The sequence below is a fragment of the Grus americana genome, chromosome 32 (genome assembly GCF_028858705.1).
Source record: "Grus americana isolate bGruAme1 chromosome 32, bGruAme1.mat, whole genome shotgun sequence".
NCBI lineage: Eukaryota > Metazoa > Chordata > Aves > Gruiformes > Gruidae > Grus > Grus americana.
In genome coordinates this window covers 470,220-531,167 of record NC_072883.1, presented here as the reverse complement: position 1 = coordinate 531,167, position 60,948 = coordinate 470,220, and the positions used below count along the sequence as shown (strand labels likewise).

Sequence of the window (60,948 nt, the reverse complement as noted above, 5' to 3'; positions counted from 1 at the left end):
TCCTCCTTCTCTTTCTATTCCTTCTCCTTCTCTTATTAAACTATTTTTATCTCCACCCACAAGTTTTTTCGCTTTTCCCCTTCTTTTCCCCTTCCTGGGTTCACCCGCAGCAGGTGGGAGCAGCCAACAGCCCAGTGCTGCCCCAACCCAACCTGACCCATCTTCATCCTTGGCCCTCCTGGGGGGTGCGATGAGTTTTGGGGGGGGTGGAGGGTGGGAAAGTGGGGACCAAGGGTGGGCGCTGGTGCCGAGAGGAGGAGGAGAGGGAGAAGGAGGGATGGAGGATGAGTAAGGATGGAGGAGGGAGGGACAGAGGAGGCGGCATAGAGAAGGAGGAGGGGTGGAGGAGGAGGAGGAGCAGGAAAAGGAGTAAGGTTGGAGGATGGAGGAGGAGGAGGTGGCGATGGAGGAGGAGCAGGAAGAGGAAGGATGGAGTAGGCGGAGGGATGGAAGAAGAGGAGGAGCAGGAAGAGGAGGAGGGACGGAGTAGGGATGGAGGAGGAGCAGGAGAACAAGGAGGAGGAGCATGAGCAGGAAGAGGAGTAGGGATGGAGGAGGAGCAGGAGGAGGAGGAGGAGCCAGGAGGAGGAGGAGGAGTAGGAGGGTTGGAGTAGGCGGAGGGATGGAGGAAGAGGAGGAGCAGGAGCAGGAAGAGGAGGAGGGATGGAGTAGGGAGGGAGGAGGAGCAGCAGGAGAAGGAGGAGGAGCAGGAGGGTTGGAATAGGAGGGTTGGAGTAGGCGGAGGGATGGAAGAAGAGGAGGAGGAGGAGCAGGAGCAGGAAAAGGAGGAGGGATGGAGGATGAGTAAGAGCAGGAAGAGGAGGGCTGGAGGAGGAGGAAGAGGAGGAAGGATGCGGCTCCACCGCTCACTGTATCCGGGTCACAGGAGGAGCCTTCACGGGGACCACGGAGCGCCCCGCAGCGCCCCCCGGGAGCATCCCCCTGCCCCGGGTTCTGCCCCCGCCGCATCCCGCAGGTAACCGGGGAGGGGGGGCCCGGGGCAGCCCCGGCCCCCTCTGCCCCGCTCCCACGGGGGGGGATCCACGGGCTGTACCGTGGGGCTGAGCCCTGAGAGCCCCGGGGGTGGCTGCGGTGAGATGCAGGTGTGGGGCAGGGTGGTGGTGGTTGGGTCCTGCCCAACGCATGGGTCCTAGCACCAGGTCCTGGTGGATGCTGGGTGGTCGATGGTGCTTTGGGACACAGGGGGAGGCGGTGGCTGGTCACATCCCACCCATGGGGTGCGAGTGAAGGTGGGATCCCATCAATGCACGGTCTTTCTTCTCCAGGTCTTTGTGGTGGAGCGATGGGTGGTGCTCTGGATGTGGTGGGAAGGGGTGGCACAGAGGAGAAGTCCCTTGGGCAGGTTGGCAGCAGGGGAGGAGAAGGGCACGATGGTGTTTCCTCAGCCCAGAGGTCCATATGGACCTTCTCTGTCTGGTAACCCTCAGTAGATCTCTTTCCCATGGCCTTATCCTGTGTCCTCATGCCCTGTGAGCTGCATTGATGTGGGATTGTAGCCTGGGGTCACCGCCAGCACCACCCTCTGGTACCACTGGTGCTGCTGAGCAGGCTAGATCTGGGCATCAGAGCCTCAAACTTTCATAGGAACTTTGGTAAAGGCGCTGCTCTGACTGGGCTTGGGATTTTCATTCCTACAGCTGACGGGATGGCGGATGGGGAGGAAAGTGGTCTGGAGGAACTAGAAGAATGTGAGCTGTGTTGGTACCCATCTGAGGTAGACATCCTCCAAGAGCCAAACCCAACGGCGCAGCACGAGTGTGAGAGTCAACCGCAACAAGCCTCTGAAGAACCGAGCAATGACTTCCGTGGACGCCCATCACCGAGAAGGAGTGGACGGCTGCAAGCCTGCCATGGGAGCCGTGCAACAAAGAGGACCTACAGCTGCAGCAAGAGTGGGAAGAACATTGCTGGGAAGGCAGAAGTGGCCATGCACAAGGCCCTCTACAGCTGTCCCGACTGTGGGAAGATCTTCAGTCGGAGGTCCTTTCTCATCCCCCACCAGCGCATCCACACCGGTGAAAAGCCCTTCACCTGCCACGAGTGCGGGAAGGGTTTCCGAGTTGGGTCAGCTCTCAACAAGCATCAGCGGATCCATACGGGTGAGAAGCCTTACAAGTGCGCAGAATGCGGGAAGTGTTTCCGTCTCACCTCCACCCTCAGCACCCATCGGAAGATCCACACCAGAGAGAAACCCTACGTCTGCCTCGTTTGCGGGAAGACCTTTCGGTTGAGCGCGTATCTGCTGGCCCACGAAGCCACCCATAGCGTGGACAATCCTTTTCGGTGTCTTGCGTGTGGGAAGAACTTCAGCTTGAGACGGTACCTGGCCATTCATCAGCGGATCCATACGGGAGAGAAGCCGTTCAAGTGCTCGGTGTGCGGGAAGGCCTTCAACCGGAGATCGACCCTTATCGTTCACCAGCGGGTCCACACTGGGGAGAAACCCTACAAGTGCCCCGAATGCGGGAAGAGCTTCATCATGAGTTCAGACCTCGTCGCCCATCGGAGAATCCACACCGGGGAGAAACCCTACAACTGTCTCAACTGTGATAAAAGCTTTCGATTGAGCTCCCACCTTACGAGACACCAGCGAAGCCACACTGGGGAGAGACCGTACAAATGTACGGATTGCGGGCAAAGCTACACAGACAGTTCTGGACTCATCAAACACAAGAAAATCCACATGGAAAAGAAGCAGAGGGCATCTCAGGGAGCCCACTCAGGGGAGGGACGTTATAAATGCCCCTACTGTAGTAAGAGCTTCCATGGAAAGTCAGCTCTGGTCCTTCACCGGTCTACCCATGTCGGAGAGCGACCCTATAGATGTTCCAAGTGCGAGAAGACCTTCAGCCACAGCGCGACTCTACTGAAACACCAACGAATCCATACTGGGGAGAGACCCTTCAAGTGTCCCGACTGTGAGAAGTGCTACAACGATGGCTCGACCCTTCGGAGACACCGGAAGAGCCACACCGAGGAGAAACCCTTTAAGTGTCCCAGTTGTGGGGAATGTTTTGGTGCCATCGCAGCTCTCCTGAAGCATCAGCGGTTCCACACCGAGGGGAGACCTTACAGATGCTCCGACTGCGGGAAAAATTTCCACTCTAATTTTCTCCTTGTCACCCACCAACGAATCCACACGGGAGAAAAACCCTATACCTGTCCCATCTGCAAAAAAACCTTCCGCCAAGCTTCCCACCGTACGAGGCACCAGGAGATTCACAGGAGGACCAGGGCTGGCGTTGCTTTGCGTGATGTGTCCGAGCACCACGTGCAGAAAAGAAAGACCCGGCACAGAGTGGGAGCAGAGGTGGGATGTGATGATCAATCATCAAGTCCAGATGGTGCTTCCACAGCTCAACAATAAAAGAATTTGAGATGCCCTGAGTCCATCAACTGGTCCAAGTTGCTCATCCAAAGGAGATCTGCCCCACGTCCTACCTGTCCAACCCATGGTTGTGTAAGTCTTCACACACCCAGATAGCAATCTGAGCCCAGTATTAGTGAATTACTGGTGACACGGGGTTCCTGTGTCGCTTTTTGTAGCGTGACCCTTGTTCTTCTCACCCTGTTGACATCGAGTGCCTTTGGGCTAAGGGTCTGATGGCTCTTGCTTCTAAATTTAATCTTATTCCCTCATCTCCAAGTCCGTCTCCTCCCTGACTTGTCACAACCAACTCTCCAACCATCCTTCTCAGCTCAACCTCAACTTCATCCCCCGTCATTACTGAAGTAGGTGCCTACGTGATTTGGAAAAAAAATAATAGAACCATAGAATTATAGAATCATGGGATCATTTTGATTGGAAAAGAACTTTAAGATCATCGAGTCCAACCCAACAGTGCCAAGTCCAACCACTAAACCATGTCCCTAAGCACCACATCTCCGTGTCTTTTTAATACCTCCAGGGTTGGTGACTCAACCGCTTCCCTGGGCAGCCTGTTCCAATGCTTTACAACCCTTTTGGCAAAGAAATTTTTCTTAATATCCGATCTAAATCATACTCAACAACTACTTCTGGATCCCAAATGTTCCTTAAAATGAGTAGTGTATTTGCAAATACATCCCGACTGGACCCACCTTCTCGTTTACTCTTCATGAGGGACAGCTCGCCTGGCTTCATCCTACCTCAGCTCAACTTATGCCCATGCAGGGACCCCTCTGTTTTGGGGACTGGCATGGGCATGCTTGATGGTATTGATGCCAAAGTCCTGGCCAATAACCCAGACGCAATGACTACCTCGCTGTGAAATCTTCATATTCCCTTACAATTGTCGCTACTTAAGCTGGGGATAGGACAGCGGTTGACCCCAAACACTGTCCCTTAATGAGAACATCCAATTTATGGTGACCACATTATTACTAAAGGCCTTAGGGGTAACCCAAGGGAGTGTTTCCTTGGCTTTGAGTTGCCTTCAGACCCAACTGCCGGTCCAAGCTTCAAGAGAAAGTGACACCAGAAGTCTACCTGCTGTCGGTCCAAGCTGAAACCGCTAGAGAAGGTGACACCAGAAGTCTGCTTGCTGAAATTCATGAAATTGCCTGGGATGATGGTGCCGAATGTCATCTACCTACAAGCCTGGTGGCACTTGGGAAACTTTGCTTATGATGGAAATACGGACGTAGCTTGACTATGTGAGATGCTGCTTCTGAACGACCCTACCCCATCGCATCTTTGGGTCAACACCCATGGTCCGTCTACATGGACAACAGCCTTGGCAAGGAATGAAAGGATGGCCAACAGTAGATGCTGAAGATTGCATCCCAGAGCAAGGAACGGGGTCCGTGGGTGAAGGAAATTCCTTCTGAACCCCTAATCTGTGCCTTAATTCCCTTGGGGGGGGGGGCGTTTCCCATCGCACCCCCAGGAACCCACCGAGATGATGCTCATCTACGGCAGGAACGGCCATTTATGTTTACAACCCTGGTGTTATTCTCTGCCCATTGACTCTTTATAGCCGCACTACAAGTATTAATCTACCTATTTGTATTTTTACTACCCAGTCCGGATGCGATTTTAACTATACCGCCCCAAAATTACCGCTTACCAAGAACTATGAACTAACTGAACCCTCTACCACCACACCATCCCTCCCCCTTTCCGTACAAATTTATCTCTTAATTGAACGTTTTTCAGCGTAAAGTCTTACGTCAGCTGTGGAAACAGGCAAAGGAGCAGGCGCAATAAACTTTAATACCATTTAAATTTTAATACAACTTAAAATGTAATAGCTGCCACCCGGATACCAGAAAAATCAAGACAAATTCCAGAATATGTTAAAAAAAAAAATTAATAGTCAACCATCGGTGGTGGGAATCGCTTTTAGGATGGTCTCCCGCCCTTATGGTCGGTTATTAGTCCGGAGGATGCTTGCACAGCTCCGTGCTAAAAGACAACGGTCTGATGAGGGAATTTGAAATACTCGCAAGCCCCTTAATTATTATCATTTTATATATATAAAAAAAATAATTAATTTTAGCCCAGTGTTAGCGAATTATCGGATTTACTGTTGTTTCATGCAGGAGATTGTACTACTGTTTGTGCGCTTACTCTGAAATAAACGGTTGGTTCCTGAAGCTGTTGGTCAGGTGTCTTCCTAGAGAGATTTTTAATTGCTGCAGGTCGTTAAGGAGTAATTTTAGGGGCGCAGGGACAGGGAAGTGGGATGAGGACCTGGCATGGGGGGGGGGGGATTTGGGGATGGGGGGGAGGCAGGAGGGGTCCCAAAGGCCAGGCACCACTTTGTCCCCAGCCCAGGGGGTGATTGAGCTGCTCACTGCTGTGATGAGCGGTCAGTTCTCAGCCTGGGGGGGGGGTCCCTGGGAGGTGGTGTTTTGTGTTGTTTTTTTTTTTTTTTTTGGGGGGGGGGTGGTGTTTGGAGTTTGCAGGGTTTCAGAACTGAGCTGCAAATATACGGGGGGGTCCCTGGGAGGTGGGGGTTTTTTTGGGGGAGGGGGATGATTGGAGGTTGCGGGACTCCAGAGCTGAGCTACAAATATACTGGGGGGATATTGGGGGGTCCCTGGGAGGTGGTGGGGTCTTTTTTTTTGGGGGGGGGGGGGGCTAGTGTTTGGAGCTTGCAGGGCCGCAAACATCCATTGGGGGGGGTCCCCGGGAGGTGTTTTTGGGGGGGGTGGCAGAGGCGGGGGGGGGGGGGCTGTTTGCAGCTTGCAGAACTCCAGAGCTGAGCTGCACAAACCCCTCGGGGGATATTTTTTTGGGGGGGGGGGGGGCGGGGTGTCCCGGGAGGTGGGGGGGGATTTTCGGGGGTGGGCGGGGATGAGCCGGTGGCGGGTCCTGGCCGGGGGGGACGGAGGGATGCGGGGGGTGGTTGGGGGGGGATGTGTGTGTGTGTCCCCCCCCCAGCGTTGGGGGGTTGGTCTTCCTGGGTCAGGCACCGCCACCGCCGCCTCCATTGTCAACCCGCAGCCCCGCGGCGAACGCCCGGTACCGGCGGGGAGGGGAAGGGCCGGTCCCGGGACCCCCGGGCGGGGAGGAGACCCCCGGGTCCCCGGAGGGGGGGGATACCCGCACCCCCACCCCCCCCCCCCCGCCCAAAGCTCCGACCCCCGGGAACGCGGAGGGGGGGGTGAATCCAGAGCGGGGGGGATCGCTGGGGGTCCGGAGAGGGGGGGGCTCGGAGAAGGGGGGGACACACAGGGACCCCGGAGCGGGGAACCCGGAGAGGGGTGAGCCCGGAGCTGGGGGGCTCCCGGGGGCTGGGAGTGGGGTGCCCGGAGGGGGGGGGGGGGATCCCTGGGAACCCTGTGACCCCGGAGCAGGGTGAGCCCGGAGCTGGGGGACCCCGGAGCTGGGGGGGTCCCGGGAGATGGGAGCAGGGTGCCCGGAGAGGGGGGACACCCCCGGCACCCCCAGGAGCCTGGAGCAGGGAGCCCAGAGAGGGGCGATCCCGGGGTGGGGGGGGACCCCTGGGACCCCAGAGCAGGGATCACCCCAGAGCGGGGGGACCCCAGCCCCGGTGTTTGACAGCCCCCCCCCATGGTCCCAGGGCACTTGGGGTGGGCATGAGCATCACCCCCCCTCGGGTAACAGAGAAGGGGGGGCCCAGGGCTCCGTTCTTCCCCAGCCCTATGGGAGCCCTTTTGGGGATCCGTGCTCCCTGCCTCAGTTTCCCTGTGCAATTCCAGAGGGCAGTGCCCTGGGGGGCTGATTGCAGACCCCCCCCACCCCTTGGGGTCCAGCTGGGTGGTCCATCACAGTCCTGTTTCTTTCCCGCTCACGTCTGGGTGCTGCGTTGGGTGGTTTTGGGCTGAGAGCGAGTGATTTTGGGGCTGAGCCGTAGTGAGGGATGTCGCTGACCTTGCCCTTGTCCTTGTCCCCTCTCTAGCTCTGGTGGGACAGGGCTTGCAGGGACATGATGCTGGTCCTTCTCTTCCCATAACCACCTTTCCCAAGCAGGACAAGCTCCTTATTTCTCCTCCACCTCCCTTTTGAGGATGGATCTTTGTTTTTATAACCCTGGCCCCACGTCTTGGCTGTATCTTGGTGTTTTGGAGGGTTTTATGGGTGGTATCTTGTGGGTTTTATGGACACGAGGTGTTGGTGGTGTCCTGCCCGTTGACATCCCGGTAAGGATGGACTTGGGCAGGAGCAACCTACAACCCAAACTGGGGAATGTGCTTGCAGCTGGGTTTTTTCACACACGCACCCCCCAGAACAGGATTTCCCGTTCCCCAAAACAGGATTTCCTATTCCTGAATCTTGGCCAGATCGAGAGGAGGAGGCTGCGTGGAAGAGGAGATGCTACGAGATACCCAGGCAGGTGAGGAGGAATTCGCTTGACCTTTCATCCTCTCTTCTCGTCCATCTTTCAGCCGAGCGTAGGACAGCCCCGTCGCTGATGCCGTCCTGGAGACGGATCTGGGAGGATCTCCTTCCCCTTCCCTCTGGCACGGATGCAAATCCCTTTCCTCTCCTTGTTCCTCCCTCCAGCAGGCGATGAGATGGAGAACAGGGAGGAGAAACTCCGCCGGCAGAACTTTGCGGAAAAGGCTGTTTTGAAGGGCTCCATGGAGCAGGAGGTCAACGGGGAGGAAAAGCCAAGAAGATGCCCCACGGGGAGAGGTTGCAAACCCGCCCCACGAAACTCTGAGGAGGAGAGACCGACCATCTGCGAGGAATGTGGCCGGAGCTTCAGCCGGAGCTCCAACCTGGCAGTCCACCAGCGGTTGCACGCCGGTGAGAAGCCCTACAAGTGCTTGGAGTGTGGGAAGAGCTTCAGCCGTAGCTCCCATCTCATCACCCATCAACGTCTGCACACCGGGGAGAAGCCCTACAAGTGTCCCGATTGTGGGAAGAGCTTCAGCGACAGCTCCACACTCATCACCCACCAACGCTTGCACACCGGCGAGAAGCCCTACAAATGCCCCGATTGTGGGAAGGGCTTCAACCAGAGCTCCAACCTCACGTCCCACCAACGTACCCATACCGGGGAGAGACCCTACAAGTGCCCCGAGTGCGGGAAGAGCTTCAGCGTCAGCTCCTACCTGATCCGCCACCAGAAGATCCACACCGGGGAGAGACCCTATAAGTGTGAGGAGTGCGAGAAGACGTTCAGCCAGAGCTCCAGCCTCATCATCCACCAGCGTGTCCACACCGGGGAGAAGCCCTATAGATGCGTTGACTGTGGGAAGTGGTTTAGGAATAGCTCGGACCTCATCAGGCATCAGCGGACACATACGGGTGAGAGACCCTACCGTTGCCCCGACTGCGGGAAGAGCTTCAACCGCAGCTCCAACCTGATGACCCACCAACGCATCCACACCGGGGAGAAGCCCTACGAGTGTCCCGAGTGCGGTAGGAGCTTCACCGTGAGCTCTGCCTTGATTAAACACCAAAGGACCCACCGGGAAGGAAAGCCCTACGAGTGCCCCGACTGTGGGAAGAGCTTTATCCGCTGTTCGAACTTCATTACCCATCGGAGGACCCATGTTGGGTAGAGACCTGGTGACCCACCTTTGGTAGAGACCTGGCTGGTGGTCCCCACATCTTCCCGATTCCCCGTAGAGACCTGGATGAACGCAGGTAGGAACATCCATTTGCTGAGATGGGCTCAGCTGTGGGATGCAAACCAACAGCAGAAGTTCATTAGGAAGAGCGGACTTCTTGACTTTAGACTCCAAAAAGTCCCATCTGCTTGGTCTGGTCATTTCTTCTGGTGGCATCAAGCAACACCAGATGGACCACGGGCTTCCTCCACAGCCCAATGGGGAATGGATTTGGGAACAGACTGAGATTATGAAGGCACCGCTGGGGACTCAACTTCTCCAGGAAGGCCGAAATGGGGTGGAAACAGTCCCACAACCCTGTTGGGACCCACCAGGTTGAGTTTTTCCTCATTTACAGCTTAGTTTTTTTTTTTTCACGTGATGTTATCCAGCGGCATGGTGTCCTGTCCTGCCCATCTGTGGTTCGTCTTTGGCTGAATAAACTCTTGAGTTGTCCAAAGGGCTCCAGCAACATCTTAGGGATGGAGATGGGCACAGCCCAACTCCGTGTCCTGCTCTTGCTCCCTTTGTGCTGCCAAAAATAAGCAAGAACTCGGCTGCAATAAACTTTTCCTCCCCTCACCTCCTTGGTTTGGCCTCGTTGAACCCAAAACTCCTCGTTTTAATCCAGGCAAGGGCTCGACCATCTGCAGAGTTGAGTTTTCCCCAACGGTGCTGCAAGGATGGGAGAGGTGGGATAAATCCGTGGGTGGGTGGAGGGCGAGGAGGACACGTGGGCTCGTGGCGTCCACGTTTTGGAAGGATGCTGCACCCCTGCGATGTAATTGTCGGCACCTAATAAACTTCATCCGTGGTTTGGTTTGAACCTTCATCCTTGTCCAAAGGAAACGGAAGGGGATGGAGAGCCCGATCCCAGCTCCAGGGTCTCCAGCCCAGCCCCACCACCCCTGCAGCCGCTTCCTGGGGGGGGGGGCGGTGTCCTCACACCCTCTGGGTGCAGAAGATGCTCCCGGCCCCCCAAAATTGGGGATTTTTTTTTTCAGTTTTCCCCTCCAAAAAGGGCTTTTCCACCCATGCAACCCCTGCTTCATCACCACCACAGAGATACTCACACGATGCCAACGCGCAAATACTTTTATTTCGGATGTGATTTTTCTCTCAATCCATCCCCGCCCCTTAAAAAGACCCAAAAGAGGTTTGAAAAATTAAAGAAATTGAACTGTGACATCTAGAAAAAACCCCATTTTACCATGATTTCTTTTTTCTTGTGTGAAGCTCATGGGTCTCCCCACCCTCCCTTCCCCTCATCTACAATCTAAGGCAAAAAAACAGAGGATGGGGGTGTCTTTTAACACCCCCCCCCCCAAAAAAAACCCCAAACCCTTTATATATAAAAACATATAGGGAAAGAAAAATGGTAGCTGGTGGGATGTGTGTGGATGGGTTGGTTGCCCCTCGGTGCTACCACCAGAGACCACCGTGATGTGTAGGTCGGTCTGAGACGCCACCAGGATGGGGACGGTCCCCGGTTGGGGTGGTCCCCACCTTCAACCGGTGCGAGACGAGACCGGCTCTGCACAAAAAAAAAAAAAAAAATCTCTCGGCGCAACCCTAAGGCTTCTCCTCGCTATGGATCTGCCGATGCCGGATGAGCTGGGAGCTGCAGGTGAAGCTTTTGGGGCAATCCAGGCAAATATAGGGTTTCTGCTCCAGGTGGGATCGCTGGTGAACCAGGAGGCTGGAGCGACGGTTGAAGCCTCTGCCGCAGTCGGGGCAGTGCAGATCCTTCTCACCGGCGTGTATCTGTCGGTGCTTGGCGAGCCTGGGATGGTTGGACAAGCTCTTCCCGCAAGTTGGGTAGGGATGCTTGTGCTTGACGGCGTGCGTCCGTTGGTGCTGCGCCAGCTGGGAGCCGTCACCGAAACGTCTCCCGCACTGGGAGCAATCGTAGGGTCGTTCTCCGGTGTGGGTCCGCCAGTGCCGTACCAGTTGGGAGCTGTCGCTGAACCGTCGCCCGCACTGGGAGCAACTGTAGGGTCGTTCTCCGGTGTGGGTCCTCCAGTGCCGCGCCAGTTGGGAGCTGTCGCTGAACCGTCGCCCGCATTGGGAGCAATCGTAGGGTCGTTCGCCGGTGTGGGTCCTCCAGTGCCGTACCAGCTCCGAGCTGCTCTTGAAGCTCTTGTGGCACTGGGAACACTTGCAGGGTCTCTCGCTGGTGTGGGTCCGCCAGTGCCGCACCAACTCCGAGCTGATCTTGAAGCTTTTGTGGCATTCGGGGCACTTGTAGGGCCTCTCCCCCGAGTGCACGCGGTGATGGATGGTCAACGTGGATCTGTGCCTGAAGCTCTTCCCGCACTCCTCGCACCGGTAAGGTCGTTCGCCCGTGTGCGTCTTCTGATGGCGGATGAGGGTGGAACTGGCGCGGTAGCTCTTCCCGCAGTCGGGACACTTGCAGGGCTTGTCGCCGGTGTGGATGCGTCGGTGGGTGATCAGGTTGTAACGACGGTTGAAGCGGCGCCCGCAATCCGGGCAGCTGAAGGGTCGTTCGCCCGTGTGTATCCGATGGTGGTTCACCAAGGCCGAGCGGCGACGGAAGCTCTTCCCGCATTCCCGGCAGGTGTTGGGTGCCTCGTCGCTCCCGTTGTCCCCCGGGAGCGGGGATCCCCCGGCTTCGGTCCGTGGGGACTGCTGCTGGCTGGAGGTTGGGGGTTCCACCGGTGCATCCGCTTGCTCAGGAGCATCCTGCTGCCGTTTCTCCTCCTCCTTGAGTGACTCCAAATCTGTCGGGGAGAGAGGACATCCCCAGCAGCTCTCTCCAGCTGGGAGAGGGTTAATATGGAGCGGAGACGGAGAACCACGAGAGTTATGGCTCAGGGAAACAGTCAGCCAAGAGCCAGATGGTCCCAGCAGAGGATCAAGGCTCCAAGGCTGAAGCAACCTTGAGAAGGGTTGGGGTCATGGTGGGAGGAGGGATGGGGATGTGGTGGGAGAAGGGATGGGGACGTGGTGGGAGGAGGGATGGGGACGTGGTGGGAGGAGGGATGGGGACGTGGTGGGAGAAGGGATGGGGACGTGGTGAGAGGAGGGATGGGGATGTGGTGGGAGGAGGGATGGGGATGTGGTGGCAGAAGGGATGGGGACGTGGTGGGAGGAGGGATGGGGACGTGGTGGCAGAAGGGATGGGGACGTGGTGGGAGGAGGGATGGGGATGTGGTGGCAGAAGGGATGGGGACGTGGTGGGAGGAGGGATGGGGATGTCGTAGGAGAAGGGATGGGGAGGTGGTGGGAGAAGGGATGGGGACGTGGTGGGAGAAGGGATGGGGACGTGGTGGGAGAAGGGATGGGGATGTGGTGGGAGGAGGGATGGGGATGTCGTAGGAGAAGGGATGGGGACGTGGTGGCAGAAGGGATGGGGATGTGGTGGGGGAAGGGATGAGGACGTGGTGAGAGGAGGGATGGGGACGTGGTGGGAGAAGGGATGGAGACGTGGTGGGAGGAGGGATGGGGACGTGGTGGGAGGAGGGATGGGGACGTGGTGGGAGGAGGGATGGGGACGTGGTGGGAGAAGGGATGGGGACATGACACGGCACACGAGCCCTACTTAGGGACAAAGCACCTCCACCACGCAGCCCCAGACGCTGGTCCCCACCAGAGCCACTTCTCAGCCACCCCTCCACCCCCCCTGGGTTGTCCCCAGCGCCAGGGACTCTTACCTGACGGGACCTCGGCGTCCCTGTCCCTCTTCGTGGTGTCCCCACCGCAGGCTGTCGGAACCGGGACGAGAGGCACGGCAGCATCCTCCATGGGGACAACCCTAAAGGGGACAACCCCAAAAGCCATCACCCCACTTGCCTCTGGGATTTGGGGTTTAGGATTTTGGGGTTTAGGATTTTGCCCTAAAAAAAAAAAAAAGGGGGGGGGGTGTTTTGGGGAAAAAAAAAATATTAAAAAATCAATGGGGTGGTGAGGAGGGTCCTGGGGGAAGGTGACCCACCACGGGGCATCACCGGGAGGACGCCGGGAGCTGGGGACGGTGGGGGGTGTCCTGGTTTTGGCTGGGATAGAGTTAATTTTCTTCCTAGAAATGGTCTAAAATCGTATCTCTAGGAGGTGGGGGGTGTGTGTGTGTGAATATTCTGAAATATTTAACCCTAAAGAAGACCTGGAACATTCAGGAGACTTGAACGGAACGTCCCAAAGATACTTGAAATTCTCCAAAGCTGTTGTAATGAACCTGGAGGAGAAAGGGAAAGTGAAGGAGCGAGGGAAAGTGTCCCCCACACCCCCCCCATCTCCCCACACCCCCCCGAGATTGGGAGAAAAAAAAAGTAAAAAGTGTGATTATTGATAGTTTCCCGAAGTGCGGAGATGACGGCAAGGCTGAGTACCGATACCGGGTTAGCCGAATCGGTAATTTTATCCCAAATCGGTAATTTTATCCCAAATCGGTGTTACATCGCTGTCGTGGTTCGAAAAGTGGGGGGGAGGGGTAAAGGGGGGGAAAAAAAAAAAACCAAAAAAGTGAGAAAACTCGTGGGTTGAGCTAAAGGCGGTTTAATAGGACAGAGGAGGAGGAGGAGGAGAACAATGAGGACGAGAGGAGGATGCAGGAGCCGGGCGACGCGCGGCCGCGGTTGCTCACCGCTCGGAACCGACGCTCTCGGCGAGCGCCCGGCCAGCGCCCCGTTATGTACCCTGCATGACGTCATAGGGTGTGCAATAGCCCGTTGGCCAGTTTTGGGTCAGCTGTCCCAACCGTGTCCCCTCCCGGTTGCTCGTACACCCCCCCCCCCAACTCCTCCCCGCGTGTCGTCCCCCCCCCACCCCTGGGCAGGAGAAGCCGAAAAGTCCTTGAGCGCCTGGCAACAACTAAAATATTGGTGTGTTATCAGCGTGTTCTCATCCGGACCCAAAAACACGGGAAATTAACCCCGTCCCTGCCGAGCCGCGACGTCGTACAGCCGGACCCGCGATAAACAGCCCCCCCCCCCCCGCGGGGAATATATACCTTTGGGGGGAATATATACGTTAATGGAACGCGACCCCGTAAACCGGCGTGGAATAAACGCTGGCGAGGAATTTATTTCGTGGCGGGACCCGGTGGCGTCACCCCGAAACCCGGCGCGGTTTGGGTGCGGGAGGTGGCTCAGCACCCACCCCACCCCCCGGCCCCCCCCCCCGTGGGGTGAGGGGATGGGAAGGGGGAGAGGGGGGATGGGGGCAGGAGTGGGAATAAAGATGGGGTGATAATGGGGTAAAATGAAATGGAATGGGATGAAGTGAAATAAAGTGGGATGAAGTGAAATGGAGTGAAATGGAGTAATGCAAAACGGAATAAAATGGAATGGAATGGAATGAAATGGAATGAAATAAAATATAAAATGAAATAAAATATAAAAATAATAAAATAAAATAAAATAAAATAAAAATAAAATAAAATAAAATAAATAAAATAAAAATTAAATAAATAAAATAAAATAAATAAAATAAATAAAATAAAAAATAAAATTTAAAAATCAAATCAAATCAAATCAAAAAAAGTACACCCACCCCCTGAAATAATAACAAATTGTAACGAAAAGGAAAATACCAAAAAGCGGGAGGAACGGACCCGGAAAGCCACGCGATGCAAACGGACCCCAAGTCCCGTCCCCCCCCCCCCCCCAGCGATGCCCAGCCCGTCCCCGACCCACGACCCCCCCCCAGATCCATCGGGACTATGACGTCATACGGAGGGAACAGCCCCTCGGCCGCGGTGGGGGTGGGGGTGGGTCCCCTCCCGTGCACCCCCCCGCTCCGGGGGGAGCTGAGAGCTCCGGGGGGTCCCGTGTGGGTCGTGTCCCCCCAAACCAGCCTGGCCCCACTCGGGGGTCGTGGGGGTCCGTGGGTCGTGTGTCTCCCCCCCCCCCCCCAGTGCAGCCTGGCCCCACTCGGGGGGGCCGTCCCGTCCCGTCCCCCCCAAACCAGCCTGACCCCACTCGGGTGTCGTGAGGGTCCCCCCCCCCACCCCGGTACAACCGGACCCCACTCGTGGCTCCCGGGGGGTCCTGGGTGGTGTCGCGTGTCCCCCCCCCCCCCATCCCCCCAGTGCAGCCTGGCCCCGCTCCACCTTCCCGTGAGGGGGGACGGGGGGTGCCCCGAGGATCGTGGGGGTGCCCCGAGGATCGTGGGGGTCCCGTTCCCCCCCCCCCCCCCCCCCAAAAAAAACCCCAAAACATCCCGGCCGCGCTCCCGGGGGTCGCACCCCGCCGGCTCCCGGGGGTCCCACGCGTGTCTCCCCGCCGGCTCCCGGGGGTCCCACGCGTGTCTCCCCGAGTCCCTGACCTAGGAAGTGAATCCACGGGCCGGGGCCGCCTCCCGCAGCTCCAGCCTGGCCTTAACCCTTCAGCTGCTGGGGGGGGGGACACACACGACACACGACACGCACACGTACACGCGAGTTTTGGGGGGCTGGGGGGGGGGTCCCCGCGAAGCCCTGCGCCCCACGGGAGACCAGTAGAGGGGGAAGCCCCTGCAGACCCCAAATTACAGGGGGGAGATTGGGGGTTGGGGGGAGCTGGGAAGCCCCCCCCCCTCCCAGAAAAAGGGGGGTACCCCCCCACTTCAGCACCCACGCGGGGTGGGGAGCATCGCTGCACCCCAGGGTGGGGTCTTGGGGGGGGTGGGGTGTCTTTCTTTTTTGGGGGGGGGGGTGTCCCCCCCCGACCCCCCAGCGCCCAAAGGTTTCTCCATCACTTTGCACCCCAAAACCCGAGAGGGATCGAGCCGTCTCCCCTTTACAGAATTTTACGATTTTATTACAATAAATTAACCCCAAATGTTATTAAATCGGGGGGGGGGGTCGTGTCCCCGTCCCCGTCCGTCCCCCCCCGCGGTTTTGCAGCTCGGTCGGACAGCGACGCCACAACAAGAAGAGCAGAGACCAATTTTTGGGGTCTAAATCTCCCTAAACCCCATCCTGGAGGAGAAAGGGTGGGGGTTTCCCCCAAAATGACTCAATCCCACCCTGCAGCCCCATTTCCGTCAGCTGAAAATCCCCTCGCGAAGTCACCCCAAAACGCTCCGTTTGGGGCGTTCCCCCCCCAAAAAAAAATAATATAGCCGGCCGCTTGTGTCCCTTGAGGGCGTCACCATGGTAAAGGTGGGGTTTTTTTATTATTTTTGGCCTGATTTTGGTAAAAACAAACCATAAGATGCTTGGGGGAAAAAAAAAAAAACCCCAAACCTATAGGGTCCGTCGCCCGTACGGATCCGCCGACGGGTCGCCGGGTTGGAGCTCCGGCCCAAGCTCTTCCCGCAACGTATAGGGTTTTTCCTCCGGTACGTATACGGTGATGGGTCACGAGCGTCGGCGACGCCTCGACGAGGAGCACCACGTTGGGCACACCTATAGAATTTCACGCCCGTATGGATACCGTCGGTGCCATACCGACGTCGAATTCTCGCTAAAAACTCTTCCCGCGCACCGGGTACCTATAGGGTTTCCTCAACCGTATAGATCCATCGACGGTGAATGAAAGCCGAGCGCCGTATAAAGCGTTTCCCGCGGCGCGCGTTAAGGTATGTCGCCTATAGGAAGGCGGTGGGGTCGGATGAGGTAAGAGCTATCGCTAAAGCTTTTCCCGCAGTCGCGGCGTCTATAGGGTCGCTCACCCGTATGGATTTTTTTTCCGGTGGGGCGAACGAATCCTCAAACTTCTCCCCGCGTTCCTCGCAAACGTATAGTTTTTCTCCCGTATGGATCCTACGATGTTTAACCGACGTCGAGCCGCGACCGAAATGTCGGGGTGGGGGGGGGTGGGGGGGGGTGGGGGGGGGCACCTATAGGGTTTTTCTCCCGTATGGATCCGCGGGGGGGGGGGGGGTCAGCGAAGCCGAACGGCTGCCGAAACCTTTCCCGCACGCATAGCATCCGTAGGGGCGGGGAGGGGGGGGGCACCCCCAAACACACACACACACCCCCCCCCCGGGGGTAGTGGAGGTTGGGGGGGGGTGTGGGTGGATTGGGGGGTTCCCCCGTGTCTGCAAAAGAAGTCGAAGTGGGGGGACGGGGTAGAGGAAGGGGGGGGACACATGGATGGCAGCCCCCCCCCCCCCAAAAAACCACCCACCTGTGGGGGCCCCCCCTCCCCTCCCCCATGTCCCAGTTTTGGGGGGCTGGTTGGTCCCTTCCCAGCTCCATCCTGGGGGGGGGGGGGTGTCACATCGAACCTGCTCTGGAGAAAACGGGGTGCAAGATGAAAGGGGGGGGCACCCACGCAGCCGGACCCCCCCCATCCTTACCCCAGCTTTAGGGGATACACCGGCACCCCAAAAAGTGGGGTGGGGGCGTCGGGTGGGGCTGGGGGTCTCAGCGCCCCCCCGGAATGAGTTGGGGTCCCTCCCGCCCCCAGGATGATTTGAGGGGTCCCCCCACCCCCGGGTTTATTTTGGGGTGTCGTGTGCCCCCCCCCATCCTCACCCACCCCTTTACCTGCAGCCGGGGGGGGGGGGGGGATGGTCCCGTCCACGCCACGTGCCCCGGTCATGAGTGGGGGGGGGGGGGGGTCCCCAGCTGGGGGGGGTGGGGGGGTACATGTGTGCGTGTGTGCGTGTGCGCGTGTGCGCGGCCCCGGGAAGCCGAAGCACAATTGGGGGGGGGGGGGCAGCGGCGGCTCAGGGTTGGGGGGGTGTGTGTGTGTGTGATACACGCGCGTGTGTGTGGATACACGCGTGTGCACGCCCCACACAGGTGCAAATGAGCATGTGTGTGCGCGCACACCCCCAGGCGTGTTCGGTACGGGGGGGGTGTGGGGGTGTATAGGGGGTGTATACGTGTGTAGGTGCGCATAGGTGTGACTGTGCGTATATACGTGGGGGTGCACGCGCGTGGGTGTGCGTGTAGGTCCGCACGTGTGTCCCTCCATGTCTGTGCGTGCGTGTATGTGTGTGGGGGTGTGCACAGACGTGCATCTGGATGTGAATACACGTGTATACGTGTCTATAAGTGAGTGTATTTACATGTATACGCGTGTGCGTGTAGGTGTGTGTATTCATGCGTATGGGGGCGGATATATACGTCCACGCATGAGTGTATATATGTGTATCTGGGTGTATGTATGTGAGTGTGTACGTGCGTATGGCGTGTAAATACACGCGTATATATGTGAATGGGTGTCTCTATGTGTGTATACATCTGTATATATGTGCATACGTGTGTGTGTGTCTGCATGGTGTGAATATATACGCGTATATACACACAGGTGAGTTTATACGCGCACGTGTGCGCGTATACACATGTATAGATGCACACGGGTACACGTATATATGCGTGCACGCCCCTATACTCACGCCCTGAGGGGTTGTACGTGTATACATGCGCACACGCGTACATTTACACGGCCGTGGGGGGGGTGTATGTACACGCACGCCCCTATAGGCACGGCCCGAGGGGTCTCTGCGCGCGTACATGCGTGTGTCACGCGCGTCCATACGTTATCTATAGGTGCCTATAGGCCCCATTTCGGCCTCTATCAGCCTCGCGGTCCCCCTTTTCGCCGCAGACCGGGGGTCCGGGCCGGCCCTGCCCCACCCGAGCACCCCCACACCCCACCAGAGACCGAGATTTCCACGGGGGGGGAACTTTATAAACTTTATATACGGGGGCGAATCGCTTTAAAGGAGGCGGCCGCCATCTTGAGTCGCGGCGGTGGCGCCGTAAAACAAGATGGCGGCGCCCACTCAAGCCTCCACCGCTGCGCTTTTCCCGCTCCTTCTCAAGACGCAGCGAGGTTCAGACGGAGCGCGATGGCTTACTACTCACGGTAATCACCTCCACGCCCGGTTTGAGGCCGCCGGGAATCAGGTAGTCCGTGGAGACAGCGGGAGGCAGCAGGGAGTTGGGGGCCGCCATGGTGTACGGTAGGAGGAGGAAGGCGGGGAGGTGCTGGCGGGAGCTTCCGGTTCCGGTGGAGGGCGCGGAAGTGCGGGGACGGGGGGGGACGTGGAGCCGCTGTGGCGGAGCGGGAGGTAAACACAGGCCGCGGCCTCGCCTCGGGGGGGGGGGACACCGGGCTGGGGGGGGCCTTGGGGGCGGGTGAGGGGTGCTGGAGCGGAGGGGGGGGCCTTAGGAGGGCGCTGGAGCGGAGGGGGGGGCCTGTGGAGGAGGGCGACATGGGGGGACAGGGCATGGGGGGGTATTAAAGGGATGTGGAGGGGGCATTGAGGGGATGGGGGGGCATGCGGGGGGCGTTGAGGGGATATGGGGGGGCATTGAGGGGATATGGGGGCAGTGCAGTGGTCGGGGGGGCGTTTTGGGGGGGTATTGGAGGGAAGTGGGGGGCGTTGGTTGGATTTGGAGGGGTGGGGGAGCATGTGGGGGGGCACTGGGGGGATATGGGGGCGGTGCAGAGATGGGGGAATTTGGGGGGTACTGAAGGGGTGTGGGAGGAGATTGGGGGATGTGGGGGGCACTGAGGGGGTGTGGGGGCATTTGGAGGGGCATTGTACAGCTACAGGGGTCGGGGGGGCATTAGAGGGATGGGGGACATGGGGGGGGCATTGGGGGGATGTGGGGGAATATTGGAGGGATGTGGGGGGGCAGTGTATTGGGGGGGTGCTGGAGGGGTCTAGGGAGAGGGAATTGTGGGGGGCACCCCATGGGGTGCAGGAGGGGGCTGACCTTTTCCTGGTTCTTTTCCAGCCCCCCCCCCCATCCTGTCTCAGCTGATCCAGATCCTGAGTCATCGTCCCCGGCGGGGGGGGGTGTCTCTGCCGGGAGTGGGGGGCTTCCCCCTGCTTCCTGCACACCCCAGCTGGCCCCCCCCCCCCAAATCTGGTTCACCCCCAAAATGAAATAGGACCCCTTGCTCTGCGCGGGGTGGGCCAGTGCTGAATGGCCCCCCTGCTAAGATGCTGGCCCCCCCCTGAAGCAAAGCGGACCCCGACGTTGCCCAGACTGGGGGGGATCCCGCCATGGGGGACGCGGAGGAGAGGCTGGTTTGGGGGACAGATGGAGGGGACGGACGTCAGACGCCTCCCGGGCAGTTGGAGGTCTCCCCGGGGGGGGATGAGGCGGGGGCGGCAGTTTCGGGGGGAGCATGTGACGGTGAGGACCCCAGGACACCCCCAAAAGTGGTAGGAGAGGAGGAGGAGGAGGAGGAAGAGCTGGACCCCAGGATACAGGTGAGGGTGGATGTGGGGAGGGGCTTTTCCCCCTGGGTGTGGGAAGGGGCTTTTCCCCGGTTCCCCCTGTTTTTTTGAGGCGGGGGGGACACACACACACACACGGTGGATTTGGGGGGTCGCGTTTCTCTTCCCTCACCCCGTGTGTTTGGCTTCTCCCTTCCCCAGGAGGAGCTGGAGCATCTCAACCAGGCCAACGAGGAGATCAACCGGGTGGAGCTCCAGCTGGACGTGAGCTGCCCCCCGAGTCCCTGACTGGTCCCTGAGTCCTTCCTGGCCCTTAGCTGGTCCCCCAGCCCTTGTTCTCAGTCCTTAAGTGGTCCCCTGGTCCTTGTTTGTAGCCTTTAACTGGGTCCCCCCACCCTTAACTGGGTCCCCCCACCCTTAACTGGGTCCCCCCACCCTTAACTGGGTCCCCAGTCCTTACCCACTCACTTTCCTACTGGTCCCTGCTGTCTTTCGGGTCGGGTGGGACGTTTGGGTGGGCAAACCCGCTGCTGAGGGATGGTGCATGGTGGGGGGGGGACACACACAGGGCGACAAGTCCTTCTCCCCTCCTCGGTCCCAGGACGCCCGCACCGCGTATCGCCGGATCCTCTCCGAATCCGCGCGGAAGCTCAACGCCCAGGGTTCCCAGTTGGGCAACTGCATCGAAAAAGCTCGACCTTACTACGAAGCCCGACGCTTGGCCAAGGAGGTACCGGCACCCTCCAGAGGTGCAGAAAAATGGGGGTGTGTGTGTGTGGGGGAATCTTCTCCCTAATTTGTACACCCCCCACCCTTTTTTGTCACGCAGGCTCAGCAGGAGACGCAGAAAGCGGCGCTGAGGTACGAGCGAGCCGTCAGCATGCACAACGCCGCTCGCGAGATGGTTTTCGTGGCCGAGCAGGGGGTCATGGCCGACAAGAACCGTTTGGATCCCACCTGGCAGGAGATGCTCAACCACGCTACTTGTAAAGTACGGGGAGGGGGGGGGTGTGTGCGTGTTTTTTCGGGGTGGGGGAAACGTTGTCTTCATCGCTGAGAGGGTGGGATGGTACCTGGGAGGTTGGGGGGGGACGGGGGTCAGACGCCGCTTCTGAAAGGGTTTTGGGGTGTCGTTAGGTTAACGAGGCGGAGGAGGAGCGGCTGCGGAGCGAGCGGGAGCATCAGCGCGTGACCCAGCTGTGTCAGCAAGCGGAGGCCAAGGTCCAGGCCCTCCAGAAGTCCCTCAAGCGCGTCATCGTTAAGAGCAAACCTTATTTCGAGCTGAAAGCCCAGTTCAACCAGATCCTCGAGGTACCGGGGGAACGACCGCGTGCGGTTGGGACACCTCGGGTTGACGAAGGGCGCGGAGGATCCCGTTTTGGGGAGGATCTCGCTGCTTTTTGCCAATTTTTGGGTTTGTAGCGTGGGCGGGGGGAAGAAAATGAGGCTGGTGGGGTCTGCCCGTCTTTTTGGGAAGGGACGTTGGGACGCCGAGGGGGTCGCGGCTGACCGATGCCGTCTCCTGCCCCCCCTCCAGGAGCACAAGGCCAAGGTGACGGCGTTGGAACGGTTGGTGTCACAAGCCAAAACTCGTTACTCGGTGGCCTTGCGTAACCTGGAGCAGATCAGCGAACAGATCCACGCTCGACGTCTCCAACGCCTCATCGTATGCCGAGCTTCGCCTGTGGGAGCCGAAGCCAGTCCCCAACACGCCGGTGCTGAGGTGGGGGTGACAGGAGGGACACATTTGGGGGCCGAGTGTCCCCCGGCCGACACTCTTTCGGTTCTCAGCCTCCAGACCATCGCCTCCGACCTGCAGAAGTTCGACTCGGTCGAACATTTAATGGGCTTGTCGGACGCTACCAGCCTCAACAGCGACGAGCTGGAGGAGCGGGAGCAGCGCCGGGGTGGGCAGGGTCACTTCAAACATCACCGAAGCATCAGTCTTTAACCCCCCCCGTACCCCAAAATCCTCTGCGCCCCCCCCCCCCCTGCTGTGGGGAACCCCAAAAGACAACTGGGGTTGGCGGGTGCCGCCGTTATCCCCTGCGGAGGATTGATGGGGTGACGCTCGGAAGCTCCTCGTTGATGGGTGACGTCGGCGGGGTGGGAGGGCAAAATTTGGGGGGGGTTGTTGGGGGTTCCCCCGTCCGAATTCGGTGGAGGGGTCGGTGAGAGCCGTGTCCCGTGGGGTCGCCCGTGCCCGGTGTTGGGCTGCTGAGTTGAGTCGCCCGTTGGGTGTCGGTAACGAGCGGCTGGGTGGGCGAAGCTGCTAACGAAGCCACGGCCCCTCCTCGGTGCAGGAGCTGCACCCCTAAAACACTCAAAGTCGGGGGGACACACACACACACACACAAATCCCCCCCCGACTGTTCCCCTCTCACCCAAGCCCCCGCCCTAAATTTCAGACGGTTATTTGGGGTCATTTTCCCCCTTTTCCAGCAAAAGATGAGGCAGAAGCCGAATTGCACTAACAGGACCGGGGGGGGGCCCCCCCCAGCCGTTTCGGGGTACGGGGTTTGGGGGGGGGGGGCTGTGATGAGAACCACACCAGTTTGAGGCAGCCCCCAGGTCGGTTGGAGTGTTATTTTCCAGTGAGTAAAATTTATTCCCTCCCACCCTCTATGTGGTTTTATTTGCTCAGTTGCACCCCGGGTACCCAAAAATTCCCCCCCCCCCCCCCCCCCCCCGATATTCCGGCATTTTGGGCTTTGGGAACGTGATTGGTGATTTTTTGCTTCCCCAGGTTTTAAAAATCCATCCTGGGGATGGGGGCAAATCCCTGGAGTTTTAAAAAACCTAAGTCAATAGCCCCAAATATTATTAATATAAATTAAAAAATCACTGTTATTCATAATTACATTAATATCAACACCCTAAATTTTCCTTATTAACGACTGAAAAAATTACACCGGGTTTTTCAAGTAGCTAAATTGCGTTCTGATCCCCCAAAGGATTAATTTAATGGGTTCAATTTAACCGTTTATTTGATTTTTTTTTTTTTTATAAAGAATACGGATTTCTTTCGGGCTGGGGTTGCATTTTGGGGTAACATCAGGCTATTTTGGGGGCCAGAAAGTGCTGCTCTTGCTCTTCCCTTCGGCTTTTACCCGACGTTTCAGAACCAGCTTGAAGGATTGGAGGGAAAAATAGAAAATTTGGGGGAAATAGGGGAAGATTTTGCTTGGGGAGGAGGGGGGCCCAGGGGACTGGGACCCCCCCCAGATTTGGGGGTGGGGGTTGTGGCTGGGAAGAAGCTGGTGGCACCCAAAGGGATTTGGGGGTCCCATTGCCGGTACCCAAAGGGATTTGGGGGTCTCATCTCTGCACCCCCCACCCCAAAACACAGTGGGGGAAGGTTCCCCATCACCCCGGGGGGATTTGGGGGTCCCATTGCTGCCCCCCCACCCACCCAGCATGGGGGGGAGCACCCAGGGTGACACCACCGAGCCGCCCGCACCCCGAAGTTACAAATCTATTTTCTCCCTCCGTCCGCGTACATTTTTGGCATCACCCCCCCTTTTTTTTTGGGGGGGGGGGGTATCACCCCTCCTTTTTTTTTAATCAGGAATCCCCCTTTTTTTTTTTTTTCGGGGTGGGGGTGATGCTGAAGAGCATCTACGGTGCAATTCCTCCTCCTCCTCCTCCTCCGCTTGTTTTTCCCCACGACCCGAATTCCTTCTCCTCCCTGGTCGACTCGTGGAGCCGCTGGTGCTTGACCAAAGCGGATCGGACGCTGAACCTCTTCCCGCAGACGGAACAGGGATACGGTTTCTCTCCCGTATGGATCCGTCGATGTCGACTGAGGTTGGAACTTTGGATAAAACGCTTCCCGCAAGCCGGACACTCGTAGGGTCGTTCTCCGGTATGGAGCCGTTGATGGATGACGAGAACGGAACGAGCGCTGAAGCCTTTTCCGCATTCTCCGCATTTATAAGGTTTTTCTCCCGTGTGTAATCCTTGATGTCGTACCAGGCTGGAACTGACCCTAAAGCGTTTTCCGCACTCGGAGCACGTATAGGGAGTCTCGCCGGCGTGGGATCGCCTATGGATAAGGAGATCCGAGCTTTGGACGAAGCTTTTCCTGCATTCCGGACATTTGTAGGGTTTTTCTCCCGTATGTCGACCCTGATGTCGGATGAGATGGGATCGTTCGTTAAAGGATTTCCTGCAAAACGAGCAGGAAAAGGGTTTTTCTCCGGTGTGGGTGCGACGGTGTTGGATGAGATCCGAGCTCTGCCCGAAACTTTTCCCGCATTCGGGACATTTATAAGGTTTTTCTCCCGTATGGATACGTTGATGACGGAAAAGATTGGAGCGAGCGCTGAAACGTTTCCCACATTCGGAACAAATATAGGGAATATCATCCGGACGGCTCCGGGAATGCAGGATACGATCAACCTTCAGGTTTTTCCCATAAGGAATTTCCATCCCGTGCAGGCGTTGATGACGGAGGAGGTTGGATCGACGGCTGAAACATTTCTGGCATTCGGGACAACGATGGGGTTTTTCACCCGTATGGGTTTTTTGATGGGAATTCAGGTGGGAATTCCAGGTAAAAGTTTTCCCACATTTTGGACAGGGATAAGGGCGTTCTCCGGAGTGGATGCGTTGGTGGCGGAGGAGGTAGGCGCTGTGGTCGAAGCTCTTCCCGCATTCGGTGCATAAAAATCTCCTCGTATCCCTCGGGATTGGGTTCTCCAGGGTATCGAATCCCTTTCCAGGGAGAAGGGGATGAGCCGAATCCCTTCCCGGGGGATTTTCCTGAGGGTTCGCTGGGGTTGTGCTCACCTCGGTGCTGGCCGGTCCTTCGCCTGTCGGGAAATTTGGGATGGGGGATAAAGGGAGGGGGTGAGGGATGGGAGGGGAGCTGGGGAAGAAAGGGGGGATTTGGGGAGGAATAGGGAGATTTGGGAAGGCAGAGTGGGATGAGGGCATGGAGGGATGGGGGATTTGGGATGAGGGCAGAGAGGAATGGGGGGATTTGGGGAGGGATGGGTAGATTTGGGATGAGGTGGGGATGTGGAGCCACTCACCCGCTGAGGCCGATGCCTTGGGGTTCTCCTGCATGGCCAGAGAAACCCCCTCCTCCTCCTCCTCCTCCTCCAGCACCCGCCTCCGTCAGGCCCTGCGATCCCAAAACCCACCGATCCAGAGGGATCCAGGGGGTGGGTGGGAGACTTGGGGTCCCTCGGGGGGGAATCCCTGGTGGGATAAACACAGTTGTGTGTTAGTCGGGTGTGATGGTTGAAAGGGCAAAGCATCCTGGAAGGGTTTAGGGAGCCGTTCCGCTGGTTCCTAAAATAATCTGGGAAAAGCATCCCTGGGATCGAATCCGGCATCCCTGGTAGCCAGCGAGCATCCCCAAGACCAAACTGAGCATCCCCAGGGATACGTAGAACATCCCTGGGACTGAACCGAGCATCCCTGGTACCCAGCGGGGCATCCCTGGGACTGGGAAAAGTATCCCCGGGACTGGCTGGAGCACCCCCGGTACCCACTGGAGCAGCCCCCGGACCGGTAAAAGCATCTCTGGGACTGGTAAAAGCATCTCCGGATGGAGCTGAGCAGCCCCAGGACCGGGCAGAGCATCCCAGAGACCGGTAAAAGCATCCCAGGGACCGGGTGGAGCATCCCTGGACCGAGCCGAGCTGCCCTGGGACCGGGCAGGGCATCCCCGGGATGGAGCTGGGCATCCCCGGGACTGCTAAAAGCATCCCCGGATGGAGCTGAGCAGCCCCGGTACCCGCCGGGGCATCCCCGGACCCGGGCGGAGCATCCCTGAACCGAACCGAGCAGCCCCGGTACCCGCCGGAGCATCCCCGGACCCGGGCGGAGCTTCCCCGGGGCCGCCCCCGCGCCTCCCCCCGGTACCTGCGGGTTCCGACCTCCCCCTCCGCTTCCTCCGGGCTGGGGCGGCCCTTTCCTGTGTCCTCCCACACCGACCCGGCCTGCAACAGGCTCCGGGAACCGGGGTTGGGGCGGGGGGAAGATACCGGCACCCGGCTGGCCCCTGCCCCGAGCATCCCCGGGGCACCGGACCGGGGAACGGGGGGGGGGGGGGGGTGGTGGGGGGGGAAGGGGCGTTTTTCCACGGAAATACCAAATTTCCTACGGGAATCAGGGCGGATTATTTTGTACAATCGTTAAAAAATAAAATAAATAAAAAAACTCCAACAAAAGAGCAAAACGTGGGGTGGGGCCGAGCAGGGGGGTGAAGGGGACCCCCGAGTGAAGGGGTACCCAAAGTCTAGGGGGACACCCCCCCCCCCAAGAAGAAACCCTTGAGCTCCACCAAGTCCCGATGGCAAAGGTGGGAAATTGCGAAGCTTTTTCTTTTTTCCCCCTTTTCCTTTGAAATCTGGGCACAAATCAGAAAAAAAAAACCCCAAACCCCCACCGTGAAATTGTTGGCTAAAACCTTAAAAAAAAAGCTTATTTTTGGGGCGCCGTCCTCCCGTTGGACACGATGATCCTTATGGGTCCCTTCCGACTTGGGATGTTCTATGATGGAAGGAGGTTGGAAGAAGCTGCCCATGCTGGTCCATCCGTGGAGGTACTCAAGGCCATGGACACGGGTCTAGAGGACCTTGCTTGAGCTAGATGGTCGGAGTAGATCATCTCCAGGTCTTGGCTCCAAGCCTTCATGCACTGGGGACGTGCGGGGGCCTCGGCGGGACACTTTGGGATCCCCATCGGCACGTCTCTCTTGCAGGTGATGGGAGCATGGATGACGAAGAGGATGGAGGTGGTGAGAGGATGGAGACGTGTTGGACAGGACCTGGGATGGGGCAACGGGTGGGAAAGGGGACGAGGGGTGGTGGGATGGGGGAGAGCACGCGGCCAGGGGGTCCCATCGCAGGAGGTGCCGATGTCTGCGGGGAGGGTGGGAGAAGTTTTCCCTGTGGATCATCCCTGGCTGCCCACCGGTGCGTCCACACCAGCGAGAAGCTCTACAAGTGTCTCGATTGTGGGAAGAGCTTTGGGCGCAGCACCCACCTCATCACCCACCAACGTACCCACACCCACGAGTGACCCTACAAGTGTCCTGACTGTGGGAAGAACTTCAACCAGAGGTCCAACCTTCTCATCCACCAGTGGGTCCGCACCAGGGAGAGACACTATGGGTGTCCTGAGTGTGGGAAGACCTTCGGTTGTAGGTCCGTCCTCCTGACCCACCAGAAGATCCACGCTGGGGACAAGCCCTACACTTGTATCGACTGTGGGAAGATCTTCAGCCAGAGCTCAGACCTCACCAAGCATCGCCGGATCCACACCAGAGAGAGACCCTACGGTTGTGCTGAGTGCGGGAAGACCTTCAGCCTCCATTCCCACCTCCTCTCCCATCAGAGGACCCACAAGGGTGAGAAGCCCTACGCTTGCCCCAAGTGCAGGAAGAGCTTCAACGATAGCTCCAACCTCATCACCCACCACACCGGGGAGAAGCCCTGCAGATGTCCTGAGTGTGGGAAGGGTTTTGGACGCCTCTTGCACCTCCACCGGCACCAGAGGACCCACATGGGGGAGAAGCCCTTCACCTGCTTGAGCTGCAGGAAGAGCTTCAGTGAGAGCTCCTCCCTCATCCGTCACCAGCGGGTCCATACATGAGCCTGTTTTGGGGTGGGAAGAGGAGCTCCAGCTTTCCCACCAAGGATGGAGGAAGCAGGTGACACCTTTGCTGGCTTGATGGTGGTGGGTGTCAGGCAGCAGCACCCCCCCCCCCAGATCACCCCAAAATTGGGCAAGGAGAAGTTCAATGGGGGTTTTGGGCTGGTGCTCAACCCCAAGATGCATGGGGCACGTCTGATTTATTCCTTATGATGTTTCCACCAAAAACAAAACCCCTGGAGATCCACCAGGATGAGTAGGAGAAATAAAGTCCAGGTGGGTTTTCCAGACTCTCTAAGCCTTTGGGGCCATCAGATCCTCAAAGCTGTGGGTGATGGCCATCACACTGTGTCCTGGGTAGTGTTGGCAGACACATGGGGTGAGATTCCCCCCTGTTTTGGAGCTGTGGGGAGGACCTGGCTGCAGACCCAGGGGTGCAAGGGGCCATCCCATACGCAGGAAGGAACAGCACGATGTGTGCTAGAGCTCTACGTCTTCTCCTGGGGCAGGGGATGGTCCTTCCCTTGGCAAGAGGGTCTCCACAGACTTCGTGGGAGGGTGCATCTCAGCTGTACGGGATGGTCTATGTGTTGTAAGGACCAGTGGTCTCTATCCATGGGATGAATCGGGACACAGAAGGTCCCAAGGTGGGGGGGAAATTACATCACAGCTCCTTGTAGAGAGGGTTTGGTGGAGCTGAAAGCTTGATGGAGCAAAATTTGATGAAGCCAAAGCCTTGGTGGACCCTTGGTGGAGCCAAACTGTGGTGCTGGCTGAGGTGGGGATGGAGGAGGTGCTTCAGGAGCAGCATGGATGTCCCGTTCATATGGACGTTGGGTTGTCTGGAGAGTCTGTAGCTTGTGTCTGACTTTCTAGAGCTGCACAGAACAAAGGAACCAGCTTGTCTTGGTGTCACGTGGAGAAACCCAAGACAGGAGCAACGTCTGCAGCTGCTCCGGGGCAAGACTCTTCCCCCCCCACCGGCACGGCTCTACCTCTCCGGCTATTTTTGGCGTTCGGCGACGTGGTTGGGGATCGCACCACGTGAAGAACCCTTGGGGTCGGGAGGGCACTGCAGGCGCATCCTTGGCATGCCAGAAACGCCTCCGCGGCTCGCGCTCTCCGCAGGGGGTGCAGGACACGACCGCTTTTATCGTTTTACGGTTCTCTACGGCCGTCTTCTCGCCAGGTTTTTTTTAACCTCGTCCACTGATGCGCATCAGAATTTTTGTTGTAGTGAAAAAAAAATGTGTTTGGCTTTTTTTTTTTTTCTTCCTCCCACATATATAGACTATTCATTCAAAGAATCACCAAAGACCTCCTGTCATGCTCTGCTGTAGAAGCATCATCTCGTGGTGTGATGTTGCTTCCCCAAATCCCTCTTTGTCCTCTTCTTTCCCAGATTAAGACTTCAGATTTATGCAAATTTCTTCCATTTTTATAACCATCCCGCAGCACGGCCACCACAATTACCTTGTAACTCTATTTCCCGCATTAAAAAAAAAAAAAAATTCCTACATCTTCTTCTTTTTATGCATTTATTAAGACACTTATTCATGAAAACCTTGCCCAAATCAATGTAGGAATATATACATATTCTGTGCAGACCCTTCCCTCCCTCAACCCTGACAGCAATTTAATTAAGACAACGGAAATTTAATATCGATCTAAAAATAAAGACCCCACCCCGTTCCCCTCCTGGCACCGTTCCCCCCCTCAGATGTTTCCTCAGAACCTTCTACTCCAGCAGAGCCAAGTCCAGGAGGGTTTTGGGGGGGGGGGCGTGTCCCTGAGTTGGACCCCAAAATGGGGTCGTACCCAGGGGTCTCTGCCCCATGGCAGAGCTGTGGGGTGGGGACGGGGCTGGCACCGGCTCCTTGTCCCTGGGGTGGGCATGGGAATGGTGGCTGAGGGACCAGCGTGTCCCAGGTTTGGGGGGGTTGCACTTGAGTTGGGATGCTCAGCCTTCCCCCAATCTATGGGGTGGGAGAGGGTCTGCTCTTCCTTCCCGGGAAGTCCCCCAAGGTGCTGGTGCTGCCCCCATCTCCCCAGAGAGCTGCCTGGGAAGTGGCCAAGGCCCTTGGAGATGTGGTGAACCCCTTGGAGATGTGGTCAACACCTTTGGAGATGTCCTGAACCCCTCTGAGATGTGCTGAACTCCTTCAAAGTGTGCTGAAGCCCTTGGAGATGTGCTGAACCCCATCAAGACATGCTGAGCTGCTTCAAGATGTGCTGGACCCCTTTGGAAACATCCTGAACCCCTCTGAGATGTACTGAACCCCTTGGAGACATCCTGAACCCCTTCAAGATGTCCTGAAGCCCTTTGGGGGCATCCTGAACCCCTTCAGGATGAGCTGAACCCCTTGGAGATGTTCTTAACCCCTGGAAGACATGCTGAGCTCCTTCAAGACATGCTGAACCCCTTCGAGATGTGCTGCAGAGCCACCCTAAAAACTGTTTTGGAGACTGAGGGCACTAATGGTCATTAACGACCCCGACCATCCCCACCTGGGACACCCACCACCTCCTGCCCACAGCCCAGGGGCTCTATTTAAGCCCAGCCCTTGGGATTTTGGTCCTTCTGGAGAACATCTTGGAGGAACATCCATGAGTGGACGTGGACCCTGCTGATCCGGTCCATCGGCTGCCATCCTGGCTTGCCCCTCGCCCAGGTCGTTGGGATGTGGTCGTGGCAGGTGGTGTACCTTGGAATCTCGGGGTGGTGGGGGATGTAATTTAATTTCTTCTCTTTGGGGTTCACCAGCAGATGTGTGGAGCAGCCCTAGGGACATGCTGGGACTCAACTCTCCCATGTGGTCCAAGTGGAATGGCCTTTTGGGCTTAAAAAAAAGTGGTTTTGGTGCCACCATGCTCATGGCTGTCCCAAGTGACCACGACCAAAGGGTTCGGCTGGTGAAGGCTCAGCACTTCATCCATTTTTTTTTTTACTGGATTCATGGGAATCTTGCCCTGGGGAAAAAAAAAATGCTCATTTTTAAATGCAGGATGAATTGCAACTGGGCTTGAAATTGGGGCAACCCAACTGGAAACCCAACCGAAGAGCTGAAGGGGGTTGGAAAAAAAAAAAGATATCCTTGGAAAATTGGATCTTGACGTGGTTGGAAGCCCTCCAAAGCCAATGGAAGAGGAACGACCAGATTTCAGCCCGCCAACAAAAAGGACAGCAGCACCGCCGGGGTAGCTAGGCTCTAATTTATTACTACTCATGGAAAGAAAGCGACTCCAAAAAAAAAAAAAAGAAAGAAAAAGGAAAAAAAAAAGAATGGAAAAAAAAAAAAAGACGAAAAGACGCGAGCCGCGGTGACGAGGCGGTCCCCGAAAGCGGACACGGAGGGGACCGTTGACAAGCAGCACAGCAACACGTCCACGCTGGTTTCGGAAACACGGACAACACCAGAAAATATATAAATTTCACTTAAATTGCAGTTCGGTGTGGGTTTTCCCCCCCACCCCCCCCAAAAACCCAAATATCCTCGATGACGCCCTTCGTGCTCTTTCCGGGGTGGCTTTTTGTCCCTCGTGGCTCCGTTCGGGACCCTGCACCCCACGGTGCGGTCACCACGTCCTCCTAAAATAATTCAATTATCTGAACCCCGGGGGAGGTTCTTGACTTCGTCCCCGTCCCTCCTCTTCCTCCCCCCCTCCTTCCCATTCACAAGGGCTCGGTGGGGTGATGGGGGGGGGGGTTTCCTCATGTGTGTCCCCCCCCCCAGCACCACCTTGTTGACCCCATCACAGAGCTCAGCGTCGGAGAGGTGACGGAGCCACCACATCATCTCACCACGCCCTTGATTTTTTTTTGGGCTAATTCGGCCCAAATTGGTCAGAGCCCCAAGGCAGGGCGGCGTCTCGCATGGGAGCGCGTAATTAGCGCGCTCATTAACGCACAGTGAGCGCGAGGGTGGGGCGAGCACCATCGACGTGCTCATTAATGCATAATTAGCGCATCGCCGGGGGGTGATTTGGAGGTTGGGCATCAAAAGCCATCGCCAATAGCGGCTCCCGTTGACCGCCGGCTGAAATTGAGGCAAGAACGTGAGATTTTGGGGCTCCTTCAAAAACAAGTTTCTCCCCCCGCCAAGTGGGGTGGTCGCCCTCTCCTTGGGGGTGGGTGAGGATCCGACCCAGGTGGGGTGTCCCGAGGGTCCCTCCGTGATGCACAGGCAGAATTAACATCCTCGGTGACATCATGGTTGTGTCAGCGATGACATCCGGGTTGTGCCATCGGTGACATCCCGGTTGCACCAGGTGTGACACCCTGGTCCTACCATTGGTGACATCATGGTCGTGCCATCAGTGACATCCCAGTTGTGCCACTGGTGACATCTTTATTGTGCCAGCAATGACATCACAATTGTGCCATCAGTGATATCCCGGTTGCACCAGCAATGACGTCCTGGTCCTACCATCGGTGACATCATGGTCGCGCCATCGGTGACGCCGGGGTGGTCGGGGAGCCAGGCGGGTCCCCAGGACACGTCACGCGGAACCGGGGACGATCCTCAGGGGTTCTTTAATCGGGCAAGGGGATGGTGCAGCTCCGCATCCCGCTGTGCCTCCTCCTCCTCCTCCTCCGTCCATCGCACCTCCGAGCTTCAAACGCCCGGAGACAATTCCAGCCACTCCGGGCATTTTTTTTTTTTTTTTTTTATTAAATTCTTATCTTTTTCCGCATCTGACGCCGGCTCGGCTCCCGCTGCCCGACGCAGGCTCCGGTACTTCCTTAGGATGGGTGTTTTTACCCCTTTCTCTATCTTTATCACCAATTTCTCTTCTATTCCATACAGCCTTTGCTTTCTTTTCCTCCTCTTCTTTTTCACTTTCTATAAATTCTTTTTATTTTCCTTCCATATTTCGATTTTTTCCTCTTTTTTTTTTTTTGCACCTACAGTACTACCTGTTCCTCTTGCCGATATTTTAAACTTTATTTTTTTTTTTAAGAAACACAGTGAGTCCTTCCTGTAGCATCTCTGCACCTCTTGAATTATTTTGTTTTCAGTTGAAACCTTCCCGATTCCAGAGATTTCAGGAATTCCCTACTTTTCCAAAACTCTTATTTCAGTTTTTAATCCTCTTTCAGGGAAAAAAAAAAAAGTCATTCTCAGCCTTAATTCTTTTTTGTTCTGTATTTCTTTCCATGCTTTTATATTTCGCATGTAACCCTTTCTGTTTTAGTGTTTTGGTTTTTTTTTAATTAAAAAGAAAAAAAAAAATCCATTTATTTTCCCACCGAGAAGTGCTCGCTCCCCCTGGTAACGGGGAGAAATCGGGAAATGGGAGAAATCGGGATTTCAGGCAGCAAAAAAAAGCACCGCCACCGCCTTTTCCCGAAGTACCGAAATGCGCCGAATCCTGCTCCGAGAGACAGAGCAAAAGCAAACATAAAAATTCAGGAAAATCAGTAATAATAATAATAATAATAATAATAATAGTAAAAAAAACCCCACCACAGATGCATAAACATTTTTGCAAAGTCCGCGTGGAAAAGGAAAACCAAAGCAAACCAACCCAAAACATTCCATTATAAGTGCCTGAAAAATGACGTCACAAAATCGCGTGGTTTTTTGCCCAAAAAGTGTTTTCTTTCCAAAAGGAAAAAAATAATTAAAATTTAACGAAGAATACCCCGACCGGCTCCGTTTCTGAGGAATGAGGTGGGATACGATGAGCTCAGGGAGACGCCGCAGGAATCGGGGACGTGGAAAAAAAATCCCCGAGTCCCTCGCGGCAGCTCCCGGGTAGGCAGAAGGTGACGCGGTGATGCGGGAAAACCTCCATTTCTGCTGGTTTTTCTCCCAAAACGCTCCAAGGTTGGAGCGGAGGGTGGTAGCTGGATGGGGGTGATGACGTGGACCTTTGTCCGATGAGGAGCAGAGGGGTAAGGTGGGAAGATGCTCGAGGGGGCACCGAGGGGAGATGCTGGGATGAGCGGTGGGGGGAGTGGGAGGGAGGTTGGGGTCCCAGTGCAGAGCTGGGGGGATGGCGGGGCGGGGGGGGCACCGAGTGCCGGCAGCGAGATCGTTAATTAGCAATGAAGGCTGAACAGCTCCGGGTGGGAAGAAGCCCCCCCCCCGCAACGCTGGGTCTTTGAGGTCAACCCAAGTTGGGCGTTGGGCGAGCGGCTGGGGAGGTTGGGAGGAGGAGGATGGAGCCACGGCATAAGGGGGACTTCCCCATCCTCTAATTAGACAGATCACTAATTACCCTTGAAGGCTGAACGGCTCCAGGCAGGAACGAGCCCCCCCCCCACCAAGGCCGGGTCTCTGAGGTCAACCCAAGTTGGGTGTTGGGTGTTGGGCGAGCGGCTGGGGAGGTTGGGAGGAGGAGGAGGATGGAGCCACAGAACGAAGGGGACTTCCCCATCCTCTAATTAGAGAGAGATCCTTAATTAGCCACAAAGGCTGAACGGCTCCGGGCAGGAACAAGTCCCCCAACACCAGGTCTTTGAGGTCAACCCAGGTTGGGCGTTGGGCGAGCGGCTGGGGAGGTTGGGAGGAGGAGGATGGAGCCAGGGCCGGGCACCGCTCAGTTGATGAGGGAGGAGGTCTGGGCCCCCGAGGCGGGTGCCGGGGGGAAGGAGGGGTGGGGGAAGGCGCGGGCGGGGAAGGAGAGGGCCCACGGCAGGTCCAGGGGGGAGCTGGAGAGGGACGGGATGGGCAGGGGCGAGGGGGAGGCAGGGAAGGAGGGCAGCGAGGGGATGGGGGCCGCCGAGCCGCCCAGCGGCGGGGAGAAGGTGGCGCCGGTGAAGGCGCCGGAGGGGTTGGCGGCGGCGGCGGCAGCGGCGGCGGCTTTGGGCTTGTCCCCGGCGTGGGTGCGTTGGTGGCGGTTGAGGTGGGAGCTACGGCTGAAGCACTTGCCGCACTCGGGACACTTGTAGGGCTTCTCGCCGGTGTGGACGCGTTGGTGGATGGTGAGCTCGGAGCGTTGGATGAAGCTCTTGCCGCACTCGGAGCACTGGTAGGGTTTCTCGCCGAGGTGGATGCGTTGGTGCTTGATGAGGTTGGAGGAGACGCTGAAGCATTTGCCGCAGACATTGCACTTGTAGGGTTTCTCCCCGGTGTGCATCCGGCGGTGCTTGGTGAGGTCCGACTTCTGGATGAAACCCTTCCCGCAATCGGGACACTTGTAGGGCTTCTCGCCAAGGTGGGTCCGTTGGTGTTTGATGAGGTTGGAGCGGACGCTGAAGCTCTTCCCGCAGTCCCCGCACTTGTAGGGCTTTTCTCCCGTATGCATCCGACGGTGCTTCACCAACGCCGAATTTTGCCCGAAGCTCTTCCCGCATTCGGGGCAGGTATAGGGTTTCTCCCCCGTCTGCGTCCCCTGGTGCTTGACGTTCTCTGCCCGGTACGTGAAGCTCTTCCCACACTCGCTGCACTTATGGGTCCTCTCCGGTGCCGGTCGGGCACGGGTACCCCAAAGAAAGCTCTTCCCGCAATCCGCGCACTTACAGGATCGTTCACCGGTGCCGGTCAACAGCCGTTGGCGCTTGTTGGAGGCAAAGAAGCTCTTACCGCAATCGGTGCATTGGCAAGGCTGCTCGGTGCCGGCGTGGACGCGCTGGTGCCTCTCCAAGTGGGAGCTCTGGGAGAAGCTCTTCCCGCAATCCCCGCAACGGTAGGGTTTCTCACCCATGTGGATACGCCGATGCCGGTCAAGATGGGAGCTCCAGGCAAAGCTCTTACCGCAATCACCGCACTGGTAGGGTTTGCCGGCGGCGTGGCTCCGTTGATGCTGCAGCAACGCAGCGTTCAAGCCAAAACCCTTCCCGCATTCCCCGCACTTGTAGGGCTTCTCGCCGGCGTGAGCGCGCCGGTGCTTGGCCAACGCGGCGCTCTTGGCGAAGCCCTTCCCGCATTCACCGCACTGCAAGGGCTTCTCGGGGGTTTTGGAACCTTCGGAGCCACGAGGAGCCGGACAGCGACCGCAATCGGAGCAACGGCAAGCGGGTTCACCGGCGACGGCGTGGGTACGGCGATGCCGGTCGAGGTGGGAGCTCCAACTGAAGCTCTTGCCACATTCGGGGCAGGCGTAGGGCTTTTCGCCGGTGTGGATGCGGCGGTGCCGCTCCAGATGTGAATTCCAGTTGAAACCCTTCCCGCAATCCCCGCATTTGTAGGGTTTTTCCTCCAGGTGTAATTTTTGGTGTTTCACCAAACTGGCGCTGGCCGGGAAACTCTTCCCGCAGACGCCGCATTGGCAAGGCGCCGCGCCGGCGCCGGTTCCGGCGTGTACCCGTTGATGTTGGATGAACGCCGAGCCGACGCTGAAGGTCTTGCCGCAGTCGGGGCACTTGTAGGGTTTCTCGCCGACGTGCCGGCGTTGATGGGTGATGAGGGTCGAGCTCAGCCGAAAACATTTCCCGCATTCGGGGCATTTGTGGGGTCGTTCGGTTCCTCGCCGGCGTTTGTTGAAGGCCGACCCGAAACCCAAAGCTTTGCCGCAGTCGTGGCAGCGGCCGTGGCCGAGCAAGCTCCGCGGGGGGAATTTCTTGAAGCTTCGGTGACCCGATTTACCCTGTCGCTTGCCCGATGGTTTTCTGGGCTGGTTCTCTGGTTTTTGGGGACCGTCGCCGGGCTTTGTCCCCTCCGCACCGGTGGGGCTGGTGCCCTTGGGCTTCCCCGCCGGCGTCGCCTCGGTGTCCACCTTCTCCAGCTCTCCCGGTGGTGGGTCTTCCTCTTCGTTCTCGCTCAACAACCCGTCATCTATGGGGGGGGGGGAAAAGGAGGGGGTGAGGATCCAGCCCTGCCACCGAAAACCAACCGGTTGGCTGCCGGCATCCCCCCCGGCGTGGCGGCGGTCGTGTCCGGCTGCTGTCCCACCTCCCGCACCCATCGCCCCACGGTTTTGGGGGTTTCCAAAACACGCTCCTGGTAATCACCGGCACCAAGCAGCACCGCGATCGGTGACTTACCGGACACCAACCCCCTCCTCCGGTGCGATTCGGCGAAGGCGGTGATCCGTGGCCAGCTGATGGCAATTTCCTCGGCTAAGGGAGACAGCGGGATACCGGTTTTAGCTCTTTCCGCCCCAAAAATTGTAACGCCGGGGTGGGGACGGCCAAGGGCGCCGGAGCCATAAAGTCGCGGCTGGAAACGGGTCCCGCTTGAAGCCCCCCCACCCCCCAGGCTCTATTTAAGCTCAATCCTGGCGATTTTGGTGGTTTTACACCATTATGAATTCAGCCGCTAATTAAGGCCCATTAATTTAATTTTCTTCTCCTTGAATAATAACAAACGAGGGAGAAATTAGGGGAAACGAAGAGCCTCACCCAGGGAGATGACGCTCTCGTAGCTCTCCTGCATCTCGTCCCGGTGGTCCAGGCTCGTCCCGGTGCTGGCACGTTTTGGGGGGGTGGGGGGGTCACCGGTCCCTGCAATGCAAACGGCTCCAGTTCAGGTACCGGGGGTCTATGGGGACACACACACCCCCGCCCCCCCCCCCCCCAAAATTGGGTGCCCCAGCTGCATCCGACTGCATACAGGGACCATACCGGGGGGGTCCCCGGATCATTCTGGGGGTGTCACGGCTGGGTGGCAATGGGTGCTGGGGTATGACCCCCCCCTCCCCAGGGTGTTTTGGGGTGCTTCACCCCACTGCTTACCCTGTGGGAAGGGACATCCCCCCCCACTCCCCCCAATGCTCCCCTGGAAGGTTGGGGGGCACAGAAATAAGGTTTGGGGTGACCCCAGGGAGCAGGGGTGGGGGGGTTAAATCCAACCGAGGGGAAAGCAAGGGGTGGAAATTAAAGGGGGGGGGGGGGCACGGAAATATAAGGGGGGGGATTAAAATGCAACAGGGCTGGAGGGAAAATGAGAATCGCGTCGGAATGCAGCGGGGGGAGAAATGGGGGGAGCTGGGGGGGGCAGCGGAGGTGGGTGCGGGGGGGGTAGAATGAGAATATAACGGCGGGGGGGGGGGGGGGGCTGGGGGGGGCTGAAAACAACGCGACTGGATGCGGGGGGGGGGGAAGGGGGAATCGGAGCGAGGTGAACGCGGGGGGGAGGTAAAATAAAGGGGGGTGGGCGAGGGGAGGATGGGAAGCGCCCCCCCCTCCCCATCTCCCCCGGGGGGGGGGGGGGCCGTGGGGTGCGGCCGGGCGGGGTCCCCGTGCCCCCCCCCCCCCATTCCCGGGGGTCTCCCCGTTACCTGGTACCGGAGGGATGCGGAGGCGGCGGAGCAGCGGGGCGGGGGGGGGAGGGATGTGTGTTGGGGGGGGGGGGGGGTGGAATTTGGGGAAGGGGAGGGGGGGAAAGAAGAAGACCCGAGGGTGGGGGGCGGCGCCGGGGCTGTTGCACGCCGGCTCGGTGAGCCCGGACACACAGGAAGGGGATGGAGCAGCCGGGACCGGGGGGGGGGGGCGCAGACAGGAAGGGGGGGGGGACACACACGGCCACGAGCCACCGGGACCGGAGGGAACGGAGCCCCCCGAGGCGCCTTTGTGGTGGGTGGGGGTCGCGTTGTCGCCGTGTCCCCCCCCCCACCCCGGGGTGGCAGGTAACGGAGAGCCCCCCCCCGCCCCCCCCCCCCCCCCCGGGATGGGGGACGCTGCCAGCGCCGCCCGGCTTTGTCCCCGGTCGGGGGAGGGGGGGGGGGGTCGGGGGGGGGGGTCCCCTCTATCCCCGGGGGGGCGGGGAGGGGGGAGCGCCGGGGGGGGGGGGGAGCGGGGATGGGGGTCTGGGGGGGGTCCCCTATAGACCCGGGGGGAGCGGGGATGGGGCTCTGGGGGGGTCCCCTATAGACCTGGGGGGAGCGGGGATGGGGGTCTGGGGGGGTCCCCTATAGACCCGGGGGGAGCGGGGATGGGGGGTCTGGGGGGGTCCCCTATAGACCCGGGGGGAGCGGGGATGGGGGGTCTGGGGGGGTCCCCTCTGTCCTACATCTGCCTCCGTGGGGATGGGGGGGCAGCAATGGGGGGGGGGGGGGTCCCCTCCATCCCGCATCATCCCGATGGGGAGTGGGGACCAGGGGGGTCTCCTCCATCCTGCATCAGCCTTGGGGGGGTCTCCCCCCCACCTTACACCGGTCCTGGGGAGGGGTCCCACACCAGCACCCACCGAGCACCAGGACCTGCCACCCCACGCTGGCCGCTGGTGTGTGTCCCCCCCCCCCGCAGTGTCACCCCTGGAGCTCAGGGACACGCCAGGACCCCAAAACTCCTCCTGATACCGGGTGCTGGGACCCCCCCCCCCCCCCCACACACACACACGGGGGGGGCACCCACCATCCCGCCGGACCCCAAACTTCACCGAGCTCCCGGTGATGCTTTTGGGGGGGTCTGCGGGGTGACGTTGGGGTGCTCTTGGCTTTCCAGGGTCCCCGTGCCGCTGGCTGAGGAGCGGGAACGGGTGATGGATCCCTGGGGGGCTGCGGAGCCGGAGCAGACGGTGCTTTTTGGGGGTGACGGGGGGGAGGAGGACACCTACGACCCCTCGGAGATGCAGAGTAAGTGTCGAGGAGGGTTGGCGGGGGGGCTGGGGGGTCCTCATCGCTCTGCAGCCTTGGGAAGGGGATGGAGACCCCCCCATGGGCACCCAGATCCTGCGGTGTCCCCCCCAAACCGAACCCACATCCCTGGTCCCTGCACCGAGGCTGTGCCGAGAAGCTCGAAGTTACGGGGTGCACCAGCCCAGCCCCCTTGAGGTCCCATGGGAAGGGGGGGGTCCTCCATCCCCGTCAGCCCCTCACCACCAGGACTGACCCCCATCTACCCCCCTTCCCTGTCCCAGGGACACCGAGTGACCCCGAGACGGACCCCCCGACAGCAGGTGACCCCGAGATCGTGGAGCTGGATACGGCCACCTTGTTGGGTCACGCCGAGGAGGGTTCACTGGGCGAACGGAGCCCGGCACGGGAGACCCTCCGTTGGACCGTGGTCCAGCAGATCGATTCCCCCGGCGCGACGGGCGGTCGGCGCGGCGGTAAAACCGGGTCGGGAGCCGGTGCCTTCTCCAACTTCAAGAGCATCATCGTGCTGCAGAAGAGTTATGAGTGCGGCGAGTGCGGCAAGAGCTTCAGCTGCAGCTCCCACTTCAGCAAACACCGGCGGACCCACACCGGCGAGAAACCCTTCCTCTGCCTCCATTGCGGCAAGAGCTTCAACGTCAGCTCCAACCTCTACCGGCACCAACGGGCTCACGCTGCCGAACGGCCGGGTCCTCCGGCTCCGCCGGCGCGTCCCCGTGGGTTGCCGTATAAATGCGAAGAGTGCGGCAAGAGTTTTCGCCGTAACAAGGAGCTGGTGACCCACCAACGCTTGCACACCGGTCGCTTGCCCTTCCAGTGCGGTCACTGCGGTAAGAGCTTCAGTTGGAGCTCCCACTTTGACCGGCACCAACGCGTCCACACCGGTGAGAAGCCCTACCAGTGCCCCGAATGCGGTAAGCGTTTTAGCCGTAGCTCCCACCTCTACCGGCACCAACGCACCCACGCCGGCGGTCGTTCTTACATCTGCACCTACTGCGGGCGTAGTTTCGGTAGCACCCTCCATTTTGACCGGCACCAACGCACCCACACCGGCCAACGACCCTACAAGTGCACCCTGTGCCGGAAAAGTTTTGGCGATGGGCCGGCGTTGGTCAAACACCAACGCCTTCACCTGGGCGATGGTCCATTCCGTTGCGAAGAGTGCGGTAAAGCCTTCGGCGCTCGCGCCCAATATGCCCGGCATCGGCGTAGCCTCCACGGCGGCAGCGAGAAACCGTACCGTTGCGGTGATTGCGGGAAGAGTTTTTCCTGGAGCTCCCATTGGGAACGACACCAACGTATCCATACCGGCGAACGACCCTACCAATGCGGGGACTGCGGCAAACGTTTCGGCCGGACCTCCCATCTCTACCGGCATCAACGTACCCACGCCGGTGGGCAACCCCACGTCTGCGCCGATTGCGGGAAGAGCTTCAACAGCACCCTGCACTTCCATAAGCACCAACGGGCTCACGCCGGGCCCCGGCACGCCTGTCCCGACTGCGGCAAGGCGTTTGCCGACGGTTCGGCGTTGGCAAAGCACCGACGGGCGCACGCCGGCGAGAAGCCTTTCCCTTGCCCGCAGTGCGGCCGGCGTTTCGGCGTCAGCTCCCATCTTCACCGTCATCTCCGGAGCCACGGTGAGGAGGAGCCGCCGGAGGAGCCGCCGGATGAGCTCACGCCCCGTTAACCGGGGGGGACGGGGAGAGGCGGGGGGGGACGACAGATGGTTGACCCCCCCCCCCACCCACCCACCAAGGTGGCTCCCGTCCCCTCCACCGCTGCCGTGGGGTGCCTCGGGTAGCCCCCGTGAGTGATGGGTGCCACGGGGATGGGTGCTCCCAAGCCGGTGATGTTCCCCGGTGGCACCAACCCTGGCCCCGAGGACGTAGTGTTTGTAGGGTAGAGTAGGAAGGTAGGGTAGATAGGGGAGGATGGAGATGGGGCTGGGGGCCGAGTGGGAATTGGGGGGGGGACACACACACGTCCCCTCCAGAAAAATCAGACCGAATCCTGCCAACGGACATCAGGACATCCCAACCGTGCTCCTCCACGCGTAGTCCAGGAGAAACCACCTCCGTTGGGTGTTGGGGAGACGGTGCCGAGCAGCTGGGGAGGCGCGGGGCGGGGGGTGGGAGGTGCCGCCGGCCAAACCCGGAGACCCCCCAAATATCTGGGGTGGCTTCATCCCTTCGCCATCCCACCTTCCCCGTGCTGCCAGCCTTGGCCAACACCGACAGCCTGAGCCCTCCCAGCCGTGCCTGGGGAGCGGCGATGGCGCCGTCTAACAAACGACACCATTTGGGGCAAAATATCCCGATTTTGTGGTTTTGTCGTCGAGAAACAAGCCTGGGCGTCCGACCCCGGCGGCTCCCAGCCACGCGCTGCGGTTTGGCCGCTGGCGACGCTTCGTCGCGGACCCGGCGTCGAGTGGTTTATTTAATGTATTTATTGTATTTATTCAGCGGGAGCCCACCTGCGGCTGGAGGAACCCAACGCGTTGGGGTGAGCTGGAGGCTGTTGGGGACAGGAGCTGGGACGAGGGAGGGTTGGTCCCCAACCTGGCATGGGGGTGCTCATGGCTCCTCTTGGGTTGCTCGATCAACCACCGTGCGAAGGGAGCTCGTGGTGGGAACCCATCCGGTGATGGGGAGGAGGTGGCACCACCCGTAGCTGGAAAGGAACCCCCAGGAGATCACGGGGAGCATCACCTGCAGGTATTTCCCAGCTGAAAAGAGGTGAACTCTTGGGGGTGAACCTCAGGGGTGGGAGCAGGACACAAATCCAGGGATTTCCTGGGGTGGTTTTGGGGTCGCGGCCGTGCCGGCTGCCTGGTCCGTCTCTTCCCAAGATGAGCAGGAGCTGTGTTTGTATTGTGAATAAAAATAGACTAGTGCAAAACCCGGCGCGTGGCTTCTGCTTCTCCTTGGAGGAGCTGCGAATCCCAGCTCTTCCCGTGCGGAAAACCAGAGGTTTGGGGGGTCACCTTGGGTAGGGTGTCCAAAACAAACCCCCCCCATCCAGGGGAAACTCAACCAGCCTGGCAGCCTGCACCGGTTCACGGTCCGTGGTTGAGTGGTGGTGATGATGGTGAGTCACCTGCCGGGAGGTGAAAGGTTGGGGCTGCGTGTCCCCCCCGACCTGTGGTGTGTCCCCCCCAGAATGCCCCATGCTTTGGAAGGTCCCCCCTTCCCAGAAACGTCCCACGCTGACGCTGGCTGGGTTGTCCCAACCCCAAACACCCAAAACCCTTCTGCCTTCGTTGGGTCCAGGAGGATCTACCCCAAGGGTGTCCCCTCATGCACCCTCAAGCTTTTAGGGGGCCCAGGGGAGGGCTGGGGACCCCCAAATGGGCAAGCAGCTGCCTCCTCTGTACGTGTGGCCTGGACAGAGGCACCATGCCCCCCATCGCTGCCAGACCCTGCCTGCTACCGGTCTCCTGGTGTGGAGTCTCCAGTGTCTACCGCTCTGGTTGAGCTTCGAAGGAGAGGCCATTCCTGTTTCCTTAGAACATGGCCGCTGGTTTCCTTGGGATGTGGGCATCTCCTGGGGAACCTCCCTTGGTGGCCCTCGCACAGCCCCACTCACACTGGGGCTGCGGGCTCGCCGAGACGAGCAAGGCCTCGACATAGCACCTTACGTCACTCTACCCTCGGCCAAAATCACCATTCACCCTCAAAACTCCAAACGTCGAGCCCCTGCTCCCAGGCCAAAGGTGCCAGACCCAAAACGCGTGCCTGGCCTCAAACCTCCCTTGGTGGCCCTCGCACAGCCCCACTCACATTGGGGCTGCGGGCTCGCCGAGCCGAGCAAGGCCTCGACATAGCACCTTACATCACTCTACCCTCGGCCAAAATCAGCATTCACCCTCAAAACTCCAAACGTCGAGCCCCTGCTCCCAGGCCAAAGGTGCCAGACCCAAAACGCGTGCCTGGCCTCAAACCTCCCTTGGTGGCCCTCGCACAGCCCCACTCACACTGGGGCTGCGGGCTCGCCGAGCCGAGCAAGGCCTCGACATAGCACCTTACGTCACTCTACCCTCGGCCAAAATCAGCACTCACCCTCAAAACTCCAAACGTCGAGCCCCTGCTCCCAGGCCAAAGGTGCCAGACCCAAAACGCGTGCCTGGCCTCAAACCTCCCTTGGTGGCCCTTGCACAGCCCCATTCACATTGGGGCTGCGGGCTCGCCGAGACGAGCAAGGCCTCGACATAGCACCTTACGTCACTCTACCCTCGGCCAAAATCAGCACTCACCCTCAAAACTCCAAACGTCGAGCCCCTGCTCCCAGGCCAAAGGTGCCAGACCCAAAACGCGTGCCTGGCCTCAAACCTCCCTTGGTGGCCCTCGCACAGCCCCATTCACACTGGGGCTGCGGGCTCGTCGAGCCGAGCAAGGCCTCGACATAGCACCTTACGTCACTCTACCCTCGGCCAAAATCACCATTCACCCTCAAAACTCCAAACGTCGAGCCCCTGCTCCCAGGCCAAAGGTGCCAGACCCAAAACGCGTGCCTGGCCTCAAACCTCCCTTGGTGGCCCTCGCACAGCACCACTCACACTGGGGCTGCGGGCTCGCCGAGACGAGCAAGGCCTCGACATAGCACCTTACGTCACTCTACCCTCGGCCAAAATCAGCATTCACCCTCAAAACTCCAAACGTCGAGCCCCTGCTCCCAGGCCAAAGGTGCCAGACCCAAAACGCGTGCCTGGCCTCAAACCTCCCTTGGTGGCCCTCGCACAGCCCCACTCACATTGGGGCTGCGGGCTCGCCGAGCCGAGCAAGGCCTCGACATAGCACCTTACGTCACTCTACCCTCGGCCAAAATCAGCATTCACCCTCAAAACTCCAAACGTCGAGCCCCTGCTCCCAGGCCAAAGGTGCCAGACCCAAAACGCGTGCCTGGCCTCAAACCTCCCTTGGTGGCCCTCGCACAGCCCCACTCACACTGGGGCTGCGGGCTCGCCGAGCCGAGCAAGGCCTCGACATAGCACCTTACGTCACTCTACCCTCGGCCAAAATCAGCACTCACCCTCAAAACTCCAAACGTCGAGCCCCTGCTCCCAGGCCAAAGGTGCCAGACCCAAAACGCGTGCCTGGCCTCAAACCTCCCTTGGTGGCCCTCGCACAGCCCCATTCACACTGGGGCTGCGGGCTCGCCGAGACGAGCAAGGCCTCGACATAGCACCTTACGTCACTCTACCCTCGGCCAAAATCAGCACTCACCCTCAAAACTCCAAACGTCGAGCCCCTGCTCCCAGGCCAAAGGTGCCAGACCCAAAACGCGTGCCTGGCCTCAAACCTCCCTTGGTGGCCCTCGCACAGCCCCACTCACACTGGGGCTGCGGGCTCGCCGAGACGAGCAAGGCCTCGACATAGCACCTTACGTCACTCTACCCTCGGCCAAAATCACCATTCACCCTCAAAACTCCAAACGTCGAGCCCCTGCTCCCAGGCCAAAGGTGCCAGACCCAAAACGCGTGCCTGGCCTCAAACCTCCCTTGGTGGCCCTCGCACAGCACCACTCACACTGGGGCTGCGGGCTCGCCGAGCCGAGCAAGGCCTCGACATAGCACCTTACGTCACTCTACCCTCGGCCAAAATCACCATTCACCCTCAAAACTCCAAACGTCGAGCCCCTGCTCCCAGGCCAAAGGTGCCAGACCCAAAACGCGTGCCTGGCCTCAAACCTCCCTTGGTGGCCCTCGCACAGCCCCACTCACATTGGGGCTGCGGGCTCGCCGAGCCGAGCAAGGCCTCGACATAGCACCTTACGTCACTCTACCCTCGGCCAAAATCACCATTCACCCTCAAAACTCCAAACGTCGAGCCCCTGCTCCCAGGCCAAAGGTGCCAGACCCAAAACGCGTGCCTGGCCTCAAACCTCCCTTGGTGGCCCTCGCACAGCCCCACTCACACTGGGGCTGCGGGCTCGCCGAGCCGAGCAAGGCCTCGACATAGCACCTTACGTCACTCTACCCTCGGCCAAAATCAGCACTCACCCTCAAAACTCCAAACGTCGAGCCCCTGCTCCCAGGCCAAAGGTGCCAGACCCAAAACGCGTGCCTGGCCTCAAACCTCCCTTGGTGGCCCTCGCACAGCCCCATTCACACTGGGGCTGCGGGCTCGCCGAGACGAGCAAGGCCTCGACATAGCACCTTACGTCACTCTACCCTCGGCCAAAATCAGCACTCACCCTCAAAACTCCAAACGTCGAGCCCCTGCTCCCAGGCCAAAGGTGCCAGACCCAAAACGCGTGCCTGGCCTCAAACCTCCCTTGGTGGCCCTCGCACAGCCCCATTCACACTGGGGCTGCGGGCTCGTCGAGCCGAGCAAGGCCTCGACATAGCACCTTACGTCACTCTACCCTCGGCCAAAATCACCATTCACCCTCAAAACTCCAAACGTCGAGCCCCTGCTCCCAGGCCAAAGGTGCCAGACCCAAAACGCGTGCCTGGCCTCAAACCTCCCTTGGTGGCCCTCGCACAGCACCACTCACACTGGGGCTGCGGGCTCGCCGAGACGAGCAAGGCCTCGACATAGCACCTTACGTCACTCTACCCTCGGCCAAAATCAGCATTCACCCTCAAAACTCCAAACGTCGAGCCCCTGCTCCCAGGCCAAAGGTGCCAGACCCAAAACGCGTGCCTGGCCTCAAACCTCCCTTGGTGGCCCTCGCACAGCCCCACTCACATTGGGGCTGCGGGCTCGCCGAGCCGAGCAAGGCCTCGACATAGCACCTTACGTCACTCTACCCTCGGCCAAAATCAGCATTCACCCTCAAAACTCCAAACGTCGAGCCCCTGCTCCCAGGCCAAAGGTGCCAGACCCAAAACGCGTGCCTGGCCTCAAACCTCCCTTGGTGGCCCTCGCACAGCCCCACTCACACTGGGGCTGCGGGCTCGCCGAGCCGAGCAAGGCCTCGACATAGCACCTTACGTCACTCTACCCTCGGCCAAAATCAGCACTCACCCTCAAAACTCCAAACGTCGAGCCCCTGCTCCCAGGCCAAAGGTGCCAGACCCAAAACGCGTGCCTGGCCTCAAACCTCCCTTGGTGGCCCTCGCACAGCCCCATTCACACTGGGGCTGCGGGCTCGCCGAGACGAGCAAGGCCTCGACATAGCACCTTACGTCACTCTACCCTCGGCCAAAATCAGCACTCACCCTCAAAACTCCAAACGTCGAGCCCCTGCTCCCAGGCCAAAGGTGCCAGACCCAAAACGCGTGCCTGGCCTCAAACCTCCCTTGGTGGCCCTCGCACAGCCCCACTCACACTGGGGCTGCGGGCTCGTCGAGCCGAGCAAGGCCTCGACATAGCACCTTACGTCACTCTACCCTCGGCCAAAATCACCATTCACCCTCAAAACTCCAAACGTCGAGCCCCTGCTCCCAGGCCAAAGGTGCCAGACCCAAAACGCGTGCCTGGCCTCAAACCTCCCTTGGTGGCCCTCGCACAGCACCACTCACACTGGGGCTGCGGGCTCGCCGAGACGAGCAAGGCCTCGACATAGCACCTTACGTCACTCTACCCTCGGCCAAAATCACCATTCACCCTCAAAACTCCAAACGTCGAGCCCCTGCTCCCAGGCCAAAGGTGCCAGACCCAAAACGCGTGCCTGGCCTCAAACCTCCCTTGGTGGCCCTCGCACAGCCCCACTCACACTGGGGCTGCGGGCTCGCCGAGCCGAGCAAGGCCTCGACATAGCACCTTACGTCACTCTACCCTCGGCCAAAATCACCATTCACCCTCAAAACTCCAAACATCGAGCCCCTGCTCCCAGGCCAAAGGTGCCAGACCCAAAACGCGTGCCTGGCCTCAAACCTCCCTTGGTGGCCCTCGCACAGCACCACTCACATTGGGGCTGCGGGCTCGCCGAGCCGAGCAAGGCCTCGACATAGCACCTTACGTCACTCTACCCTCGGCCAAAATCACCATTCACCCTCCAAACTCCAAACGTCGAGCCCCTGCTCCCAGGCCAAAGGTGCCAGACCCAAAACGCGTGCCTGGCCTCAAACCTCCCTTGGTGGCCCTCGCACAGCACCACTCACACTGGGGCTGCGGGCTCGCCGAGCCGAGCAAGGCCTCGACATAGCACCTTACGTCACTCTACCCTCGGCCAAAATCAGCACTCACCCTCAAAACTCCAAACGTCGAGCCCCTGCTCCCAGGCCAAAGGTGCCAGACCCAAAACGCGTGCCTGGCCTCAAACCTCCCTTGGTGGCCCTCGCACAGCCCCATTCACATTGGGGCTGCGGGCTCGCCGAGACGAGCAAGGCCTCGACATAGCACCTTACGTCACTCTACCCTCGGCCAAAATCAGCACTCACCCTCAAAACTCCAAACGTCGAGCCCCTGCTCCCAGGCCAAAGGTGCCAGACCCAAAACGCGTGCCTGGCCTCAAACCTCCCTTGGTGGCCCTCGCACAGCCCCACTCACACTGGGGCTGCGGGCTCGTCGAGCCGAGCAAGGCCTCGACATAGCACCTTACGTCACTCTACCCTCGGCCAAAATCACCATTCACCCTCAAAACTCCAAACGTCGAGCCCCTGCTCCCAGGCCAAAGGTGCCAGACCCAAAACGCGTGCCTGGCCTCAAACCTCCCTTGGTGGCCCTCGCACAGCCCCATTCACATTGGGGCTGCGGGCTCGCCGAGCCGAGCAAGGCCTCGACATAGCACCTTACGTCACTCTACCCTCGGCCAAAATCAGCATTCACCCTCAAAACTCCAAACGTCGAGCCCCTGCTCCCAGGCCAAAGGTGCCAGACCCAAAACGCGTGCCTGGCCTCAAACCTCCCCTGGTGGCCCTCGCACAGCACCACTCACATTGGGGCTGCGGGCTCGCCGAGACGAGCAAGGCCTCGACATAGCACCTTACGTCACTCTACCCTCGGCCAAAATCACCATTCACCCTCAAAACTCCAAACGTCGAGCCCCTGCTCCCAGGCCAAAGGTGCCAGACCCAAAACGCGTGCCTGGCCTCAAACCTCCCTTGGTGGCCCTCGCACAGCCCCATTCACACTGGGGCTGCGGGCTCGCCGAGCCGAGCAAGGCCTCGACATAGCACCTTACGTCACTCTACCCTCGGCCAAAATCACCATTCACCCTCAAAACTCCAAACGTCGAGCCCCTGCTCCCAGGCCAAAGGTGCCAGACCCAAAACGCGTGCCTGGCCTCAAACCTCCCTTGGTGGCCCTCGCACATCCCCATTCACACTGGGGCTGCGGGCTCGTCGAGCCGAGCAAGGCCTCGACATAGCACCTTACGTCACTCTACCCTCGGCCAAAATCACCATTCACCCTCAAAACTCCAAACATCGAGCCCCTGCTCCCAGGCCAAAGGTGCCAGACCCAAAACGCGTGCCTGGCCTCAAACCTCCCTTGGTGGCCCTCGCACAGCACCACTCACACTGGGGCTGCGGGCTCACCGAGCCGAGCAAGGCCTCGACATAGCACCTTACGTCACTCTACCCTCGGCCAAAATCACCATTCACCCTCCAAACTCCAAACGTCGAGCCCCTGCTCCCAGGCCAAAGGTGCCAGACCCAAAACGCGTGCCTGGCCTCAAACCTCCCTTGATGGCCCTCGCACAGCACCACTCACACTGGGGCTGTGGGCTCGCCGAGCCGAGCAAGGCCTCGACATAGCACCTTACGTCACTCTACCCTCGGCCAAAATCAGCACTCACCCTCAAAACTCCAAACGTCGAGCCCCTGCTCCCAGGCCAAAGGTGCCAGACCCAAAACGCGTGCCTGGCCTCAAACCTCCCTTGGTGGCCCTCGCACAGCCCCATTCACATTGGGGCTGCGGGCTCGCCGAGACGAGCAAGGCCTCGACATAGCACCTTACGTCACTCTACCCTCGGCCAAAATCACCATTCACCCTCAAAACTCCAAACGTCGAGCCCCTGCTCCCAGGCCAAAGGTGCCAGACCCAAAACGCGTGCCTGGCCTCAAACCTCCCTTGGTGGCCCTCGCACATCCCCATTCACACTGGGGCTGCGGGCTCGCCGAGCCGAGCAAGGCCTCGACATAGCACCTTACGTCACTCTACCCTCGGCCAAAATCACCATTCACCCTCAAAACTCCAAACGTCGAGCCCCTGCTCCCAGGCCAAAGGTGCCAGACCCAAAACGCGTGCCTGGCCTCAAACCTCCCTTGGTGGCCCTCGCACAGCCCCATTCACACTGGGGCTGCGGGCTCGCCGAGCCGAGCAAGGCCTCGACATAGCACCTTACGTCACTCTACCCTCGGCCAAAATCACCATTCACCCTCAAAACTCCAAACGTCGAGCCCCTGCTCCCAGGCCAAAGGTGCCAGACCCAAAACGCGTGCCTGGCCTCAAACCTCCCTTGGTGGCCCTCGCACAGCCCCATTCACACTGGGGCTGCGGGCTCGCCGAGCCGAGCAAGGCCTCGACATAGCACCTTACGTCACTCTACCCTCGGCCAAAATCACCATTCACCCTCAAAACTCCAAACGTCGAGCCCCTGCTCCCAGGCCAAAGGTGCCAGACCCAAAACGCGTGCCTGGCCTCAAACCTCCCTTGCTGGCCCTCGCACAGCACCACTCACACTGGGGCTGCGGGCTCGCCGAGCCGAGCAAGGCCTCGACATAGCACCTTACGTCACTCTACCCTCGGCCAAAATCACCACTCACCCTCAAAACTCCAAACGTCGAGCCCCTGCTCCCAGGCCAAAGGTGCCAGACCCAAAACGCGTGCCTGGCCTCAAACCTCCCTTGGTGGCCCTCGCACAGCCCCACTCACATTGGGGCTGCGGGCTCGCCGAGCCGAGCAAGGCCTCGACATAGCACCTTACGTCACTCTACCCTCGGCCAAAATCAGCATTCACCCTCAAAAACTCCAAACGTCGAGCCCCTGCTCCCAGGCCAAAGGTGCCAGACCCAAAACGCGTGCCTGGCCTCAAACCTCCCTTGGTGGCCCTCGCACAGCCCCACTCACATTGGGGCTGCGGGCTCGCCGAGCCGAGCAAGGCCTCGACATAGCACCTTACGTCACTCTACCCTCGGCCAAAATCAGCATTCACCCTCAAAACTCCAAACGTCGAGCCCCTGCTCCCAGGCCAAAGGTGCCAGACCCAAAACGCGTGCCTGGCCTCAAACCTCCCTGGTGGCCCTCGCACAGCACCACTCACACTGGGGCTGCGGGCTCGCCGAGCCGAGCAAGGCCTCGACATAGCACCTTACGTCACTCTACCCTCGGCCAAAATCACCATTCACCCTCAAAACTCCAAACGTCGAGCCCCTGCTCCCAGGCCAAAGGTGCCAGACCCAAAACGCGTGCCTGGCCTCAAACCTCCCTTGGTGGCCCTCGCACAGCACCACTCACACTGGGGCTGCGGGCTCGCCGAGCCGAGCAAGGCCTCGACATAGCACCTTACGTCACTCTACCCTCGGCCAAAATCACCATTCACCCTCAAAACTCCAAACGTCGAGCCCCTGCTCCCAGGCCAAAGGTGCCAGACCCAAAACGCGTGCCTGGCCTCAAACCTCCCTTGGTGGCCCTCGCACAGCACCACTCACACTGGGGCTGCGGGCTCGCCGAGACGAGCAAGGCCTCGACATAGCACCTTACGTCACTCTACCCTCGGCCAAAATCACCATTCACCCTCAAAACTCCAAACGTCGAGCCCCTGCTCCCAGGCCAAAGGTGCCAGACCCAAAACGCGTGCCTGGCCTCAAACCTCCCTTGGTGGCCCTCGCACAGCCCCACTCACACTGGGGCTGCGGGCTCGCCGAGACGAGCAAGGCCTCGACATAGCACCTTACGTCACTCTACCCTCGGCCAAAATCACCATTCACCCTCAAAACTCCAAACGTCGAGCCCCTGCTCCCAGGCCAAAGGTGCCAGACCCAAAACGCGTGCCTGGCCTCAAACCTCCCTTGGTGGCCCTCGCACAGCCCCATTCACACTGGGGCTGCGGGCTCGCCGAGACGAGCAAGGCCTCGACATAGCACCTTACGTCACTCTACCCTCGGCCAAAATCAGCATTCACCCTCAAAACTCCAAACGTCGAGCCCCTGCTCCCAGGCCAAAGGTGCCAGACCCAAAACGCGTGCCTGGCCTCAAACCTCCCTTGGTGGCCCTCGCACAGCCCCATTCACACTGGGGCTGCGGGCTCGCCGAGCCGAGCAAGGCCTCGACATAGCACCTTACGTCACTCTACCCTCGGCCAAAATCAGCATTCACCCTCAAAACTCCAAACGTCGAGCCCCTGCTCCCAGGCCAAAGGTGCCAGACCCAAAACGCGTGCCTGGCCTCAAACCTCCCTTGGTGGCCCTCGCACAGCCCCACTCACACTGGGGCTGCGGGCTCGCCGAGACGAGCAAGGCCTCGACATAGCACCTTATGTCACTCTACCCTCGGCCAAAATCAGCATTCACCCTCAAAACTCCAAACGTCGAGCCCCTGCTCCCAGGCCAAAGGTGCCAGACCCAAAACGCGTGCCTGGCCTCAAACCTCCCTTGGTGGCCCTCGCACAGCCCCACTCACACTGGGGCTGCGGGCTCGCCGAGACGAGCAAGGCCTCGACATAGCACCTTACGTCACTCTACCCTCGGCCAAAATCACCATTCACCCTCAAAACTCCAAACGTCGAGCCCCTGCTCCCAGGCCAAAGGTGCCAGACCCAAAACGCGTGCCTGGCCTCAAACCTCCCTTGGTGGCCCTCGCACAGCCCCATTCACATTGGGGCTGCGGGCTCGCCGAGACGAGCAAGGCCTCGACATAGCACCTTACGTCACTCTACCCTCGGCCAAAATCACCATTCACCCTCAAAACTCCAAACGTCGAGCCCCTGCTCCCAGGCCAAAGGTGCCAGACCCAAAACGCGTGCCTGGCCTCAAACCTCCCTTGGTGGCCCTCGCACAGCCCCACTCACACTGGGGCTGCGGGCTCGCCGAGACGAGCAAGGCCTCAACATAGCACCTTACGTCACTCTACCCTCGGCCAAAATCAGCCCTCACCCTCAAAACTGCAAACGTCGAGCCCCTGCTCCCAGGCCAAAGGTGCCAGACCCAAAACGCGTGCCTGGCCTCGAACCTCCCTTGGTGGCCCTCGCACAGCACCATTCACACTGGGGCTGCGGGCTCGCCAAGACGAGCAAGGCCTCGACATAGCACCTTACGTCACTCTACCCTCGGCCAAAATCACCATTCACCCTCAGAACTCCAAACGTCGAGCCCCTGCTCCCAGGCCAAAGGTGCCAGACCCAAAACGCGTGCCTGGCCTCAAACCTCCCTTGGTGGCCCTCGCACAGCACCACTCACACTGGGGCTGCGGGCTCGCCGAGACGAGCAAGGCCTCGACATAGCACCTTACGTCACTCTACCCTCGGCCAAAATCACCATTCACCCTCAAAACTCCAAACATCGAGCCCCTGCTCCCAGGCCAAAGGTGCCAGACCCAAAACGCGTGCCTGGCCTCAAACCTCCCTTGGTGGCCCTCGTACAGCACCACTCACACTGGGGCTGCGGGCTCGCCGAGGCGAGCAAGGCCTCGACATAGCACCTTACGTCACTCTACCCTCGGCCAAAATCACCATTCACCCTCAAAACTCCAAACGTCGAGCCCCTGCTCCCAGGCCAAAGGTGCCAGACCCAAAACGCGTGCCTGGCCTCAAACCTCCCTTGGTGGCCCTTGCACAGCCCCACTCACACTGGGGCTGCGGGCTCGCCGAGCCGAGCAAGGCCTCGACATAGCACCTTACGTCACTCTACCCTCGGCCAAAATCACCATTCACCCTCAAAACTCCAAACGTCGAGCCCCTGCTCCCAGGCCAAAGGTGCCAGACCCAAAACGCGTGCCTGGCCTCAAACCTCCCTTGGTGGCCCTCGCACAGCCCCATTCACATTGGGGCTGCGGGCTCGCCGAGACGAGCAAGGCCTCGACATAGCACCTTACGTCACTCTACCCTCGGCCAAAATCAGCACTCACCCTCAAAACTCCAAACGTCGAGCCCCTGCTCCCAGGCCAAAGGTGCCAGACCCAAAACGCGTGCCTGGCCTCAAACCTCCCTTGGTGGCCCTCGCACAGCCCCATTCACACTGGGGCTGCGGGCTCGCCGAGCCGAGCAAGGCCTCGACATAGCACCTTACGTCACTCTACCCTCGGCCAAAATCACCATTCACCCTCCAAACTCCAAACGTCGAGCCCCTGCTCCCAGGCCAAAGGTGCCAGACCCAAAACGCGTGCCTGGCCTCAAACCTCCCTTGGTGGCCCTCGCACAGCCCCATTCACACTGGGGCTGCGGGCTCGCCGAGCCGAGCAAGGCCTCGACATAGCACCTTACGTCACTCTACCCTCGGCCAAAATCAGCATTCACCCTCCAAACTCCAAACGTCGAGCCCCTGCTCCCAGGCCAAAGGTGCCAGACCCAAAACGCGTGCCTGGCCTCAAACCTCCCTTGGTGGCCCTCGCACAGCCCCATTCACACTGGGGCTGCGGGCTCGCCGAGCCGAGCAAGGCCTCGACATAGCACCTTACGTCACTCTACCCTCGGCCAAAATCACCATTCACCCTCAAAACTCCAAACGTCGAGCCCCTGCTCCCAGGCCAAAGGTGCCAGACCCAAAACGCGTGCCTGGCCTCAAACCTCCCTTGGTGGCCCTCGCACAGCCCCATTCACACTGGGGCTGCGGGCTCGCCGAGACGAGCAGGGCCTCGACATAGCACCTTATGTCACTCTACCCTCGGCCAAAATCACCATTCACCCTCAAACTCCAAACGTCGAGCCCCTGCTCCCAGGCCAAAGGTGCCAGACCCAAAACGCGTGCCTGGCCTCAAACCTCCCTTGGTGGCCCTCGCACAGCACCACTCACATTGGGGCTGCGGGCTCGCCAAGACGAGCAAGGCCTCGACATAGCACCTTACGTCACTCTACCCTCGGCCAAAATCAGCACTCACCCTCAAAACTCCAAACGTCGAGCCCCTGCTCCCAGTCCAAAGGTGCCAGACCCAAAACGCGCGCCTGGCCTCAAACCTCCCTTGGTGGCCCTCGCACAGCCCCATTCACATTGGGGCTGCGGGCTCGTCGAGACGAGCAAGGCCTCGACATAGCACCTTACGTCACTCTACCCTCGGCCAAAATCACCATTCACCCTCAAAACTCCAAACGTCGAGCCCCTGCTCCCAGCCAAAGGTGCCAGACCCAAAACGCGTGCCTGGCCTCAAACCTCCCTTGGTGGCCCTCGCACAGCCCCACTCACACTGGGGCTGCGGGCTCGCCGAGCCGAGCAAGGCCTCGACATAGCACCTTACGTCACTCTACCCTCGGCCAAAATCAGCATTCACCCTCAAAACTCCAAACGTCGAGCCCCTGCTCCCAGGCCAAAGGTGCCAGACCCAAAACGCGTGCCTGGCCTCAAACCTCCCTTGGTGGCCCTCGCACAGCCCCACTCACACTGGGGCTGCGGGCTCGCCGAGACGAGCAAGGCCTCGACATAGCACCTTACGTCACTCTACCCTCGGCCAAAATCAGCATTCACCCTCAAAACTCCAAACGTCGAGCCCCTGCTCCCAGGCCAAAGGTGCCAGACCCAAAACGCGTGCCTGGCCTCAAACCTCCCTTGGTGGCCCTCGCACAGCCCCATTCACATTGGGGCTGCGGGCTCGCCGAGACGAGCAAGGCCTCGACATAGCACCTTACGTCACTCTACCCTCGGCCAAAATCAGCATTCACCCTCAAAACTCCAAACGTCGAGCCCCTGCTCCCAGGCCAAAGGTGCCAGACCCAAAACGCGTGCCTGGCCTCAAACCTCCCTTGGTGGCCCTCGCACAGCCCCATTCACATTGGGGCTGCGGGCTCGCCGAGACGAGCAAGGCCTCGACATAGCACCTTACGTCACTCTACCCTCGGCCAAAATCAGCATTCACCCTCAAAACTCCAAACGTCGAGCCCCTGCTCCCAGGCCAAAGGTGCCAGACCCAAAACGCGTGCCTGGCCTCAAACCTCCCTTGGTGGCCCTCGCACAGCACCACTCACACTGGGGCTGCGGGCTCGCCGAGACGAGCAAGGCCTCGACATAGCACCTTACGTCACTCTACCCTCGGCCAAAATCAGCATTCACCCTCAAAACTCCAAACGTCGAGCCCCTGCTCCCAGGCCAAAGGTGCCAGACCCAAAACGCGTGCCTGGCCTCAAACCTCCCTTGGTGGCCCTCGCACAGCCCCACTCACATGGGGCTGCGGGCTCGCCGAGACGAGCAAGGCCTCGACATAGCACCTTACGTCACTCTACCCTCGGCCAAAATCACCATTCACCCTCAAAACTCCAAACGTCGAGCCCCTGCTCCCAGGCCAAAGGTGCCAGACCCAAAACGCGTGCCTGGCCTCAAACCTCCCTTGGTGGCCCTCGCACAGCCCCACTCACATTGGGGCTGCGGGCTCGCCGAGACGAGCAAGGCCTCGACATAGCACCTTACGTCACTCTACCCTCGGCCAAAATCACCATTCACCCTCAAAACTCCAAACGTCGAGCCCCTGCTCCCAGGCCAAAGGTGCCAGACCCAAAACGCGTGCCTGGCCTCAAACCTCCCTTGGTGGCCCTCGCACAGCCCCACTCACATTGGGGCTGCGGGCTCGCCGAGACGAGCAAGGCCTCGACATAGCACCTTACGTCACTCTACCCTCGGCCAAAATCAGCATTCACCCTCAAAACTCCAAACGTCGAGCCCCTGCTCCCAGGCCAAAGGTGCCAGACCCAAAACGCGTGCCTGGCCTCAAACCTCCCTTGGTGGCCCTCGCACAGCCCCATTCACACTGGGGCTGCGGGCTCGCCGAGACGAGCAAGGCCTCGACATAGCACCTTACGTCACTCTACCCTCGGCCAAAATCAGCATTCACCCTCAAAACTCCAAACGTCGAGCCCCTGCTCCCAGGCCAAAGGTGCCAGACCCAAAACGCGTGCCTGGCCTCAAACCTCCCTTGGTGGCCCTCGCACAGCCCCATTCACACTGGGGCTGCGGGCTCGCCGAGACGAGCAAGGCCTCGACATAGCACCTTACGTCACTCTACCCTCGGCCAAAATCAGCATTCACCCTCAAAACTCCAAACGTCGAGCCCCTGCTCCCAGGCCAAAGGTGCCAGACCCAAAACGCGTGCCTGGCCTCAAACCTCCCTTGGTGGCCCTCGCACAGCCCACTCACACTGGGGCTGCGGGCTCGCCGAGACGAGCAAGGCCTCGACATAGCACCTTACGTCACTCTACCCTCGGCCAAAATCAGCATTCACCCTCAAAACTCCAAACGTCGAGCCCCTGCTCCCAGGCCAAAGGTGCCAGACCCAAAACGCGTGCCTGGCCTCAAACCTCCCTTGGTGGCCCTCGCACAGCCCCATTCACATTGGGGCTGCGGGCTCGCCGAGACGAGCAAGGCCTCGACATAGCACCTTACGTCACTCTACCCTCGGCCAAAATCAGCATTCACCCTCAAAACTCCAAACGTCGAGCCCCTGCTCCCAGGCCAAAGGTGCCAGACCCAAAACGCGTGCCTGGCCTCAAACCTCCCTTGGTGGCCCTCGCACAGCCCCACTCACATTGGGGCTGCGGGCTCGCCGAGACGAGCAAGGCCTCGACATAGCACCTTACGTCACTCTACCCTCGGCCAAAATCAGCATTCACCCTCAAAACTCCAAACGTCGAGCCCCTGCTCCCAGGCCAAAGGTGCCAGACCCAAAACGCGTGCCTGGCCTCAAACCTCCCTTGGTGGCCCTCGCACAGCCCCACTCACACTGGGGCTGCGGGCTCGCCGAGACGAGCAAGGCCTCGACATAGCACCTTACGTCACTCTACCCTCGGCCAAAATCAGCATTCACCCTCAAAACTCCAAACGTCGAGCCCCTGCTCCCAGGCCAAAGGTGCCAGACCCAAAACGCGTGCCTGGCCTCAAACCTCCCTTGGTGGCCCTCGCACAGCCCCACTCACACTGGGGCTGCGGGCTCGCCGAGACGAGCAAGGCCTCGACATAGCACCTTACGTCACTCTACCCTCGGCCAAAATCACCATTCACCCTCAAAACTCCAAACGTCGAGCCCCTGCTCCCAGGCCAAAGGTGCCAGACCCAAAACGCGTGCCTGGCCTCAAACCTCCCTTGGTGGCCCTCGCACAGCCCCATTCACACTGGGGCTGCGGGCTCGCCGAGACGAGCAAGGCCTCGACATAGCACCTTACGTCACTCTACCCTCGGCCAAAATCACCATTCACCCTCAAAACTCCAAACGTCGAGCCCCTGCTCCCAGGCCAAAGGTGCCAGACCCAAAACGCGTGCCTGGCCTCAAACCTCCCTTGGTGGCCCTCGCACAGCACCATTCACACTGGGGCTGCGGGCTCGCCGAGACGAGCAAGGCCTCGACATAGCACCTTACGTCACTCTACCCTCGGCCAAAATCAGCATTCACCCTCAAAACTCCAAACGTCGAGCCCCTGCTCCCAGGCCAAAGGTGCCAGACCCAAAACGCGTGCCTGGCCTCAAACCTCCCTTGGTGGCCCTCGCACAGCCCCACTCACACTGGGGCTGCGGGCTCGCCGAGACGAGCAAGGCCTCGACATAGCACCTTACGTCACTCTACCCTCGGCCAAAATCAGCATTCACCCTCAAAACTCCAAACGTCGAGCCCCTGCTCCCAGGCCAAAGGTGCCAGACCCAAAACGCGTGCCTGGCCTCAAACCTCCCTTGGTGGCCCTCGCACAGCCCCATTCACACTGGGGCTGCGGGCTCGCCGAGACGAGCAAGGCCTCGACATAGCACCTTACGTCACTCTACCCTCGGCCAAAATCACCATTCACCCTCAAAACTCCAAACGTCGAGCCCCTGCTCCCAGGCCAAAGGTGCCAGACCCAAAACGCGTGCCTGGCCTCAAACCTCCCTTGGTGGCCCTCGCACAGCCCCACTCACACTGGGGCTGCGGGCTCGCCGAGACGAGCAAGGCCTCGACATAGCACCTTACGTCACTCTACCCTCGGCCAAAATCAGCATTCACCCTCAAAACTCCAAACGTCGAGCCCCTGCTCCCAGGCCAAAGGTGCCAGACCCAAAACGCGTGCCTGGCCTCAAACCTCCCTTGGTGGCCCTCGCACAGCCCCACTCACATTGGGGCTGCGGGCTCGCCGAGACGAGCAAGGCCTCGACATAGCACCTTACGTCACTCTACCCTCGGCCAAAATCAGCATTCACCCTCAAAACTCCAAACGTCGAGCCCCTGCTCCCAGGCCAAAGGTGCCAGACCCAAAACGCGTGCCTGGCCTCAAACCTCCCTTGGTGGCCCTCGCACAGCCCCATTCACATTGGGGCTGCGGGCTCGCCGAGACGAGCAAGGCCTCGACATAGCACCTTACGTCACTCTACCCTCGGCCAAAATCAGCATTCACCCTCAAAACTCCAAACGTCGAGCCCCTGCTCCCAGGCCAAAGGTGCCAGACCCAAAACGCGTGCCTGGCCTCAAACCTCCCTTGGTGGCCCTCGCACAGCCCCATTCACACTGGGGCTGCGGGCTCGCCGAGACGAGCAAGGCCTCGACATAGCACCTTACGTCACTCTACCCTCGGCCAAAATCAGCATTCACCCTCAAAACTCCAAACGTCGAGCCCCTGCTCCCAGGCCAAAGGTGCCAGACCCAAAACGCGTGCCTGGCCTCAAACCTCCCTTGGTGGCCCTCGCACAGCACCATTCACATTGGGGCTGCGGGCTCGCCGAGACGAGCAAGGCCTCGACATAGCACCTTACGTCACTCTACCCTCGGCCAAAATCAGCATTCACCCTCAAAACTCCAAACGTCGAGCCCCTGCTCCCAGGCCAAAGGTGCCAGACCCAAAACGCGTGCCTGGCCTCAAACCTCCCTTGGTGGCCCTCGCACAGCCCCATTCACATTGGGGCTGCGGGCTCGCCGAGACGAGCAAGGCCTCGACATAGCACCTTACGTCACTCTACCCTCGGCCAAAATCAGCATTCACCCTCAAAACTCCAAACGTCGAGCCCCTGCTCCCAGGCCAAAGGTGCCAGACCCAAAACGCGTGCCTGGCCTCAAACCTCCCTTGGTGGCCCTCGCACAGCCCCACTCACACTGGGGCTGCGGGCTCGCCGAGACGAGCAAGGCCTCGACATAGCACCTTACGTCACTCTACCCTCGGCCAAAATCACCATTCACCCTCAAAACTCCAAACGTCGAGCCCCTGCTCCCAGGCCAAAGGTGCCAGACCCAAAACGCGTGCCTGGCCTCAAACCTCCCTTGGTGGCCCTCGCACAGCCCCATTCACATTGGGGCTGCGGGCTCGCCGAGACGAGCAAGGCCTCGACATAGCACCTTACGTCACTCTACCCTCGGCCAAAATCAGCATTCACCCTCAAAACTCCAAACGTCGAGCCCCTGCTCCCAGGCCAAAGGTGCCAGACCCAAAACGCGTGCCTGGCCTCAAACCTCCCTTGGTGGCCCTCGCACAGCCCCATTCACATTGGGGCTGCGGGCTCGCCGAGACGAGCAAGGCCTCGACATAGCACCTTACGTCACTCTACCCTCGGCCAAAATCAGCATTCACCCTCAAAACTCCAAACGTCGAGCCCCTGCTCCCAGGCCAAAGGTGCCAGACCCAAAACGCGTGCCTGGCCTCAAACCTCCCTTGGTGGCCCTCGCACAGCCCCATTCACATTGGGGCTGCGGGCTCGCCGAGACGAGCAAGGCCTCGACATAGCACCTTACGTCACTCTACCCTCGGCCAAAATCAGCATTCACCCTCAAAACTCCAAACGTCGAGCCCCTGCTCCCAGGCCAAAGGTGCCAGACCCAAAACGCGTGCCTGGCCTCAAACCTCCCTTGGTGGCCCTCGCACAGCCCCATTCACATTGGGGCTGCGGGCTCGCCGAGACGAGCAAGGCCTCGACATAGCACCTTACGTCACTCTACCCTCGGCCAAAATCAGCATTCACCCTCAAAACTCCAAACGTCGAGCCCCTGCTCCCAGGCCAAAGGTGCCAGACCCAAAACGCGTGCCTGGCCTCAAACCTCCCTTGGTGGCCCTCGCACAGCCCCATTCACATTGGGGCTGCGGGCTCGCCGAGACGAGCAAGGCCTCGACATAGCACCTTACGTCACTCTACCCTCGGCCAAAATCAGCATTCACCCTCAAAACTCCAAACGTCGAGCCCCTGCTCCCAGGCCAAAGGTGCCAGACCCAAAACGCGTGCCTGGCCTCAAACCTCCCTTGGTGGCCCTCGCACAGCCCCATTCACATTGGGGCTGCGGGCTCGCCGAGACGAGCAAGGCCTCGACATAGCACCTTACGTCACTCTACCCTCGGCCAAAATCAGCATTCACCCTCAAAACTCCAAACGTCGAGCCCCTGCTCCCAGGCCAAAGGTGCCAGACCCAAAACGCGTGCCTGGCCTCAAACCTCCCTTGGTGGCCCTCGCACAGCCCCATTCACATTGGGGCTGCGGGCTCACCGAGACGAGCAAGGCCTCGACATAGCACCTTACGTCACTCTACCCTCGGCCAAAATCAGCATTCACCCTCAAAACTCCAAACGTCGAGCCCCTGCTCCCAGGCCAAAGGTGCCAGACCCAAAACGCGTGCCTGGCCTCAAACCTCCCTTGGTGGCCCTCGCACAGCCCCATTCACATTGGGGCTGCGGGCTCGCCGAGACGAGCAAGGCCTCGACATAGCACCTTACGTCACTCTACCCTCGGCCAAAATCAGCATTCACCCTCAAAACTCCAAACGTCGAGCC

The 60,948-nt window shown here is 59.6% G+C and overlaps 4 protein-coding genes across 9 annotated transcripts; 2 read left to right on the top strand and 2 right to left on the bottom strand.

Moving 5' to 3' along the window:
- The first annotated feature begins 706 nt into the window (after positions 1-706).
- Positions 707-42,114, top strand: LOC129198288 (zinc finger protein 239-like). 2 transcript variants are annotated; one of them, XM_054807438.1, is made up of 5 exons: positions 707-976; positions 1,659-3,262; positions 8,143-8,978; positions 27,234-27,667; positions 39,954-42,114. In XM_054807438.1, exons 2-5 carry the CDS (start codon positions 1,667-1,669, stop codon positions 40,901-40,903), a joined length of 3,816 nt encoding a protein of 1,271 aa, XP_054663413.1. In that variant the 5' UTR covers positions 707-976; positions 1,659-1,666; the 3' UTR covers positions 40,904-42,114. The 2 variants fall into 2 exon arrangements, with proteins under 2 accessions (XP_054663413.1, XP_054663414.1); XM_054807439.1 differs by lacking the exons at positions 707-976; positions 1,659-3,262; positions 27,234-27,667; positions 39,954-42,114 and adding an exon at positions 6,959-7,805 and having other exon boundaries at positions 7,979-9,844.
- On the bottom strand, positions 10,111-15,340 carry LOC129198331 (zinc finger protein 135-like). 4 transcript variants are annotated; one of them, XM_054807543.1, is made up of 4 exons: positions 15,236-15,340; positions 13,154-13,225; positions 12,705-12,805; positions 10,111-11,771 (listed from the first exon to the last, which is right to left on the bottom strand). In XM_054807543.1, exons 3-4 carry the CDS (start codon positions 12,793-12,795, stop codon positions 10,603-10,605), a joined length of 1,260 nt encoding a protein of 419 aa, XP_054663518.1. In that variant the 5' UTR covers positions 12,796-12,805; positions 13,154-13,225; positions 15,236-15,340; the 3' UTR covers positions 10,111-10,602. The 4 variants fall into 4 exon arrangements, with proteins under 4 accessions (XP_054663518.1, XP_054663519.1, XP_054663517.1 ...); XM_054807544.1 differs by having other exon boundaries at positions 15,316-15,334; XM_054807542.1 differs by lacking the exon at positions 15,236-15,340 and adding an exon at positions 13,634-13,653.
- SH3BP5L (SH3 binding domain protein 5 like) lies at positions 18,946-22,739 on the top strand. The gene is made up of 7 exons (XM_054807555.1): positions 18,946-18,999; positions 19,673-20,154; positions 20,323-20,385; positions 20,723-20,851; positions 20,951-21,112; positions 21,259-21,432; positions 21,659-22,739. Exons 2-7 carry the CDS (start codon positions 19,945-19,947, stop codon positions 22,070-22,072), a joined length of 1,152 nt encoding a protein of 383 aa, XP_054663530.1. The 5' UTR covers positions 18,946-18,999; positions 19,673-19,944; the 3' UTR covers positions 22,073-22,739.
- LOC129198332 (zinc finger protein 271-like) lies at positions 22,898-37,102 on the bottom strand. Of its 2 annotated transcripts, XM_054807547.1 has the most exons (4): positions 37,019-37,102; positions 36,662-36,736; positions 34,547-36,452; positions 22,898-24,796 (listed from the first exon to the last, which is right to left on the bottom strand). In XM_054807547.1, exons 1-4 carry the CDS (start codon positions 37,050-37,052, stop codon positions 23,740-23,742), a joined length of 3,072 nt encoding a protein of 1,023 aa, XP_054663522.1. In that variant the 5' UTR covers positions 37,053-37,102; the 3' UTR covers positions 22,898-23,739. The 2 variants fall into 2 exon arrangements, with proteins under 2 accessions (XP_054663522.1, XP_054663521.1); XM_054807546.1 differs by lacking the exons at positions 34,547-36,452; positions 36,662-36,736; positions 37,019-37,102 and adding an exon at positions 25,158-26,041 and having other exon boundaries at positions 22,898-24,935.
- Positions 42,115-60,948: the final 18,834 nt, after the last annotated feature.

Bases quoted from the DNA above. Each gene is read 5' to 3' on its own strand.
- LOC129198288 (XM_054807438.1), top strand. From the start codon at position 1,667: ATGGCGGATGGGGAGGAAAGTGGTCTGGAGGAACTAGAAGAATGTGAG. The intron at 8,979-27,233 runs GTAGAGACCTGG...GGTCCGCACCAG, and splicing joins CATCGGAGGACCCATGTTGG to GGAGAGACACTATGGGTGTC. The intron at 27,668-39,953 runs GCTGCAGGAAGA...ATAAATGCGAAG, and splicing joins GAAGCCCTTCACCTGCTTGA to AGTGCGGCAAGAGTTTTCGC.
- LOC129198331 (XM_054807543.1), bottom strand. From the start codon at position 12,795: ATGGAGGATGCTGCCGTGCCTCTCGTCCCGGTTCCGACAGCCTGCGGT. The intron at 11,772-12,704 runs GTAAGAGTCCCT...TCTCCCCGACAG, and splicing joins GGACGCCGAGGTCCCGTCAG to ATTTGGAGTCACTCAAGGAG.
- SH3BP5L (XM_054807555.1), top strand. From the start codon at position 19,945: ATGGGGGACGCGGAGGAGAGGCTGGTTTGGGGGACAGATGGAGGGGAC. The intron at 20,386-20,722 runs GTGAGCTGCCCC...CCTCGGTCCCAG, and splicing joins GGGTGGAGCTCCAGCTGGAC to GACGCCCGCACCGCGTATCG. The intron at 21,113-21,258 runs GTACGGGGAGGG...GGGTGTCGTTAG, and splicing joins TCAACCACGCTACTTGTAAA to GTTAACGAGGCGGAGGAGGA.
- LOC129198332 (XM_054807547.1), bottom strand. From the start codon at position 37,052: ATGCAGGAGAGCTACGAGAGCGTCATCTCCCTGG. The intron at 36,737-37,018 runs GTGAGGCTCTTC...TGTCTCCCTTAG, and splicing joins CGAGAGCGTCATCTCCCTGG to CCGAGGAAATTGCCATCAGC. The intron at 24,797-34,546 runs GCCCAAAGCCGC...GAGGGATACGAG, and splicing joins CGCACCCACGCCGGGGACAA to GAGATTTTTATGCACCGAAT.